Below are 70,859 nucleotides of genomic sequence, written 5' to 3'. Positions count from 1 at the left end.
ACCTGCTGTGGGAGGGGAACTTCAAGCATTTCAGTTTAAAGCCAGGGCTAGCAAGAGAGGCCCAGAATATGGGGAGGGATCAAAGATCAGCAGGAGGGTGCCTGAATGGCAGCACAAAGGAATTCCAGCCACTCCAGCCACTACTTTGCCTGCCTCTGTGCAAAGGCATGGGGAATGAATATGGGAAGCTGGAGTCACGGGCACACCTGCAGGGCTGGCAGCTCCTTGGCATCATGGCAATGTGCTGGGGTGGTTCCTGAAACTGCAGTGGTGGAATGGAAGGATACAGAATCTTTAGCAAGGGCAGGGGGGGGGAGATGAGGAGAGGTCACCCTCTATGCCAGCGACCAGCTGGAGTGAATGGAGCTCTCCCCCGGGGATGGATGAGGAGCTGTCCAACAGATGATGAATCAGGATTAAGGGAGGACAGGGTCAGGTTACTTTATTATGGGTGTTTGCTACAGGCCACTGCACTAGGACGACCGAATGGATGAGTCCCTCTATAGACAGACAGACTCTTGTGATCACAAGCCCTGGTTCTCTTGGGGCACCTCAACCCCCTGTCACACCTACCAAAATCACAGACAGCTCTCCAAAGTCATTGCCTTAAGTCTCTCTGTTTAGCAATTACCTTGCAGACCTCTTCTCAGGCTGCTCTTCACTCCCAGTTCCATCTGATCTGACTGCTGGGTAGCAGCAGAGGGAGCACTGCTTTCCCATGGGATTGCCCTGCAGGGAGGCAGCCAGGTGAAATGGGCTCTGTACATGTTTATGTGACAGAGGAAAATCAATAAACATGAGAAGCAAGACGGAAGTTGAGGAAATATCTGTAGTGAATATATATTGAGTTCACAGCCTCTTTCACTGGTGGCATAGTCTTATCCTTTTAGTTCAAACAAAATGGGCAAAGTGTCATTCACCTGCCACAGCTATGTCCCTCGTTTCTTAGTTCAGTAGCTTTCAAACTGTGCTTCATGGATCTCTAGGGATTTATGAACTGTCACCCTGCTTTTTAAAGATTTTCTAAGCCTTCTGGTGTTGACATTCTTGTAGTGAACTTTCTCACACACTTCCTGTAAATAACTCATTGTTTTGCATTGCTTTATGGAGGAGGAGAGAGTTGATGGACTGTTGGTTTTACCAGTGTCATTGGAGAGATGTCACTGTCACCCTCCAATCTGCTGTCATTTTTGAAAAACTATAAATGTTGGACTACCTTTTTTCCTTCACCTTGAGAACAGCGATGTGTGCTTGTGTTCTTTCATGTCCTATAGTGACAATGATTAACCTGTAAAAGTTAACTACAGTCTGATGAGAATAGCAAGCCAGCCTATGATGAAATTTGTATTCAAGTTTTAACTCTGCAGTTTCCTGTGTTACCTAATTGGTCACGGTTTACCCTGCATATTTGTGCATTTTTACTGTTCCAATAGTGCTTAAATTCCATCTCCTTGGACAGAAGAGGTCTGTACATTCACTGACAGGCCTTGAGGAATGGCAGATCAAAACAGACAGCAGTGCCTTCAATTTCTATCTCATGCACCACATAATTTTTGCGAAGGGCCAAGTCCTCTGCCCCTCTCTAGCCACTTCTCTTATGCTTCAAGCTGTCATTAATCTGTTAACTGTTACATCTTTAGTACACAGACCATAAGAAACAAAAGTTCTAAGGGAGCTGAGAGCTTAAGTGCAGCAGCCCTGATCTCTGCCTGGCTTATCTGATGATAAGATGATAGATGCCACTCATCATCTACGAACAAGCAAAGAACAATTGCTTTCAGCAGTGCTTGAGGAGGCGAGAGATATATTTGGTACCTGCCAGTAAAATGCAATCAAATAACAACTACTGGTCTCTTACCATTAAGGTTCTTCTGAACGTTTTTCATAGCACAGCTCTTGCTAGGATGGTTGTATTTTCTGGGGAGCCCAGCTCCCAGTTTGGCATGGAAGTGCAGCAATCAGATCTGTGGATGCTTGGCTTCTGCTGGACACTGGTGTTGTCAAGGGAGGCCTGACACATTGCAGGAATATTATCTGGCACCTGACCTACTAAAAGCTGTCAGAAAACAAGAGGAATTGCAGATGAGAAAAGCTGGCCATCTGGCCCAGTAATAGGGATCAGCTCATGGCAAGGAACTCAGGTTTGGAATTTGAGGATATCTGTACAGTCCCTGTCAGCATGCCCATATGTTACAGGAGATCTCTACGGCTCCTTGGGAAGCTTCCACTGACTTCCTCAGATTCAAGCAGGACGTTTTTCACAGCACCACAAAGGCCTTGTCTCTGCCAGAGAGGGTTCATCAGCAGGGGAGCTGGTCCTGAGCTGGCAGCTCTTCTGCATGGTGTTAGGCTGGGGTGTAGAAAAGCTTTTCACTCAAAGGTTTCAGTTTGGGTGCTGCTGTAGGATCAAAAGTGTAAAGTACCACTTGTGTGAGCACCATTACTCCCACCACTGCTATGGCTTAGTTGGGGCTGTGACAGCCCATGACACTTCCATGACATTTTCCAAAAGCCTGCCTTTGTTTCCCTCTTTCATCCTTTTGCAGAGAGATGACTCTATGGCTTTGACCAAATGACTTCATCCTGCTGTTTGTATGTTAGGAAAGAAATGGCTTTTCCCACTGACACTGAGAAGAAGTATAGATAGGCCAAAAAGAGCCATTTAATAATGTAATTGTACAGGAATAGTTGTGTCTCTGTCTCATGGTGTAGGAAGGAGAAGGCAGACGGTCTGTCTTATATTCTGGAGGAATCTAAAATTTTGCAGCTTTGAAACATATAGGGAACATTTTTTTCCAGGAACAATCCAGCAGATTAAAAGCAAGATTAGTGACATAAGGGAATTCATGTGAACAGTCTAGTTGTCCTGATTTTTGTGTAAGCTTCTGAAAGCCAGGCTGTGAGTGTTCAGGGCAGGCAGAGAAACAGAACAGAAAAGCCAAATATGGCAAACTCTAACTTGTGTGAAGGCAAATGTTTGCTTAAAGTGAGTGTGTGTGTATGTGCATACAAAAATATTACATATTTATAGAAATGTTTCAGTTTAAAATTCAAGGCATATACTTTTAAATTGCATTCTTTTAAATAAGAAGGAGGAGTCAATGGCTTAATTACATGTTCATGTTTCTGTGCCCAAGTATTTCACAGGGTCTGGTAAGGAGGAGACATCTGAGAGAAACAGGCACACACATTATCCTTAGCATACACCGGCCCACGCTTCAGACTCTGGGGAGGAGAGTGGAAAAAAACACATTTGGAAGTGTGTGAGCAGCAGCAGGGAAGCATGTATGTCTCCAAAGAAGTAAAAGTTTGTCTCTCCAGTATGAGCTAGACTAAGATACAAGACTTCTGGCTTTGCTTTGTGGCTGTGATCTAAACCTTATTATGTCACTGTCACCAGAGAGGGGTACCTAACCTTTAACAGAAAGGGATTTCCACACACCCTGCATCCACCTTGCCTGTTGTTACATGTTTGAAGCACAGTAACAAACACACCAAGTTCTTTTGAGCTTGGTTAGATCAGAGTTCCTATGTGCTAAAAAAACCTTAGGGGTCCTTTGCTGGAAATTAATTTTGGCTCATCTGTCCTCAATGTCCCAGGACTATGCTGTGATGCCTCCACCATATGGGATTCCACAGGGGCCTTGTATTTTAGCTTACTCAGAGACTAGTCCCCTGCTTTCTATTTTCTCTGTCAGTTCCTATTTCACTAACCATCCTTTTTTCTCCCTTTCTAACCTTGGACAACCTGTGCAGGTTTGGCAGCAATGGCCCCAGTGGTATCCTGCAGTCCAGGGAGAAGGATGCATTGGAGGTGAAGGATTGAGGGCATGAGCAGTGCAGGAGTGCCCTCTTTCTGCAGCAGTTATGTTCCACCGAGCCTGGCAGCTCTGTGGGAAGTGGTGCCGTTGGTCCAGCCCTTTCATCCATCTCCTCACCCTGACTGTGGTGACTTTTGGTGTGCTGGCACCTTTGATCTGCCACTGGCTCCTGCACTCTTACTTCTACCTGCGGTGCTGGCACCTGAACCCCATGAGCTGGGAGTTCCTGGAGCAGAGCCAGCAGGAGGGTCAGGATGCTCTCCATTACTTTGAGAAGATGCAGATGCCAAATGCCTCTGAGGCCTCCAGCAGTGACGCCTTCCAGCCCTTTCTGCTAATCACCATTATCACTGTGCAGAGGCAGAATGATTTCCACTACGTCTTGCAAGTGGCCTCCCACTTCCACCGCCTCCTCCAGAAATGTGGGGTGCGTTGCCAGAGCCACCACATGCTCCTCTGTAACGTGGAGTCAGACCCCAGCAGCCATCAGAATGTCAGGCTGCTGAGCAACTTCTTTCCTACAGTCAGTCGTGACAGAACAGGAGAGAATCATGACCCAGTTTGAGAAGGAGAAGCAGGACTATGTCTTCTGCCTGGAGCAGTCACTGTTGATGTACAGCCCAGAGTACATCCTCCTCATGGAAGATGATGCCATGCCAGAGGAGGAGATATTTTCTGTCTTGCCGCATCTCTTCTCAGCCCGGTTCTCCAAGCCCTACCTCAGAGATGCTCTCTACTTCAAGCTGTACCATCCCGAGAGGCTCCAGCACTACATCAACCCTGAGCCCATGAGGATCCTGGAGTGGCTGGGCCTGGGCATGTTCCTGGGGCCGGTGCTGAGGTGTGCATACTGCTGGGCCGCGGGGTGGGCGGGCCCTGGCTGGTGCCTGGTGGCGTTCTTTGCCCTGTACAGCATGGCCCTGTCGGAGCTGGTGGGGCGGCACTACAGGCTGGAGCTGCGCCGCCTGCACCCCACACTCTACAACGTGGCACCGGCCAGCGAGTGCTGCACGCCCGCCATGCTCTTCCCCGCTGCCTCTGCCCGCCGGGCCTCAGGATACCTGCGGGGGCTGCGCTGCCACCGGGGCTTCGCCAAGGACACCGCCCTCTACTCGCTGCTGCGGGGCAAGGGCGAGAACGCTTTCGTGGTGGAGCCCAACCTGGTGCGGCACGTGGGGATGTACTCCAGCCTCCGAATGAACAGCGACCTGAAACTGCTGTGAGCTGCTCCTGCCCTGCCACACAACAGCACCCACACACTCATTCACTACTCCTGGCAGAAAGCAAAATGATGGGGCAGAGGGACAGTGTGCAAACTTGGAGTCTGTGTTGCTTGTCTCCACATGGGCAAAAATAGCTCTCTCTAAAAGTACAAGTTTTCTTAAAAAATCAGCTTTTGTTCATGGAGACCATATTTAATACGAACTTGGAACTAATCACCATGCACCACCTGGGGGGGAAGTGGAGGATTCCAGCTCACTCTCCTTAGCCATTCCCAAAGAAAAGCTCTTACACCAACATGCACAGCTTTCCTGCCTACTCTTCCTGGACAGTGGTTACAAAAATCCTCCCCTTAGGGCAGCAGAAATGTTGGACAAAGTGAATGTTTCAAATTTAAGCTAATGAAGAGGGGAAGGCCTTATTTCCCCATCTCATCTCTGACCTGTCTCTGTTCCAAAGCTGTGGTTTTGAGCTGACCCTTCAAAAGCAGAAGTGGTTTGCAGGAACCTTCCTACAAATTCTGCCTAGATACTTCAAAGCTTTGAAGTCTCTTTAGTTACTGTCTCCCTATCTGCACCTCCACCATTCCCACTTCTTTTCCTTCAATCAGAGGCTCTTAAAAACAAAACCTCTGCTGCTTCATTAAAGGTCACCTCTGAGAGTAGGGATAGGAAAACAGAATCACAGCCACTGGTGTCACACAGATGGGCCACAAAGGCACATTTTCATTGATACACGACACACATTGTACACAATGTTTGCTGTGTTGGTCGGGATCATCACTCATTGTACTGGATCCATTAAAAGAGGTCTTGTCAGCCATTGAGTGAATTTAGACATTAAATGTGAATTTACCTTGACTTTCCATCAGCAGAGAGGCAAAGGAAAGATTCAATCAGATGCTGTTGTGCAGGATCCTTGTTCATTCTGGAGCTGTAATTCACAGCTCAGCTGGAGTGGTTCATTCACTACTCCTGGCAGAAAGCAAAATGATGGTGGGAAACAAAGACAGCTGTTCACAAGAGCAAGCAACAATAGCACAGCACATCAAGGGGCCACTCTGACAGTGACCATGTCTCCCGCTTGTTAGGCATCTGGGAGAGGTACTTTGCACCAGGGCTGTGGGCACAGTTAAATAGAAAACCCTGCAGATGACAAGAGACCTCATACTGAATGAAAACAGGCAAAAATTGGGTATATCTGATGAAAAGCCTACTTGGTTTTAGTTAGCTTTGAATCAAATTCATTTTGAGGTGACATCTGGTTGAACTATTTTAAAAACCATATTTCTTGCTTTGGAATGAACCAAGAAAATATTTTTTGTTGAATTTAATCAGTGGGGATTGTTTGGTTTTTTCTTTTTGGTAACAGACGGGCTCTGCTTTGAATTTTCTTGTTCCAGCTCTCTCCCAGGTGATTTATGCCTTAAGCTTTAACAAGTCTGATTGTAGGTGAGAAATACCTAAAGCTGTTGAGAGATGAAACCAAAGAAAATGGCAAGCCTCCCTCTGTCAGCACGGTGGGCATCAGTTACACAGCACAAAGGCACAGAGCAGGTTAGCTGAGAAACAGCATCACAGCAGTGCTTCGCTCTCCACTAATCAGCTGGATACCTTCAGAACATCTTTGGAAATTAGAGTGAGTAAAAACTGCTTGTGGGTTCCATGCCATTCCAAAGGCCCGGCCTTTAGGCCTCCTGGCAAAAGACACCAGGAAAATGGCATAGGCAAAACCACATTTTGTTCCCAGCCACCGGAAGCCCTGGAGATGCCAGGGTAGTCACACAGTGGCAGGTGAGCAAATCTCTCATCTGGCTTCACTGCCAGTGAAGAGATTATTGGGGTTTGGGTGTCAGGATTTGAGTGTCACTGTGTATTTATTCCACCAAGTGCCTGCAGATACAACTGGTTTCTGGATCTTCAGCTGTGAATGTTTCAGTGCTTGCTCTTCTCTCTTTTATGTCCTTAGACTGTAAAAATCCAGGACAGTGCTCTGTTCTTTCCATTCATATTCATTCTTGCAAAGAAAATCTCACAGCAAGAAATGGGACAGACAATGAAAAAAGGAAAAGGGAAAGAAAGCAAGCAAGAAAGCAAGCAAGCAAGCAAGAAAGACGCTGTATCCAGTCAATAAAAGTTTTCTTGTGAGGAAATGATTTATCCATTTGTCTCAAAGTTATTTTCCTGTTTGTCCAGTAGTACTTAATCTGATGTTTCAAAAGTCCTGGAGAGATCAATAATTTCACTGAGCCTCATAGCTGGAAATTAAGAAAATGAATTTGAGGCATCCCTTCTAAACCAGAAGACAATTTTCATGGCACAGAATTTGGCTGCGAGACCAAACAATGTGCAGAGGGCCCAGGGCTTGAACTTTCCAGTGTGAGAGTTTCAGATAAACCAGCTGAGAACAAACTCCTTTGTGCAGGTTAATTAATTCTTTATGCCCTTCTGGGACAATTTCCTAAAGTGCATAACTCACCTTCACAACAGAGGTGCTGCTTTGCTGAACCTCAGAGAGCTGTTCTGAGTTACTCAGGTACTTGCACAGTGCCCACCCTGCCAATGGGACATCCCAGGAAAGGGCTCCTGCAGCTGCCTTCCAATCTCCCAGAAGCAGATTGAGTCTTGTTTCTCTTTTCTGTGCTGCATGTTTTACTAGAAATTAGAAGTCAGAGAAGTTCATGTCACCCTCAGAACAGAGAATGGGAGGCTACTGTGATTTCTTAATTCCTGTTGGACTTTGTTCTGCAGTTCAGGCTAAAAATGCAGTATTCAAACACCCAAAAGCCTTTTCCCTCTCTTTTCCGTGAGGGGAGTGGAGCTGAGCTGCCCCATCTCAGACTACAGAAGCTCAAAGCATGGTATTAGCTCCCTGAAATGTGGCCCTAAGAGCTTGGTTTCTTTCACTTTAAAACAAGCTTAGTGACTATTTTTGAAACAAACAGTATGGATTTGCTTGGGTATTGGTTCGTTCCCAATAGTTTGGAGACTTCTTCAATGCAGCAGCTGCTGCTTGCACAAGAGGAGTCTTTCTTGATGGGCCATCAGCAGGACCCAACACTTTACTGTCCAAGACAGTTCAGGGGGAGTTATTAACTTAAACAAAAACTACATTTGTTTCCAAAGCATGTCCAACATAAGCATGACTCAGGCAGAACACAGGGCATAAACTGATAGGTCTGTACTAGATCAGAAGCCCAAGAGGATTTTCTAACTCCAGTAGGCATCAATGTCTTAGTGAGAAGGCACTGAATTTGAAGAGAGAAAAGCCTTCCTTCCTGTGGTAAGGAGCTGTGAATCACCAGATTGGGTATTTCAGCAGCAATTTGTCTGGATACAGGCTGATTTTTATTTTTTTTTAAATCAAGTTATTTACAAGAAAATTTATACAAAATAAACAACCTTTCTATAAAAACTCTATTAATAGTCTCTTCTTTCTGTGTCCCACTCTTTGTTTTCCTGATTGGCAGATCCATCTTTCCTTACCATATTTGACAAAGAAGGATACTCCCATGTTCATGCATTGGCACAGATTTTATAATTTTGATCCAACCCCACTCAAAGCAGGTCTTACTAGACCAGGTTTCTCAGGCCCTTCTCCAATGAAAATCGGGGCATTTTAACAGGGACCTGAGGTAAAATCAAGCTCTGAGTGCTGGAATTTAACCTTGGCTTACTTTTGTATAGAGAGCGTACATATTTCACAAAATAAAAAAGGTAATTTTCTGTGAGAGACAGTTGTAGTTACAAAGGCATTGGCAGTTTCTCTCCCAAAGTCAGAGTTTCATTTTGTGTATTTTCACACCACCTTTACAGACATTGTATCTGAATTCAGTAGATGGCAGGGCCTAACATGTGTCTCTGAATAATCTTCAGTAAAACACAAACCTGCCAAAAATGCATGGAGAATTAGGTACTCCATGGTCTGTGCTTCTTCACTGCATGCCTTCATTCTGGAGTAACTTCATTTCCACTGATAATCTGTCCTGACAGCTTTGGGAGAATTCACCCCATCAGCCAGTTTATCCATATACCTACAGGCTACGGGTCAACAACATCAGTGTCCCTTCCCATGACTTTGTTCTTCATGGCAAGCTAGGAATGCCATGTTGGTGGAGCCAACATGGAAGCTAGGAACAACAGTGATTTTTAAATGTTGATACAGAGTTACATTTTATTGTTCTGTTTCTAAGCCTCTGGGCAGCTGTGCCTATCTTCTCTTCGAATTTCTGCCTTGGTGTCCAGTGTTCCTGGACAGAAACCACATCTACAAATGGTCCTTTCAGCAAGCTGGTCCAGTTCAGACATCTGCTGTGGTTTGTATTTTGCAAACTTAATGCAAATATTAACATGCAGCACCTAATTGTGCTTTTTTTGGAGGGATCATGTACTGCTCAGATAAAGAGCAGTAATAATAGGTAATAAGCAATTAAATGTTTTCCTTTATAGAAGCCAAGTGTTTACCTTTTTGCTTTTTTAAAAACAAAATGTTGGGTTAGTTGTTTGGTTAAATGTAATAAGTGCACTGCATTCCCCTCATGATGCAAGTTTATTCCTTTGATTATTTAAGGACACACAAAACCACTGTGAGATATTTTTTAGAGGCACAAGTACCCCCAAAGTATGATTATGTGTGATGGAAGTATGTGCTCTTTTCCAGCATAATTTTAATATCACTGTTATTTCTGCACAGTATGGTCAGTGTGATGGGTCTGCATACTAACAGTGACATCATCTACTATGATTCTTCATTCCATTTTCTGACTTGAAAAGGCTCCCATTCCTAAATTAAGTGAAAAATATCATATCCATTCACCTTTTTACCTGTGTGTCCTCAAAATCTCTGTGAGGACCTGTAATCCTGTGCTTGGAGTGCTGGATTGAAGGGTTGGAAGGCCTGGAAAGGCACACACCAGCTATTATCCATCTGGAAATACATTTATATACTTCTGAAGAGTTAAGAATGCAAGGTGGGCTTCAGGGGATTTTTTAAAGTGTATCTAAATGTCTGACACAGTTTTTTTTTCAAGAAGACTCCTATAGATTTTCTCTAATAGCCTGTGAGACCATATTGCAGATGACATCAAAAATAAAACACTTCCAAGAACTTCCTTCCTATATCAGCTTCTAACCAAAGCAGGAACAAAAGGACTCAAACTGACTCTGACTTTGAGGAAGAAGACCACCATTACGGCACCTTCTTGGTCTCAAGAGGGTCTTAGATAAGATATTTAATTTAAAATATTTTTAATCTATATATTAGATGCTTCTGTTGTGGTGGAGAAACTTTAATACACCATGGGGTTTGTGTCTCTGTTAGGATGGGAGAAATGGAATGTAAAGCAAACACTGTAAAGCAGGGAAGGCTTTATGTCCATGTCATGTGCCACAGCTTCCTTCAGCAAAAAAACCCATGGATCAGGAGGGGCAGCATGGAGGAAAACAGAGGAGCAGAAGCACAAGGCCTTTGACTGGACTGCACTGTCAGCTCCTTCAGAGGTTTCTCTGCTGACTGGCAGCCTGGCAGGCTCCTCAGGCTTCCTACAAGCACTGGCCTTGCCATGCAGCTGCACAAGAGAGGCTCAAGAAAGAAGACAGTGTTGTGGAGAGAGAAATCAGGGTTTCGCCTGTCCTTGTCAAGGCCAAAGGGTCACTGCAGCAGCCAAACAAATGGAGAAATTATGTCATTCTGCAGGCAAACACTGGGTCTCTCTAGTAAAAACGTGCCAATGTCGAGGATTGCAGAGTCATATTCCTGAGGGTATGACGCTTGTCCAGCAGTCCTTGTGCTATACTTCCCTCCAGGAGTACTGGCCTGCAGGATGGGGAGAAAGAAATTAAAGCAAATAATCAAACCTATAGCCCTAGAGTTGGTGAATGATTGTAGTGTGGATTCATATAAACTGCAATCCTGATACACCATTTATACAGCATCAGTATTTTTCACTAAAAAATTCTGCTGAGCAACTGATGCCTATATAACTTAGATCAAAGTTACAAGATGCTTATTTAGCTTGAGTTATAAGATACCCATATAACCTGCTATCAATATAACCTAAATCATGACTTTTATATATCTATATCACCTGATACCTATATAACATGAATCACAGCTTTTTATACCTATATAACCTGAGTCATAACTTTTGTATCTATATAACCAGATATAAATAACTTTTTATACCATATAATGGCTAGTATATGGTTAACTAGTTGCTTAATGCTGAATGGACTAAAAAAAAAAAAGGAAAAAACCTCACCACATGGATAGTTTCAGAGATAGACAAGTTTAGTACTAATGAAAAATTGGAAAGTGCAAAGTCAATTAGCCACAAAACAAAGAATTTAGGCCAATTAAGACCAGACAGACCAAGGAACAGCATAACTGTGCATGCTCCAAAGACAAAGCTGAAAAGTTCAGATGGAAAGAAGACTTTGGAAGCCTTCATCAAAGACCCCCGATGACCTCTGAATTGGGGAGGTGCAAGCACAGTGCAAAACAACTATTTAGAACCCTGAGATCACACTGTGTCAATTAGTTCTGGCATGTATATGATGATGTTTTAGTGACACAGTAACACTAAGCAATAGTTACTGTATAAATATACCACAGCACTTGACACAGGTGGGTGAGTTAGGAGGAGAAATCCCCCTCACCTCCAGCACTGCAATAAACAAACACCTGCTCTATAGACACCAGTCTATGTGCTTTTATTTCCAGCCTCTCTTTCAGGCATCACAACAGAGACATTTGCATGTCATTGCAATATGGGTCAGTATGTGGAATTTTGGGGAAAAATTTGTCTTGCAGCTGTGCACCTCAATGTGGGCCTTTGGTCTGACAACCATGATTTTCACATGCACATTTTGTTACAGGACATCAGAACTTGCTCCTTCATTAAGCCTGATACTGTAGCATCACGTTTTGCTTTTCCATATACCATCTGGAAAATATGTTTCCATGCTAGATTTTCCAGTGAGGAAAAGCAGTGTAACACTTAGGAAGTCACCGAAATGGCACCCTCGGGCACATGGTGTGACTTTTGGGAATGGTGCTGGGCAGGCCAGGAGTGGGACTCAATGGTCCTGATGGCTCCCTTACAATTCAGCATATTCTGTGGTTCTGAAAATTTTCAACACCCGGGCATCTCTTACAGCTTGTTGTCTGCTTGATTGAATCTCCCTGTTTGTCGATTAGGCCTGAAAGCACACAAAGACCAAACAGCAAAGAACGCCTTTTCCTAAAGAAATTTCCACACATTGCGTTTCCCAGCGAGGGGGCTGGCTCAGGGGACGGACTACATTTCCCATGAGGCTCTGCGGGGCGCGGCAGAAATGCATCACTCGCGGTGGCTACGGAAGGCGCCCGGTGCGCCCCCAGCATGGCGGCGGTGCGGGTGCTGCGGGTGGTGGCACGACAGAGGCTGGGGCTCGGCCCCGCGGGGCTCAGGGCGCTGTGGGGCGGCCGCAGGTACCCGCAAGGCACAGGGTGGCTTCCGGGGGTGGCTTCTGGCCTTGTCCGCATGTTGGGCCTGCACCGGGCCGTTGCTCTCTGGAGGTCATTTAGCCCGGCACCGCCTGAGCAAAGCCCTCAGGGTTTGTCCATGGCTTTGGAATGTCCTTAGGGAAGGAGACTCCACAGGTTCTCTGGGCAAGCTGCGCCCACCGAGGTGCACTGCTGGTGGGGGTGCAGTGGTGCAGGGCTGGAGCCTTTAGAGCTATTACTGCTTTTGTTAAGAGTGGGAAGAGAGGGATTTCGTGGGAATGAAAAACAGTTCCTCTGTAACATTTTGCGTGAAACCGCGCATGGGTTGTTGACTGCATTGGGGCATATGAGAAAGCAAAATTTTTTACTTAAAAACTAGTAATGATTTTTTTTTTACATATGGACACTGATTTTCTTCTGTAGTAGTGGTTATTTTCTGATACGCTTTTTATTCACAGCAAATTTTAGAAAACGGAGCTGTAACAGAAAAGAAGTAACTAATCTTATTAAAATGCTGTTTTCACTCAGACCCATGATAGAAGGTGGGTGGATGATTGCTCTGCGGAGGCAGCCTGTGTGGGGAGCAGCACTTGGGGAAGGCCTGTGCACTTCTGGCCATCAGACCTGATGAGTCCATGGGATGTGTAGAATGTCTGGATTGAGTGGTTTAAAACACAACGAATACAAAAATGCTCTGACTCTGTCTTGAGTAGCCAGAGACTGAGAATGTGTTCTGGTACCAGCAGGAAGGAGGAAAGAACAGTGGAAGCAGACGGAGCAGTTCCTGAGAAGGAGGAGAGGAGCGAGCCCAGCCTGATGCACCCCATGCCCCGCTGCCAGAGCTACGTCCCGCCCGAGGACCTGCAGAGCTGCCTCGAGTCCCACGTCAGGGAGGTCTTCGGGCCCTCTGTTCCCGAGGACTGGCAGCAGGCTCCGCTGCAGGATAAGCGGCTGAAGCACCGCCTGCTGGCCCGGCTGGCGGCGGAGCTGGGACACGCCGTCCCCAACTCGCAGCTGCACTGCATGCGCCGTGCCAGGGACGTGCTGGGCTTCTACCGCACCCCCGTGAGGGACGGCAGCAAGATCGATGAACTGACGGCCGCAGAGCTGCCCCCGAACCTGAAAATCATCTGGCAGCAGTGAGTCCCCCCACGCAGCATCCCTGTGCCTGGCTGGTGCTGCAGGGCAGCAGCAGAGCCTTCTGGCTGGGGTGAGATCTGTGAATTTCAGTAATAAAGGTTCACTGAGCTGTGCTCAAGTTTGGCTGTTGCTGTTCTGCTCTTTTTTCCCTGCCGACCAGTTCTTGTGAGATGCAGTGTGGGCACTGCCGGCTGCCCCTTGCCCTTGCCCTGCTGCTGGGCACCGACAGGATCCAGTGAGGATCAACAAGGGGGCCATTTCCACAGTTTCTACTCTGCACCTCTGTACTGGTTTTGGCTGAGGTGGAGTTAATTTTGTTCCCAGGGGCTGTTATGGGGCTGTATTTTTGACCTGTGCTGAACTCAGGGCTGGTAATACAGAGATGTTTTTGCTATTGCTAAGCAGGGCTTGCACAAAGCCAAGGCCTTTTCTGTTATTCTTCCTGCCACACAGGTGAGGGGATTGGGGGTACATGGAAGGGGACACAGCCAGGACAGGTGACCCAAACTGACCCAAGGGATATTCCAGACCATATGGCATTAGGCTCAGTGTATAAAAAAATGGGGGAAGAAGGAAGCAGGGGATATGTGGAGTGATGGCATTTGTCCTTCCAAGTCACTGAGATGTGCAGTGGGACCCTGCTCTGCTGGAGGTGCTGAATACCAGCCTGGCCATGGGGAGCAGGGTATTAATTCCTTATTTTGCTTTGCTTGTGTGTGCAGCCTTTATTTCTCCTATTAAACTGTCCTTACCCCAACGCACGACTTTCACAGCTTTTACCTTTCTGATTCTCAGGACCATGGCAGTGTGCTTCCCAACTGCTCACACTGTGGCTCACAGATATCTTCTGCTTTCCTTCTGTTTCGCCGCTGTGAAAGCCAATGCCTGTGTGGCAACTCTGGGGATGTGCTTGGCAAGCACTGGAGCACAGATGCCAAGCTCTGGAATGCTTTTTCCAGGACTGATGAATGGCACTGTAGCTGTCTGCCTGCCTGGATTTCTTTGTATTGTTCCTGGCTGGCCCAGATCTGGCTGTCAAAACAAGTGAAGGTGTTGCCAGCAGGACTGGTGAGGATTAGTCTGTGCTAGCCTTCAGGATGCTGTGATCTTTCCATTTCCCTTTCTCAAACAGAAAAAACAAACAAAATATGAAAATTTGTTCAATTGACCTGTTTCATATCTTACCATATGTCAACAAGAGCTCTCATTGAATGAAACACTCAACAAAGTCAAGATTTATGATTTCTTTCCAGAATATGAAGTTTGGTGGGTTTTATAACACACAATTCAGTTGAGTTTACTTCTGCTTTTCCTTATATTTACTTTCAGTTGAAAACATCAGAACACTGCATAATTGCAGTATAGTGTTGTCTAAGTAATCCATGAATTTGTGGAACATGCCACCAGACTTTACAACTTTACATCCCTGAGTTGTGGATCAGGGATACATTCTCCTTAAGCACCCAGACAGTTTCTATTTAAAGGAAAAAGTAACCATTTAATTCTTGTCTCTGGAGATCAGCTGTCTGCTTTTAGCTGTTTGCTTTTTTGGTGTTCAGGTTTTTTTCTCACGAGTTCATACAGAAATTCTTGTAGATAAAAGAGCAGTTTATATTTTAATCTTTCTAAAAGTACAGTCACAGAAAGCAAAACAAATCTTCATGAAATTCTGAAGCAGAAAAAGGTAGGTATTTCACATAGCATTTTCTATTTCTAGAATCCTGTCAGTAAGTCTGACAGGACTAATGTTTGGATGATTGGATGATGGATTGGATCTCCTCTTCCTGGAGATTTCACACCCTTAGAAAAAGACAGATCCCTGGAGAATAATTTATATCTACACAATTGTGGATTCTTTGGGGCTCTTTTTACTTCTGTTGGCAAATGGAACAGTGAAATATGAGGAACACAGAATTTACTAACTGGTTCTAGTTAGGCAGTCAGATTATAAAAGAAAATATAGACAAAAGTCATAAATTCATAATGGAAAGCTGGACAAGGACACCAACCCCCAAGTCTTCATTTCCCTGTCTCCTGAAGCTGGAAGTTTCTCTTCTTTCTTCCCCTGCTAACCAGGTGGCAAAATCTGCTCCAGAATCAGTGACGGGATCTTTTCAGTTCATGGTCTAGAATCAGAGCAAGGCAGAAAAGCCAAGGATTCTTAAAAAACCCCCAAAAAACAGTAAAGAGTAGAAAAAAAAATGGTCTTCATTTGCTGCTAGGTGTGCCTGGAAAAGGGTAATGCTTGTTTTGTGTCAGCTGGATGAGGAATTGGGCCAAAATCAAAGTACTTTGGAGGATGCAGTTCAGCCTATTTCCTGTTGTGTGTCCATGAAATGGACTCATCTGAGAGTACTGACCATGGCATTAGCAGTAGACAAAAACAAAGACAGACAGATAAAATTAACTTTGTCTTTAATCTGTAGCAATTATAGAGTGTCTAAAATTTACAGACCACAATAAAGGATGGAAATTTAATGAGCAAACATACAGTCTACAAGGGATGTAAGAGTCAGAGATCACAGATCGTAAATATGGGTCTTTGTTCACAATATGTGCACCTGATGGGGCTGTCTTCTCCTCTTTGGAAAGTTTTTGTTTGGTTTTTTTTTTCTTTTTTGAAGGTAACAGCTGAACACAGATGGCTGGCTGAGAGAAATGAAAATGATCTTGCCTTCTTATTTTCATACCTACAACAGTGGGGGAAAAAGAAGAAAATAAAAATGAGAGAGCAAGAAATATGCCAGATGATGTTCTAGTATGTTAACGTGAAGGAAACTGCAACAAGTGTTGATATTTTGGCATTTAGAACTTGCTTTTACAGGGTTCTAGGTGATGGAACATGAACGTTCTTCACTTTCTTCTAGTGAAATATTCGATCTGAAGTGTAAATGAAGACCAAAGAGCTTTTCGCTGCATTAGCTTGCCAAAACGTCTGGATTTGTGTTTAAATAGGTTGGCAACACCGGGTTATCCCCCGGCGAAGAGAGCTCTTTCCCAGCCACACCGACCCCGCCGTTTCCGGACATTCCATACAGTCCCACAGCGTCACGTGATAAGCGGGAAGCGCTCCACGAGAACAGGTCCTGGCAGCTGCACGGGCGTCCCAAAACACTCCCCCTCGGCAGGGAGGCACGGAAGGGAGTCCCGCCGAGCTCGGAGCAGAGTTTCTCTGCGTTTCGGGTCGGGTTCCCGGCTCGGTGGCGGGCGGAGCTCGGCGGGACCCGGCGGAGCGCGGCAACGCGCGCGGCTGCCAGGACCTGACCAGGCGTTGTTGCGCATGCGCGGCCCGTGCTCCCGATCCCTTTCCGCCGCATCTTTCTCCTCATCCTTTTCCTGATCTTTTTCCTTCTTTTCCTCTTTTCTCCATCCCTGCACCTCTGCCGCTGCGGCCATGGGGAAGCTGAACGTAGTAATGCTGCGGTACCTGTCCCGGGAGCACTTCAGGGTGCTGACCGCGGTGAGCGGGCCGGGCCGGGCCGGGGCGGGCCTGTGGTGCCTCCGCTGGGGCTCCGTGCTGGCCTCTTGTGGGGAGGGCCCGCTTCGGGCCGGTGTCTCCTTCGGCCGCTCGGCTGGGGGGAATCGGGAGGCACAGGGAGTTCTTGGGGATGCTTGGGGGTTCTCTGGGGATGCCATGGAAGTCCCTGGGGATGCCCGGCTGGTCGCAGACCCATCACGGCGAGGCAGCGTCCCAGCGTCTCTGCTCTCGCTGTTCCCTGTGACTGGGACTGAGATCTAATTAGCCCCTCGTGTCGTGGCTGGCACTGAAGAACTTCCCTGGGTGGGTTGTACATAGGCTGCCAAGGAGCAGTGAAGCAAGTGGAAAGGTTTGTTAAGGCTTAAAACGTAGAAAGTTAAGTCTTAAAATTTGTAGTCTTTAAAAACTGCCTATTTGAAAAGAGATTTTACTCTTGAGCAGGATCTGTATTTCATTGTACTTTAACACAGTGCTGACAAATCTGTTTTTAATTACTCTTTTAGGTGGAAATGGGCATGAAGAACCATGAAATAGTTCCTGCTAGCTTAATTGCTTCCATTGCCAGCCTTAAACACGGTGGCTGTAATAAAATTTTGAGAGAGCTGGCGAAGCACAAACTTCTGGCTTACGAACGAACTAAAAGTAAGTTTGAATTTTTGTTGGACTCCCCTTCTTATCTTGTCCCCAGTGCCTCACAGTGGCACCTGCCCAGCAGGTTGGGATGTAGGAGTGCCCAGAGTGTTTGCTTTGCCTTCTCTTGCACTCAGCCTGGAAGTGTGGGTTTGTGCAGCACCAGATGCTGTGTCTGCTTGTATCTTTAGAAGTAAGAGACAGAAAAAAGATGAAGAGTTAACTTTCTTTTTTGCTCAGAATAAGGTAAAAAGAATCATCACTTGAAGCAGTGTTCAAGTGTGTGTAGGAGTCAATCCAAGTGAGTGATATCCTCACAGTTCTGGAACAGACTGCACAATCCTTGGACATTTCACTGCCTCAGGAATAGCTGCTAAAGCAGTATTTGTTATCTAACATCTGATAAGGTGGTGCAGGCCTTTCCCTATTCCCTTCAGCCTTTTAGTTGGATCTGGCCCTGCAAACACAGTGGGGATGTCTGTGTTCTCCCTCCCAGTTCTTCCGAGGATTGAGGGTTGCTCCAATCCAATTTAAATGTTTTCACCATTCAGTCAAATGGGGCTGGTAAGAGCCAAGGGGTGAAATATTACTTGGGTGCTGTGTACTGCAAGAAACAAGACTAAATTGAGATTTATTTTAAATAGTATGTGTGCATAACAAGGAGTGAAATGTGTTTTATTTTTACCCAGCTGTCCAGGGTTATCGGTTAACTAATGCAGGATATGATTACCTGGCTCTGAAAACTCTCTCTTCCCGACAAGTCATCAGTTCTGTGGGGAACCAGATGGGTGTTGGCAAAGAATCAGGTAAAGTCAAATAACATTTTATTTTAATTTTTTAAAGCAAACATATCTGTAATACTGCAAATATTTTGCTAGAAACTAGGGGAGTTTTCCTCTGGATAGGCAGATCAGTTAATCTGTCAAACACCGAGATGTATTTGAACAGAGCTTGTTCAAGTGCTCTGTGAGGCTTCTGGCTGCATTTGAATATTTTTTTTACAACAGTGTAATTGCATTTTGCCCAATTTGTTCATTTCTTAGTTCATTATTTAAAAAGGTACTTTGCAGGCAGGTGCTGCTTGTGTTGTGCTTTGTGAAAAGTTTCAAACCATTTAACAAAAAGATAATTTCAGCTTTTTCATCCCACTTAAAGATAAGGTAGTAAAGTAAAATAGGCTCAAAACTATTGGAACACTATCTTGGTTCCTGCATGTTCATGTAGTTTGACACAGAATGTGACTTTTGTAATTGGAGAAGAGGATTATTTGGGACAAATACTAGAAATGAAGTTTAGGGTATTTGTTAACACTAAATTAGGAGTCTGGTCCCTTGGGTTGTCTGTCCGTTGCTCAGGAGGGAAAGCTCTTCCAGGATGTAGTTAAAAGCACCAGAGCACTGAAAGATACTTCAGATCCCATCAGCATTTCTTCTACTGGAGTACCATGAACTCTTTTAACAGTAATTTTTTCGTGTTCAAACTTTTGATACACATTGTGTAATTAGCTGCCTTTGCTAAAACTTATGGGTCAGAAAGGGTGAGGAGTGAGGTAACAATCTTTCACTGCACTTTTTCATCTGGCTTGTTAGATATGAGTAATTTCTTAGATCTGTGCTGTGACATATTTTCTAGATATTTATATTGTTGCCAATGAAGAGGAGCAACAGTTTGCACTGAAATTGCACCGTCTGGGGAGAACCTCCTTTCGCAACCTGAAAAACAAACGTGACTACCACAAGCACAGGCACAAAATGTCCTGGCTGTACTTGTCCCGGATAGCAGCAATGAAGGAGTTTGCCTACATGAAGGTAAGTGGCCACTCACACAGAGCCAGCAATGGTAGGACAGGCTACAAGATGCTTCTCAGGCTGTCTTTTGATCACTTTGTGTTCACAGTACTGGCAGGATTTATGCTTCATTTTTATCTCTCCCCTAATGGACCTAAAGTATACATTTCAGAAAGTTTCAATGCAACATGCTTTGTACACTTCCCAGTGCCAAAATTAAGCTTTGCCATTGAAATCACATGGAACAGATTCAGGTATCATGAGAGAATTTCAAATTAATGATGTTATTTATGGATAGATAATCTATATATCACCAGTTCTGCAGTTTTTCCCTTCAAAATTTATTGCATAAGCTAGGAAGCAGTTGTCGTTTCTTAAAATTAACCTGTTTTTTATTTTACCAAGCTTTCACGTGTTGCTGTGCTGTTGAGGGAAATCTTTCAGATCAAAACTAGTGTTTTGATCTAAAAAGGCACACTTAGTTCTGTGCTGTGAGAAAAGATTTAATTTTACTGCTAATCCTGATTTCTGTGGTTTTTTACCTGCTTCAAAAAACCACAGGTATTGTATAGTGATGAAAGATGATAGCCGAAAACTAATTACTCATAAAAACCTAATTTTCGTTTCTCCTTTTGTGTTATTCAAGAGTAATACTTACATGAAATTATTTTCTTGTTCTTGTAAATAAAGAACCGTGATTAATTGTCTCAGTGGCCTCCACAGAGAGAGAAAGAACTAACACCATCATTTAGATGCTCTGTCCAGGTGGTCCGGCTGGTAAAACCTTATGTGGTCAGAACTTGTAGGAACGTTATTGTGGGGTCAGGTTCCCTGAGCAGAGGACTGGGGGAGGTTTAATTGAGTGCTGAAAAGAAGAAATACTTAAGTAACAAAAACTGTATTTATGTTGCTTTAACTTAGGACTCTCTAGAAAAGTTCACTGGTAACAACAGAATGAGTAAAAACAGAATGAACCTGTAAAAAAGTTGAGTGGATCCAATGAATGACTAAATTTGTGCTAGAAAATGCAAACAGGAGAGCTTGAAAATATTATGACTTATCTTTGGTTAATCTTAGTGTGGTATAAAGCCGATTATTACTGTTTAGGAATGAACTTGTGTTCACATACACAAACAAACACATGCTTGTGTTTACAGCAACTGAGTATAGATTGGCTAATCAGGCAGCAGTGTATTGGCAGCAGCTTAGTGCGGAATTCTTTTCTAATGCCAAGAACCCCATTTCCTATTTCTATTACTGATTCCACAGGCTAATGTACCAGGTGAGGTTGTGTCATTTCTCCAGTTTGTTGTGATTTTCTTCTAGATGCATGATAATTAAACTGTAGGCAGTGCACTCAGTGTCTAAACTTCTGAATTTTATTGTCTTTGCAGTGGGAAGTCCAATGGCTGTGAGGCTGTTTTCCTTCCTAGGCACGTGATTTGGGCAATATATACTGCTATCACAGTGATATGTACAGCTTACCTTAGGTGTGGGTTTGTCAATATGTGTAATGTTTCCCTAACAATTTAATTTTAATTTTTCACTGTGTTGTCTCTTTCCAGGCTTTGCACGACAGAGAATTTCCTGTTCCAAAGCCCATAGACTACAACAGGCATGCAGTTGTTATGGAACTTGTTGATGGATATCCTTTGTAAGTAGTGAAAGCTTGAATTCTCTGTGTTACAGAGACCCTGGCAACCTTAGAAAAAGTAACAGGGTTAGGGTTTTTTCTTGTTTTCTACAGAGAAATTGCACATTCTATATGTTACTTTGTATATAGAGTATTAATATCCCTCATGTTCTGAGCTCCACTTTGTGATCCTTGCTCTGTTAATACAGGCGAGTTTGTAACTCAGTTCTGCACTGTTTATAACAGACTACCATGTATAATCTGGTTTTGCATCTTTGAGAAGGATTATTTTGCTTGAGCTTTTCAACCTCTAGAAACATTAAATATTATTGAGGTTTGTAGGTTAAGGGTTGGTTTGGATTTGAATGCAAAAGCATTCAAAACCAAAACCTGTCTCTTTCATACAATAACCAGGTCTAATCCAGAGATTTAAAGTTTCTAGTTACAGAACAAACCAGTCCATTGTGTTGTATAGGATTCAAGATCTTAAGTTTAATCAAAAGGGAAATAATTCCAAAGTAAAGCAGTTGAAAAATAATGTGGAAAAGACTTCCCACCCTCATTTGTTAAATAATTCCACATCCATTGTGTAAACAGAACACTTAAAGTTCCTTGTGGCAGTCTGCAGTGGAAATTTAATTTTTCTTCTTTTCCTAACATAATCTAGAAAATCTGATTTTGTATAAGAAAATGCCCCGAGCCATCTGAATTTCAGCGTAAAAAGATTTAGCTCCTACTGACATGATAAGATTACCTAAAACAGGAAAAACATAAAAGTTTGCTGGTCCATTATTTACATAATGCATTATGACAGCAGTGCTCAGTGGGAGACAGTGAGTGAGTTCAGGTGAGGTTTAGCCTGGATATTTTGGGGTATTTTCTCCTCTTAAAGACAGAGAGGCAGTGGCACAAGTTGCTTGGGAAGGTTTCACTGTCTATCTCCATTCCCAGAAGTTTTCTATCCCAACTAGACAGAGACCTGAGCAGTCTGGTCTGGTCTCTCTCTTTCAGGAGAATGCTGGACCAGAGACTTGAGGGCCCTTTTAATTTGAATTACTCTGGCATTCTGTCAAATGTATTTCATGTACTTCATCTGTATTTTTAAATTAAGTCTTTCAAGGTTGAGATTATTTAATTTTACTTAACTTTCCAGGTGCCAGGTGCGCCAAATTGAAGATCCAGCTGCCGTCTACAGTGAATTAATGGACCTGATTGTAAAACTTGCCAATCATGGTCTGATCCATGGGGATTTCAATGAGTTTAATCTCATCTTGGATAATAACGATCATGCCACTTTGATTGATTTCCCTCAGATGATGTCAACATCACATGCAAATGCTGAATGGTAAGTTTAGATCCAAAGGTGTTTTCCAGGTGAATCTGACAAATGCTGATGAAAGCAAACAGTCAACCATGACTTGTTTCCATAAGTCTTCTCCTGAATCTTTTTCTGTGAGTGCTGTGATGCAGCACAAGTAATGTTCCAAACAAAGAATGAGTAGAAATGTCTCTGCAGAATAAATATGTGATTAATTGCTTCTCAGAGATAATAGTGTTTGGTTAAGTGACACTCTGGATACAGAAATGAACTGTATCCAGTTTCTCTTCCTAGCCTTTTGACTTGAGATTACTAATGGAAATAATTTTCAAATAAAACCATGTAGGGTAAATGCTTCTTATTGCAACAGACTTCACTGATTTTTTGTTTGTACAATTCTGTATTTTTTTACAGGTATTTTAACAGAGATGTTAACTGTATTAAGGAGTTCTTCAAGAAACGCTTCAACTATGAGAGTGAGCTCTTCCCAACCTTCAAAGACATCAGGTAGAAATGACCAGATGAATTTGAGTTCTACTTATGGCACTAGTGTTGGTATTCTGAGAAAAGTGAATTCCTGTGAGAGATGCCTGTGGGAGAAATAAAAAAAATAGGCCAGACTATATAATTTTAAGTTACATTTTTCTCATTACTATTGTGTTTTTCTCAAAGTTACTGTGAGTGGTTTCCAAGTGTGCTTTAAAATCCTGTGCTGCCTTGTCTTCCTGCAACCAAGAAAGAGAGGTCAACCTGAAAGCTTGATCCAAATGGTGAATGTCCAGGAAATTTTAACAGTGATGCAGAATCAGCCTGTTTGATTTTAATTAACAGTTAAATAATCTAATATATTGAAGATTAATCTGGGTTTCTGTTTCAAAATTATTTTAAACGCTTTTAAATAGAGTGGCTGCCTCCTTAGGGATTATTACATTTAAACTTCTAGAGTCTTTTGATCCTTCTGAAAAGTAAAATTACTTTTCACTCATTTTAAGACCAAAACTTACACTGAAACTGTGTAAAGAGACCTAAACTGTTACAATGAAAACGGGTTTATTTCATTCTGAGCACTTTACCTAAGAAGTTCCACACTTTAATCAGCCTTTGTATGTCAGACCCTTTAGTATTCTGTTTGCTTAAGCATGATTTGAACTTAAGCCAAAATGTTATTCCTGCTAAAGTAGAACAATTTCCTGAAAAAAAACCCCAAACCACTATAAATGCAGGTTATGGAGATGCTATCATCTTCTGGAGGAGTTTTCTTCTCTTGGATTACATTCTAAGTTAGTAGTTCACCTAAAGCTCAGCACCATCATGTATTTTGTGTGATTCAACAGTGTATCTTTTTTGTTAATAGTGGGTAATTTTAGTCTAGCTTGGTTAGCATTTTAAACCCAAAATGTAGTATATTGGTAACTTGGCTTATTAAATTTAGCATATTAAAAGAAAACATTTTTTTTCCACAGGAGAGAATGTTCTCTTGATAAAGAGATTGCTGCCAGTGGCTATGCAAAGGAGATGCAGGAAGATGGTGAACTGCTTTACCCTACAGGTTCTGATGAGGATGACAATACAGAGGTGTTAGAACTTCCAGAGGATGCTGAGAAAGAGCTCAACTTCTTCAGCAGAAATGAACAGAACAGTGAAGACTTCACATGTGAAGCAGGTGATTTCTCTGAAAGCAGAGCCTCTGACAGCGCTGCAAGCAGCAGTGAGGAGGAGGCTGATACAGCTAAAAGCAGGGAAAATACACAAAGACTAAATATGGCAGAGTTGAGTTCAGCCTTGGAAGAAGATGAAGGGCCAGCTGTGCCTTGGAAGTCCAGTGAAGATGCAGAGAGTTCTGCAGTTACTTCTTTTAAGGGCAAAAGACTAACTGAAAATGCTGCTGAACTGGAAGATCAGGCAGGTCAAGGAGGGTGCTGTGAGGCTAAGGAGAATGAAGAGGAGTGCCCTGAGCTGGTCAATTCAGCTTTAAATGAGGAATTCAGTCATTACAGGTAAAGATTCACATTTACTGTCTAGAAGTCTGGCCCTTTCCTTGGCCCCAAAAATGGATATGTGTCAAGTAGCTCTAGAAGGAGTGCTCTTCAGCTGCCCTTGTTTAAACTGAAGACTAAAAATTAAATTTATTTTGAAAATATACCAGTAAATACCCCTCCTGTTGGTGGTGTGGTTGTCCACCTCTGTTGTATTTATCTAATGAGAAAACAGGTTTTGAACTTCAAAGACCAACCTATTTTCTGTGGTGGATTTTTTCCCCTTTTTCTTCATTTCAGCTAATATTGACAATGAAGGAGTTCTTGATGTTAAAATCCTGCTTCTAAATAACTTCCCTGAGGAAGTTTAAAATTCAAATACTTTGTGTCAAAGGCAAATGTTCTGCTACTCACTCAGCTGAAGTTATCAAGAACAAGCCTGCTTGGAGTGTTTAATTCAAATATATTGTACTGTATGTTGTTCCAGCTTTTAATTCCTTTCCTGACATACTTAGAAATTCCTGCCTGCCTTTTCATTAACCCATTGTGTGTGAAGTTATATTTCTTGAGTTTGCCAGCCCACCATGTATGTGGATGCAGAGATCATACTCCTCCTCATTTGTTTTTGCTTTTCAGTTAAATACTGTCAAAACGTGCAGGATCTGAAGTGTTTTAGTGCCCTGAGGTTTCTCTTCTTGTGCTCGATACTTACATGGCTGTTGTGCAACAAATTCTTCTTTCACAAAATGCCTGTCTTGAACAACCAGTGTTAATGTTTAAGCTGGTTGTTTAAACATGTAGTGTTTAAAACTTGCATGTTTTGTTGCAAGTTTTCAAGTTGTAGCCCAGAAAGTGAAAACTCAAAGAGGGTGCTCATAAAAGCAAAGGTGTGTTTATCTTGCTCATGGGATAATACATTGATTTTTGTGTTTCAGTAATGAAGAGTGTATTGTTCCCATTGCTGGGCCCAGGACAAGGACTAAGAGCATCACATCAGTCAGAAGTGTTGGGAGCTGTTCAACCATTCCTCCAGTAAATATTATTTTGTTATGTTGTCATCTACTTTACCCTCAGACCATCCTAAATTGCACATAACTGTTAGCCCCTGTTTCTGAAATTCTTCTCTGGCATGAATCATCTTTAAAAACAGTTACCATCTACCTCTCCAGTGTGTATCTCCATTCCCACATTAAATTAGGACTGATACTGCTGTAACTGCTTACAGGGAGTGCTTTCCAGCACTCTCCTTCATATTTTGCTTTTTGGTCTCTCACTGAAGCTCCATATCAACACTAACAACTCTCATTTACCCAATAACTAATTCATATTAATATCTGGTAATGCACTAACAGCATCAGTTCATCCATTTCTGTTGCTAGCCACAATTAATATTTTTATTTTGAATGTGGATACTTGAGTCTAGATTTAATTTTGCCTTTCTCACCTCTCTTAGAGATTTCTCACATTCTTTTCTGAAAGATTTCTGTGAACTCACCTTCAACAGAGATCTCTTTGGCAATTTGAATTTGACCTTCTGAATTACATAAATCAGGACATTTTCAGCAGAATTTAATGTGCTTTTCTTCAACCCCAGAGCAGGCAGCAGGTGATATGTCTACTTGGTATCAGGAATTTAGGAACACATATAGGATGTGATGGTGGAAAGACTGATGGGTCTTTACACCAAGTGCTGCAGTTCAGCAATAGAATTTGGTGAACTTACATTAGATTACATGTCATAATGGTATCTGCCTTGCAGAATTTATTCTAGCAGGTGTCTAGCAAGATTCAACTCCACCATGATTAAATAGATGAAAACAATTTGATTTCTCTTTTTTGTCCAAGAAAAAATACACAAGCGTGCACTTGGCATCAGTGTGGCAACTTGAGCTGGGACCATGCCACAATCTGCAAAATCATGGCTTTGTTTTTGTTGTGGGCAGATACTGCCATCACAATGGAGAGCAGAGTTCAGAATGAGCCACAGTGCAAGTAACAGATGAGATTTCATAGAACTACTCCAGCTTGTTGGAATGGGAAAACCTGGAGGAGGAATTATAAATCACTAATTCTCCTTCTCTCTTAGCCACATTTGTGTTGCAGAGTTGTTGTTTTCTGTTAGAATCAGTCATATTTTTGTAATCTAAACTTCAGAATAACCAGGGTGCTAAAGAAACAAGCACAAGCCTAACAATTACTGCTGGGCGTGGAATATTCTGCAGTATAATCAGCTTCTACATTTTTGTGTAAGGCCTGTGTTCTGCACTGAGAGGTGTGGGTCCTTTAGCATCTCAGTGGTGAACACACTTGAAGATTAACTTCAAAATTATAAAAATATTTAAAATTCTATTTATTGTAATGAAGATTATCAGAGCACACACACAGCACTCCGTGCAGACCTTGTCCATAGCAGAAAATCTCCTTTTTCAGTCAGTTGAATTGTTTTATGATTTTCTTACAAGGATAGAACTCTGTTCATTTCTAGAGTCAAGGTGAACGTCATGAGTCATGAATGTTCATGCTGAAAAAAAAATTCTGAAAAAATTCCGACATCATGTCATGTCATGTTGTACTGCTAAATGATTTAAAGAAGTTTCGATGACAAATGCGTGTTTGTTTGTAGGAGCTGGTGAAACAGAAGATAAAGCGTCAGCTGACCAAGCAGCAGAAATCTGCTCTGAAGCAACGGCTGCAAAAAGGGGAGGCAAATATTTACACCAAGCAACGTCGAGAAAATATGCACAACATTAAGTCAAGCTTGGATGCAGCCAATTTCTGGGGATAATTCATTAAAGCTCCTGTGGAACATGAGGAATGTATACAGCTAAAAGGATCATGCTAATTTACCAATAATCCTTTTATGTAAAGGAGCAATCTCTTCTATGCAAACTAGATGTTCTACTGTGAGTTAATAAATCTTATTCTCATTCCTGTGAATTTGACTGGGAGGTTGTGTTTTGTGTTTCTAGTCAAAACTGTTGACTGTAATTTACATTCTATCAGTAGTATTGATTAAGATTATGACAGGAATTTCCTGCAGTGTTTTGTCATAACTGAGTTGTGGTGTCTTTGTTGTGCAGAGGCACAAAAAGCCTTTTTCTTCAATTGTAGATGCACAATTATTTCCATAAGTGTAAAATGGAAATAGTTTCTGCTAAGTTAGCGAGAGGTGACGTTACTTTCTTTTAACTTTTCTTCCAAAACTTGGGGACTTAGTTGGATGTAACAAAACCTGATTTCATTGGCTGAAATAATCATTTAGTGCATGATGTGCCTTGTCTGCTGGAGCTTAGAAACATAAATAGTAGAAATCATTAAAATATTTATTGGCACAAGCACATTTTGAAGTGCTGTTCTATAAAACAATACTAAAGCACAAAAAACCCTACTGCCATCCAACTACTTTATTCTGAAGATAAAAGTAGCTTACAGTAGATGCAAAAAGTTAATCTTAAAATAATAATGAAATACAACTGACAGAGATCTCTAAAAGCAGTATTCAGCAGTCATTTAGAATTTTTTCAATATTTTGCTTGGCAGAGTGTTTATCCCTCATATGTCACTGCCATTTGCACAGAGTGCTATCTCAACACGATTCCATTAATATTTCTGTTTTAATCATCAGTACTGGCAGAGCTGACCAACAGGAATTTAGTCTCATTTGTGTATCCATTCTGATTAGTTTTGGAGTTGTTTGGTTGATGGTTTGTTGGTTTGTTTTGTTTTTTTAATATTCAGTGTCTTCACATGACCTGGACAGTACTCAGTAGGCAAGAAACCCCAAAACATTAACAAACCCTAGAATACAATCCCTACAGACACAGTGCTCATTCTTAGCGCCAGGAGCCCTTCACAAACACCAGTACATTTATCTTTCTAGTCACCATAAGCAGATGACACCGGCAGTTTATATACAGACACAAATGGGACGGGGCCACTGGGATCAGCGTCCTGAGCTATTTATTTTCAGCATCAGTCTCATTACAGGGTTATGGCAATGAAGAGATGCTAACAGCTCGCTGGTCAGGCAGCAGGGCAAAGAAACTTAATGTTACAACATACCATAAATGTGTCTCAGCCAATTACATAGAGCAAAAGCATACTGACAGTAGTTCTATCCAATCACCTTAAGCACACGTAGCTTTGGTTAAAACAATAGTGGCCTATTCTCAAACGGCTCGTTTATAAGAGACAACGAATAAAGCTCTATTCATAAGCATAACCTTCTAGATATATACTAAATAAACTTGTTGCAACTTAGAAAGGCAAACTACACAGCTCTATTGTTCTATTTCTCACGTCTTCTCTACCGCTTAGATATCTTTCTTCTGCTGTTTTAGCACTTTACAATTCCTGCTGCATCTGAGGCCTATCTTTTGTACCACCTTCCCAAAACCCTCTGGTTTTTATGGATTCCCACAGCAGACACTGCTGCTGTTCTACAAGTAACAGGAAGTGATGTAACTGGCAGTTTAGGGTGTTAAATGTGAAAATTCCAAATTCTCATTTTTACTGGCACTCACTGGCACTGGATATTCTCACCTGCGGCCCCCAGCTTCCTCCACTCTACCACTCTGCCAGGATGCAGCAGCGGCTGAAGCCTTTCCCCGCCAGGAGCCGAGCGGTGCCCGGGGATGGCCGCGGGATGGGGAGGTGGCGGTGGCTCTGGGCTGCCTGGCGGGGCCGCAGCAGCCTCACCCGCTGGCAGCGGGACGTGCTCCAGGGGCAGGGACGAGCCGCGCTCGCAGCCTGAAACTCCTCCCCCGCCTCCTTTTCGGCCCACCCAGAGCCCCTTCCCCGCTGCTGCCCGCACCGGGATCTTCGTGCGTGCCGCCAGTACATCTTCCCTTCCCCTGCTCCTTTGTATGGCTAAGGAGGGATGTTTGACAAGACATAACTTTGGCAGTGAATCCTCTATTTTCTTCCTTGCTCAGAAGTTCTATCCTTAGGCTTGTTTGCTCCGTAATTCCTCTCAAAGAGGCAGAGTTCTAGCGATCTCTATTTTCTGGAGGTTCTAAATGCAAGGAAGGAAGAGTGAGAAGTTTGTAAATGATAGATAGCAATAGATGACAGATATTTGTCTTTCCATACAGTGGAAAGCGAAGTGCTAGTAGAACTCTAAAATAGGTTTATTTCTTACCATATGATTTAATTGTAATAGATATTTAGATTATTAGATCAATATTAAATACATTCCTAGTACAGTTATGACTTTTCATGTTCTATTGAAGATAAAAAGAAAACCATGCTGTTTTTAAGGAAATACCTCCTTCACAACACTGATTTCAAAAGCCAGTTGCTGTCCTTTTTTTAGATGTCTCTTCATAGGGAAGATTTTTTTTAATTTAACCACTACCTTAAATTAGCCACTATCTTATGAAGGAATCCTCCAGGTGTCTTTTTCTATGGCCATAAATCTCTGGCTTCAGAGAAGCAATTCCTTTCTAAAAACATCCATCTCTCTGCTGTCACAACATGGAGCCCTGTAGCCTGCATTTTCCTCTCTGTGCTGCACTCCCTCCCAAGTAATCCCTCACGTTGGGATGAGATACAGAGGAACCTGCTTCTGTTATCCTCACTCTACCTTCAGTGCAGGTGTGTATTTCCAGAGGGCATCATCCCCCAAGCTTTGACTCTCTGTTACTCTGAATCTGAAGTTTTCTTCATAGGACTGACAGTAAGTGACCTTTTTGAGTGAGCAAGAATTTTGCCTTTCATCTGCTTCAAGACTTTGAGTTGTGCCTCCTCTTTGCATCTGAAACATAAAACCTCATATATTTTGAGTTTGTTTCACCCTTCATGCCTTGTAACATAAATGATAGAAAGAATATAAAAGAATAATCCTGGTTATTTTTTGACCTCATTTTAATTAAACTGATGGATCATATTTTAATGTGACTTTTTAGATATCATACTACCAGAGCTATCATGTACCTAATTTAGCAATCTGAAGCCCATAAATTTTCCTGGCTTCTGAATATTTATTGGATGCAATATCCACAGTAAATTGAAAGTTTAAGGGAGGCCTCCCAGCTAGACCAAGGAGACATGAAAACAACAAAAGGAAACAATAGAAGAGACAGATACTTTCTAGTATTGAAATTGTATCATCATATCAGAAACTGTAGCATGTTTTTTCTTTCTTGAAAAACCTTTTTTTTTTTTTTTTTTTTAATCCTGGCTGATTGAAAGCTCTCAGATGGTGCAATTTAGAATTTAATCTTGGCTTCACAAAGTGGAGAATTCCTTTCATTATTTGACTGCTGTGAGCACGTATGACAGGCAAACTTAGGCATGTGTGTGAAAAGATGTTCCCTCTCCATGCTGGAGTTGAGTTTAATGCATCATAATCAGAGTAAAGCTATCTTTTTATCTCCTTTTAAAAAAAAAGTGTGAGTGTGGCACTAAGAATAAGTGGATTTCGTTGTTCTTTCTGTTGTTCTTTCTGCCCGAGAATAATTTCACTTAATCTATATTAACATATCTTAGCTAGTGAAAACTTTTGTAATGTTATTATCTTACAATATAAAGCATTACAAGTGTTTTTTAAACTACAGATTGTCCCCACTAGTTAAACAGAAATAACTTTATTCTGTTTAATTTTCTGAAATAGTAAGTTTTAAAGGAGTAGTTTTCCTCTGCTGTAATTGTCTGTAATTTTTTTTTTTTTTTTAATATTAATGGTGTTTCACCCCAAAGGTATAATGTTATTCCTCAATAGTGTTATGCTTTTGCAATACCCTTCTGGCTGCATTGCCAGTCCTTACCTGAAGTTACTTTGCTTATTGTCTAACTCAGACCTATAACTGATGCAAAGCCATAGTGACTTGTGATACAAGCCTATTTCTAAAATACAACACAATAATAACAAGCAATATTTTTTCAGTACTTTCTGTTAAGATTTTGTTGGCATTTTAAAAATGCAACTCTGTGATGTCTTTCATTCTGTCTCTTCTCACACTTTACACTTCCAGAATTTAAAAAAAGAAAAATATAGGAAGATGTATAGAATGTATTGGGAGAGAAAGGGGTGGGAGTTGCCTCTAAAAGAAGCAAAAGAAACCTAACATGGACACTTGTAACAAACCCAGTTTTATTGATATCTCATGGAACAATTTCTTTCAGCTGGATTAACTAAGGTCTCCCATGGAGGAAAGGAAAAGCTCCTGAATGTATGGGACACGCTTTTTCCTTCAATATTTTATTTTTAGCAATAAATGCAGGGTTTTGCAATAGCTTGGTAAAATCTTGGTGCAAAATTCTAGAAAAAAAGCAATACAGCACTGTCACATAGGGTCAAGAACTCTGCAATAATCAGTTAAAATAAAAAGTTGAGGAGAGAGTTATGCTTAACAGACAAATTTGGACTGAGGTACTCACTACTAATCTGCAAGGAAATATAAAATCTTATATTAATAAAAATCTAATATTTCTGTGTCAAATTCATCCTGGTTGAGAAAAGTTGGGTGGAGAGTTTAATTCCAATAGAAGGGGAAAAGGATGGTTGAGTTCTGTGAGTTGTACATGGACAGAGCTGCAACAATGCTAGAAAGCACGACTGCACAAAGGGAAACCATGCAAGACAAAATAAAGGGTTTGTGATGGATCTCAGGCAGGGGCAGGCGGGGATGCTAAAAAAACAAATTGACAAGTGAGGACTATTAGGAATTCAATAAATAGTTGTTCTTTTGTCACATTCAATGCCTAATGACAAGCTAATTCTATACCATTTCCTGCCTGCTTTTACTTCTGTTAAAACAGCCTCACAGAACTTTACCTCACCAGATCTATTTTGGAACAGCACTGAAAAGTACATGGAAAACCAGTTCTATAGTGCAATATTTGTATCTGCAGGCAATTTTTGCAGGTGGCAGCAGTCCTTGGCAATGAAAAGAGAAATGACACTGAAATGCTGGGCATGCAGGAACCATAAGCAATTCAACAGGAAGACAGGTTCTTGCAGAGAGGCATCTGCACAAAAATGACAGTAAAGCCCAGAGGGTTGTGGAGATTCCATTCTTGGAGGGTTACAAGACCAGGCAAAGACTGGAGTGACCTGGCCTGCCCTTGTCGCTCATCCTGCTCTAGGGAGAAGATTCTAATAAGTGACCTTCTGAAGTCTATCCCAACCCAATTTTTTCTAAGATTCTTCCCATTGAGTTCCAATTTCCATGTTTCCCTTCCCCTGACTTCTCTCTGAGGCAGAAATCAATGTTAGTCAAATTATACATAATCATATCCCAATTCACCACATAATTCCCTCAGGAATTAATTTCAAAATTTAGTTTAAATTATACATGTGGTGTGATACATCAAGATACATCTTGGAACTATTATTTAGAGGACATTATAACTGCTTACAACTTACAACTGCTTACTAAACTACAAATACACTGTATATTCCAGAAAAACCCAGTGATTTGTTTGTTTGGGTTTTTACCCTTTTTCCTTATCCAAACAAAAATAGAAAGTCAGTAAAATTATGACAGAGAACCAGGACATACAGAATAAGAGCATGGATATAAGGAAATGTGCTCATCAGACTAAGAACTAGCAGAGGGAGCTAAACCAGAGGAATAGATGAAAAGCAGGACACAATCTTCAAAATGTGAGAGAAAAAGGTGAATACTAACAAAGGCATTCCTAGAACACTTAAGGGAACAAATAATCTCAGGAGAAAGAATTCTAAGAGCATTGCAGAACTACACAAAATGTATTTAAAAAAACCCAATTAACTTGTAGACTTGCACTATCTTTTGAGGAATGACCAGCACTCTGCCTTCAGGAGAGATTTCATTCTCTTCTCCAGCCCCAGATTCAGCTGCTGCCTAGAAGTGCTCAAAGACAAGGGATCCACAGAAAATGAGAGCTTGCTGTTACATCCCATTTGTCTGCCTCTTTATGCCCCTTCCAATTTTAATGACAGCACAAAACAGCTTTGAAAAAATTAACACAATATCCCTTACATTAACACTGTAAATACAATTGTTTACATTTGTATAACTTAGAAATAACACTATTTTTCTTCAATGACAAAAATACTTTGATTCAGTTCTATTAGGAAAAGGTCACCTCTGAAGACTTACTGTTTGTATCAGTGAGTTTATTTCACATCTAAGACTGTAAGAAAATCCACTTTTGTATTTATTTTGCCCTGCTAATAATAAAAAGTATTTGGTATTTTAGAAAAATCAACATCCTTGTGGAAGATTTGTAAAGAGAATGACCTTGTTAAGTAACTTGTAAGTTTATTATGGAGGAAGATGGATCAGTTAAGAGATCTAACCGGGCTGACTGCTGGCTAAAGCTCCACAGCATTTTCTCAACCAACTGGACTAAGTTTGGGTGAATGGAGCAAGGAAAAAGGCACAACCAGAATATTTTATCATCAGCATCCACACACTGGTAAAATACATAAAAAATTGAAGGCAGAGTAGGTCCTGAAATTGCACTGTAATGAACAGCACATACATTTTTTTCAGTGACACATTGCTCCAGACCAATCCATGACCATGCATATTCCCATAAACACCTCTGATGATCATAACCCTCTCACATAGTAGCAACTTTTAGCAGGTTGGAGCAAGCAGCTCCCCAAGAATAAACACAAGATGTAAGGCTTTATTTTAAGAAACAGAGACAACCATAATCAACTAGAAAACTTATTTAAGCAACAAGGTAAAATGAAAACCTATTTTACCAAGCAGATTTTCTGCAGGAAGACTCAAACAGCCAGTGACACAAATAGCAGAATCAAGGAGCAAAAACTGTAGGAAGTGACAGCCTTCTCCAAACTTGCTTCTAACTTTGTGTAAGTAACTGCAAAATCAGCACCCAAAAAACCCCTCAGTAATATGCCAATGTCCATTGCAAAGCCATTTTTGTTAATAAAAGTAATTCCCCAACACTCAAAGTGCATGTTAGATATCATGCATCTCTCTCACCTACCTGGTATGCTTGCACAGAAGCACTGCTACTAGCCTACATCAAGAAGAGAACAATTTCACTACTAACACCTTGGACATGTTATTACCTTGAAGTTATTAACACCTTGGAGCCATAGTCTGTGGAACTGCCATCATGGGCTTCTGACACTGGTGAGGTGTTGTCTGAATTACTTATTTATCTTCTTTGGTTTCACGTCTCTTACCACAAGAGCTACAGCACATGCACTCAGCGGGGACTGTGATGTAAAAATGTACGAAAGGAAGACCTCCTTGCTTTCCAGGTTATCCAAAGATGTTCTGGGCCCAGAGATGTCTACATCTTCCCCTCCTTAGTCTGTCTGAGTCCCTGGGAGACCTTCACAGATAATATTTTACAGTGAACAGTGCAGCACTCTATGTCCGCCTTAGGACTCTCACGAACACAGATGCACACAGAAGGTGCACAATCAAGAGTGGGCACATTCCCAGTTTCAGAGGCATAAACAGTGTGATTTACTGATCATTGTGACAGAATAAGGGTCATAAACTATCCTTAATAAATACACTGATATGAGAAAGCACAAGCAGTAGAATCCCTTGGAATAAAAGTTACCTGACAGGCACCCTATTGTATTTGCTGAGACTCTTGTGGAAGGAAGGAATGATTAATCTGACTCCATGTTCTCAGAAGGCTAATTTATTATTTTATGATACTATACTATATTAAAGAATGCTATACTATACTAAAGAATACAGAAAGGATACTTACAAAAGGCTAAAAAGATAATAATGAAAACTTGTGAGTCTTTCCAGAGTCCTGACACAGCTTGGCACTCATTGGCCACTGAGTCAAAACACTCACAGCAGAAACCAAACAAGCAACCACCTGTGGTAAACAATCTCCAAACACATTCCACATGAGCAAAACAGAGGAGAAGCAAATGTGATAAGAATTTGTTTTCCTTTTTCTCTGAGGCTTCTCAGCTTCCCAGGAGAAAAATCCTGGGTGAAGGGATTTTTCAGAAAATGTGAATGCCACAGCACCCCTGTGGAGAAGCAGCTGGGCACAGCCCATCAGCCATTCCAGGATTTACAGGGCAAGTCTCCTCTGACCCCCTCCCCTCCTATGCTGTATTTATAGTTTTCTTTGGGGGTGGGGAAAAGAAAAAGTTCCAGCTGATGTAATTTTATGATTACGTGGAGACTGAATGATTTTAGTTCACACATGTAAAGCAAGTAGAGGTTTTACTTTATTAGCATATGCAGGTATGAAAAGTTTTTTGTATTTTCAAGCCAATAAAACAAAATTCAGCTTTTGGTGACTGGTTGGGCCCTTCCTTGGTTTAGCTCCCTTTGGCTGCATTGCTTTAAACAGAGCATGGCACAACACCTCCATGCCACTCCATCCCTTGTTTCCTGTTTCTCTCAGGCCAGCACACCAGGCTCCCTCAGTGTCCCTGCTCCTGGGGCAGCAGACTTCTTGTTTCTGTTCAACTACTGCCACCATGGACTTCTCTTTGCTCAGACTTGTCTTTTAATATTTCTCCACAAGGACTGAAATAAAATGTTGGCTTATGGCACCTGTACTCTAAAGCTACAGAAAATGTATGTGAAGACTGCACCACAACCAGATGGCATTGTTGTGTGGGCAGTGACAACAGTCAAAAAGCATCTTCTGTTTGCAGTGGTGAGAGAATACACCTCCACAAGACGTGTACATGCAAAGTACCTTACCTGGAGAGTTCTCTAAGAATGCACACTATTCAACATAAACATAATCCAAGAAAAGAAAATAACTAGTTCTCTTCTGACCAGAAAGCACAGAGCAGGCTACAAGCGTGCTAGGAGGCACCAAAATTTCACTCCACTTTATAAGAGAATAGTCTCCATCCAAAAGAATCACATTAGCAGCACACTGGAGGTCTTCAAAAGCCTCTGGACACAACCTTGAATAATGTGCTCTACAAGACTCTGCTTAAAGCAGGGAGGCTGGACTTGATGACATCCAGTGATCCCTTCCAACCTCACCCATTCTGTGATTCTGAGATAATAAACAGCAAGTCTAAATCCGTTCTCACAGTTCTTGTTACATTATTTTCCTGTTTGCTTTCAAACCATGTTGTTAACATTGCTCTCATTCTGACAACTGCATGAGAAAGAGGGGGGAAGACACAGCAAAACACAAAGAGCAGCTTTTTTAGGCATGTCCTCAGTATTTATTTGTATTACTTTGCATAATCTCAAGTGCTTTCTGGATGCTGAGGTTAGTTTATTCGCTATGCAAATGAAGAAGCTCCTTCTGCAGATATTTCCATGATAAAGCTATTCCCAACAATCCTTAGAAGTACCTACTTGGTACTCAGTAGGACTCACTAATCCTAAGGTCTTCAGCTGAGCAAGGTCAAGGATCTCACAGGGTTTTTTTTAACATCACTACACCTTCAGCTGCACTAGCAAGTCTGGGGTTTCCCAACAGCACAAGAAGTACTTGGCTTAAGCAGCAACTTACTTTACAAGGTTTCTCATAATTTTTACAGAAGACCCTCTGTACCCTGAACCAAAATGGTTCCAGTGTTCATGTAGTGGAACAGCTGATAAAGCTTCAGCTGTTTCTAAACCCTGCGGCTCTGGGGATTTTACTGTGACAATCAGAATAAAAAGAACTGCTGAAGCCACCAAACATCCCAGCTATTGCAAGATCATACTCTGAATGGCTGCAAAAAGAAGCTGGATCAAGGATAATTGGGCTGGAATCATCCTCAGCTATATTTCCTCCCCAGAGATCCCGATGCAGGAGAGAAGGAACGATTTCTACACCACAGAACAAACTGGGTATCTTCAGCTGCAGGGGGGAAAAGCAAGACATGTAAATTACTACCATCATTCACCTTAAAATGTAGAGGTTTATCTGCATATGTTGACCTTTTAAAAAGTCAGTTAAATAAACCTGTAACTTAAAACAGCACAGGATCAAGTTAACAGAGATGCTGAGCAAATCCAGAGGATTCCAGTTTTTCATAAAAGCTAGCAGCAGAACAGCCAATCAAATCTCTTTTAGGAAGACAATAAAGAATTTAAACTGCATTTGGTGCTGTAATATTGACCAGATTCAATAACAACAACTACCACCACTTTGGCATTAGAAGGCTCAGGCATCTCTCAGCAACCTTGAGGAAGTACCCAAAGAGCCAAAACTGCAGTCACTTAAGCAGATGGAATCAGAAAATCAACAGCGTGCAAAACAGCCCTGCTTATGTACATTTCTCATCGTGAAAGTGTTCCAGGGAGTGAGAAATATGATTTCCATCTGTAAGATTTCCCAAATAATTAGGCAAAGTGCTGGCACTTTGGAATTCACTCTGGAATGTTAGCACAGGGTGATGTGGCAAAAGCCATTACACCTTAGAATAAAGGGCATTTGATCCCTTAAAAACTGGAGTCTCCTACCAACAGAACCTGGTGCACATCAACTAACAGGAACTTTGTTGCAAGAAAATAAAATCTAGATAACTGATACCCAGCTGTCACTGTAATGAGAACTGAGAGAATTGCTTGTACCTGAAGCTGTGCCCAAAGTTCCCTTGCTTCCCTGTCTCCTGAGCTCCTTTCAGTCAGGTCCATCTGGGGCTGGATCCTTTGTCTGGCAAAGAAACTCACCCAGTCACTGTGCCAGTTGTTCATCTGAAGGACCACGACTGCAGATGTCAGTTCTATACCACACAAAAGGCAGATTTGCTTCTTTTTCAAATAAACCTTTTGAGGATCACACAGCCTTTGTGCTGGTACCATCCACGACAATAAGTGCTACCATTTAATTTAATCTTATCTTAAAATGTTAAAATGGAGGAATAATTAATTTTCTCTCAGTGATTAAAACTCAAAAAATTGAGGAGCCGTTTGTGTCCAATGCAGCTATAAGTGCTGTCCAAAGCACTACTTAGCAGGATAAACCATGCTTTTTCTTATTCATGGCTCCACAAAAATTCATTTATTTACATTATGATAATTTTGACCCTTTTTTTGTCAACAAAGGAGAAATGAGACAAACTTAAAATTCTATCAGTCTGATGAAATACAACCTATCTGTAGAAGATAACCACAGCAGGTAACTGTATAAAAGCCAAACTAATCCACAGACTGGACTTCCATTTGCTCTTGTCCTTTACCTTTCAAACCAAAGACAAAAATTCAACACCAATGACAAAATACTGAGCATCCAAAATGCAAATGAACCTTAAAAACTATGCAAGGGTACAACGCTGCTTCCATTGAGAATAAAAAAAGTTTAATATTCTTTTTGTCACAATGGTTAATGTTCTTTTGTTACAATAGTTGCTGCTGCTGGTAGCCATGTTATACTCCTTATTTTTGTATTTTGAGGTACTGTATCTCTTCTGATACCATGTTCTTGTAGAGATTGTGGTTCAGGCTCCCAAATTGAATTGATCACAGAGATCCAAAACAGGGCAAACAAAAGCAAAAAGAACACCCCCACCTGTGTGTTTCATCCCAACCTATTCTCATACTATCTTTAGTGGAAGAAGATGAACCTGTCCTGAAGTGGCAAAAGCTATTTTAATTATTTTGTAAATGATTATTCATTAGATTAAATTTGCAAACAGCTGTGTACTGTACCAACTGCGCTCCTTTTCTTCATCGTCTCTCTAAGTTGTCTCTCTAAGAAGTCACCTTCTTCTAGGTTATGAAGGTGAAGATCAGCCAGCCAAGCAGTGCTGAATATCTAAGAAACAAAAATAATGTTAGCAGCTCTGACACATGAATGAATCCAGGTCTTGATATTCCAGGAGTTACTTGAAAATGTCTATAAAGCAAGCAGTAGTTCTTCAGCTCTAAAATAGCTTCCCAAAATTTCCCAGTATTATAAAGACCTTGTCTTCCTATCACGATTGCATATTAATACAGACAAAATGTACTTTCCTTGCTGTTTGTGACACCACTATTGAAAGTGAAATCATAAATTTACTAACAATGATAAACTATCAATTCTAATTCCTGTGTGGTATCGCTTCCCTAAGCATTTTCAGCAAGGTATATATAAGAAAGCATGCACATGATGTGGAATATGTTATGCCTTTTTTTTAAAATTTCCTCTGGCAAACTCTCTGTCAGACCAAACAAGGCTGATCCTCTTCCTTCTATCACTGTCTCTGGCTGCTCTTCTCTAAAAGGCCTCAAAGAGGGGTGTCAGGTAGGCCTGGTTTATCTATTTTTAATAAAAGCTGATCCTCTACAAAGTTCGGGAAAATCTTGTAGTAATTGCAAACAACCCTTACAGATAGTTGCTCCCCAAATTATGTTCCTTTTCCTTTTCTTGACCTTTCTGAACTTTCTCTATTCTAAAGGCAATGTCATTTAAAGCAAGTGTAGTTCTTCATTTTGTTCCTGTTAACACAGAGAGTAGCTATCCCCCAGAATTTGCACCCCAAAGGTACCATTTGAAATCCAAACCAGAAAGTTCTCTGTCCTTTCTCTGGGGACTCACTGAGAGCTCTTCATGAATCAAACCCTGGCAATGAGCAGGATCAGGGACAAGACTTAAAACTGGCTACAGAAGTTCTGAAAATGAGAAAAGAAAAATTGGTCATGATCACCTCCCCAGTGGAATCAGATGGGATTCATCATATTAAGTGCTAGTCACAGAGAAGGGTCAAAAGTTTGAAACTATCAAAATGAAGGTTAAGAGTTGCAAAAATATTGAAATTCAAAATTAATTCATTTGGGAAAGTGCCTCTGCAAACTCATGGCAAACATTACAGCACTGGTTCTTATATCAAAGGCAAGTACACAAAACAAGTGATCATGTTGGTAATTTTCCCTACTGTAAAAAGGAACCTTATTGTAAAAACCACTAATTACCTAAACAAACAAGCCAAAAGTAACCAAAACCCAGAGTCATTTCTTGATGTATTATCAGTTTGGTAGGTGAGGCATTATAAAGTATTTTATACAATTCTCTGCGGTATAATTTCTCACATCCCTTGACATGCTTTATAAAAGCTTTCCTTTTATGAAAGCAAGTGATTTAATTGTCATAATAGCCAAAATTTCTGGTCAAAGGAGGCAAAAATAACTGTTTTACCTGTGTAAGCTCTTCATATCCAAATGTTCCATCACCTGCACAGTATCATCCCCAGGCAGTTCTACAACCTTGATGGGTTTAGGCACTCTTACTGTCTGTGTTTTCAGGATGGCTTCCAAACTTGCCATTTCTCCCAGAAACATTTGTCTGGCCTGCCAGATATTAAAGAAAAGCATTGGTCTCTATAAGCATCAGTCACAGTTAAAATAAAATAAAATATAAAATAAATAAAAAATTTGGAACAAATATTTATTGATGCACAAGATACAGACAGAATTGTACCATCAGGCTTGATGATAATTTTACAGTTGCAGAAATTTTAGTTTGTAAAACAAAGTGAAAATCAAGTTAGGTTCTAGCATTCTCTATAACTTAGAAACTCTGTTTACAGTTGAAGGAGTGCAAACTGCGTACACACAAAATGTGTGCAATATTCTATTAATACAGCAAATGTCTAGGAAGTCATGGACAATATACACCATCAGTTGGCAAGCTAAAAGAATGGCGCTGACATTCACAGACACCATGACTGTCCAGACCGAGAAATAGAGTCAAGCTTCAAAAACAGCTCTATTTGCAGCCACAGAATCCCAGAACCATGCAATCCTTAAGGCTGAAAAAGCCCTCTAAGATCCCTCAGTCTAACCACTAACCCAGCACTGCCCTGGGCACTCCATCAGTGCCTGACAACCCTGCAGGTGAAGAAATTTCCTCCAACATCCAATCTAAACCTCCCCTGACACAACTTGAGGTTGCTTCTTCTCACTTGTTCCCTGGGAGCAGAGCCTGACCCTGCACCCTCCTATCAGGGGTTGTGCAGAGCCACAATTCCCTCCTGAGCCTCCTTCTCTCCAGGCTGAGCTGAGCCCCTTTCCCAGCTCCCTCAGCCGTTCCTGGTGCTCCAGCCCCTTCCCCACTCCACTCCCTTCTCTTGTCATCCTCCAGCCCCTCAATGTCTTTCTCGTCATGAGACGCCCAAAACTGCCCGCAGGGTTCGAGGTGTGGCCGCATCAGTGCCCAGCACAGGGGACAGTCCCCGCCCTGGTCTCGCTGCCACACCCGGACTGGCACAACCCAGGGATGCCGCTCCCCACGGCGGCGCCCGCCCAGCCCAGGCAGCCCCGATCCCCACCCTGCCGCGGCTCCCCCTCGCAGCTGCTCCTCACGACCCCCGGCCGCGGCCCGTGTCGCAGCTCCGGCCCGGGCTGATGCAAACGCCGCCCGAGGGCCCGGTCGGCCGCAGCACCGCGGTGCTCCCAGCTCGCTTCAGCGCGTCCCCCATGGCGGCCGCTGTGAGGGGAGCCACGGGCGGGAAAGGAATTAAAGGCACGGGAAAAGGCAGGGAGAGAAGGAGCGGGCAAGGGGCAGCTGGGGCCGAGAAAGGGCATTTGAGGGGGGAAAGGGAGTCGGAAGGGAGTCAAAGGGCGGCTTAAGTCAGCAAAAAGGGCGGCAGAAGCGGCTGGGGCAGGTAAAGGAGCCGGGCTGATGAACCCGGCCGCTGCTGTCAAAGGGCTCTCTTGCTCCTCATATGTCAGTTTCAGTTCGCATGTTCAGTTTTGTTCTTGTGCTCATGACAGAATCAATTACAGAATCGCAGAACATTCTGCGTTGGAAGGGACCCACAGGGTTCATTGAGTCCGACTCCTGCCCCTACACAGGACACTCCAACAATCACATCGTGTGCCTGAGAGTATTGTCCAAGTGTGCACCTTGAGCTCTGTCAGGTTGGTGCTGTGACCACGTCCCTCTTCCAGTGCACAAACACCTTCTGGGGGAAGAAGCTTTTCCAAATATCCAGCCTAAACCTCCCCGATACAATTTCAGGTCCCCTTGGGTCCTGTCACTGGGCACCACCTGTGGGAATCCATAAAATCAGAGGGTTTTAGGAAAACTGCAGAAGGCAGGCCTCAGATGCAGCAAAATTTTCAGTAGAGCTAAAAGCAACAGTCATGAGATAAGTCAGCAGAAAAATTATTTAAGCTGTAGAAAAGACATGGGCAAATAGAACAATAAAGCTGTGTATTAGTGCTTGTCTAGCTTTCTAAGTTGCAGAAAGTTTATCTAGCAAGATATTAGGAAAATTAAGCTTATGAATGGAGCTCTGTGCGTTGTCTCTTATAAACGGGTATTGTATTTGAAATAAGCAAGCATTGTTTTAACCAAAGCTACGTGTGCTTATGGTGATTGGATAGAACTACTGTCAATATGCTTTTGCTTCATGTGATTGGTCTAGAAGGTTATAAAGTATGCTGTAACATTAAGTTTTCTGGCCTGCTGCCTGGATTGTGAGCTGTTAGCATCTTTCCATTATCATAATCATGTAATGAGACTGGTGCTGAAAAAATAAATAGCTCGAGACATTTTCCATAGCAGCTCCATCCTGTTCGCGTCTGTAAATAAATTGCTGGCGTCACCACCAAGCAGAGATCAATGTCTGTCCCTTCGCTTCCTGCACAAAGTTGAATACAGCAATGAGGTCTCTCCTCTGACTAGTTGGGAAAGAGCTCTGAGATCATCAAGTGCAGCCTGTGACCAACACCACTTTGTCAGCCAGATCATGGCATTGGTGTGCCCCGTTCCTTACACACTTCCAGGGACACCGACTCTGGCACCTCCCTGGGCAGCCCCTTCCAGTGTTTAATCACTCCTTCTGGAAAGAAATACCTCCTAATGTCTAACCTAAACCTCTGCTGATGCAGCTTAAGACTATATCCTCTCATCTTGTCCCTTGTTCCGTGGGAGCAGAGCCTGACCCCCACCTGGCTGCATCCTCCTGTCAGGAGTTGTGCAGAGCCAGAAAGTCCCCCTGAGCCTCCTTTTCTCCAGGCTAAGCCCCCCAGCTCCCTCAGCTCCTCCTCATCAAACTTGTGCTCCAGCCCTTCACCCATCTGTTGAGTTAGTGGGTTTCTTGGGTTGGTAGCCATTGAATTGGTGATCACAATTTCCCCTGCCACAATTACACTTTACCCAGTTTGATGAGTTGCCCTTATTTTGTTCCTCATAATCTGGTCTTGTCTTGGCTGTTTGGCCATGTGTCCTTGATTTGAAGATGTCAGCATTGTGTTATGTTTGGTTTTAGTTTACCTCAATTTACTTGCTTTTATTATTTTTCTGTATCTTCTGCCACTGCTGAGACATGTTAAGCATAATTTATCTATCTGGAATCCTGATGGTTCATCACAATCAAGTATTTGATTTCTGCCGTAAGATTTAATTTAGTTGGTCTGATCCCAAGGATGGAGCTCCTCTGCTATGGAGATAGGTGGTGAGAGCTGGGGGACTCAAACTGGAGAAGGCTTCAGGGAGACCTTTGAGCCCCTTTCAGAGCCTACAGGGACTCCAAGAGAGCTGGAGAGAGACTTCAGACAAAGTCTGGAGTGACTGGACAAGGGGCAATGTCTTCAGGCTGGAAGAGGGCAGGGTTAAATTGGATATTGGGAAGAAATTCTTCCCTGTCAGGGTGGTGAGGCCCTGAAATAGGTTGCCCAGAGAAGCTGTGGCTGCTTCGTCCCTGGAATCGTCCAAGGCCAAACTGGACAGGGCTTGAAGCAATTTGGGGTAGTGGAAGCTGTCCCTGCCATGGCAAGGGGATGGAATGACGTGATATTTAATCCCCTTTCAACCCAAACTATTAATGGATTCAATGAAAGCAAAGATCCACAGAGAGCTCTGCCTGGCACTGCCATTCCTTGTGTCCCCCCTTTGAAAGCTTTCAGGTATTGCAAGTCTTTTCATTTTTTGTTTTGAGGACATTTCCCACTCTATCCTTCCGTGGTGTTAGTGAGGATGGAGGAGCAAGAGTGGGAAGAAGTGAGGGGAGCAGAAATTGGCAATAATGGTATGTACTTGATAAAAGAAACTGTCAATAAAAGTTTTTTAAAAGATTCATGCTTTATGCAGATGAGATATATACCTTCTGTAAATGAGGTATAACCTTCTGTTTATACTCATTTACCTCCCATTATATTTTCCACAGTATTGCTGAAACTGGCAGAAGTTTTAGATTCTCAAAGTTTATGCTTTCAAAACACAAGATGTTCAAAGCCTATTTTGATTTTTCAGACAAGTGATGCAGTTAAGATGTATCCCCTCATTGAAAAGAACTGCATGCCAGAAAGACCAAAGCCAGGTTTCCTGTTGATCATGTGGAATGTCTTGAGCTGGAGTCAGTTCTGTGCACTGGCTTGATGGTGGAGAAAAAAGAGCAGAGAGATGCTGTTTGATCACTGCTAGATACTAGCATGAGGATTTACAGCAGCCAGGATCAAGGATTAGTGAGATCCCGTGTGGAGCTCACCTGTCTACAGCACCTGCAGCATTGGAGTGGTGATGGAGTGGAATCCTGAAGGAATAGCACTGGATTTCCAGCACCTTCTGAAGCAGCACACTTACCCAAATGGGCCAGAACAAATCCCCTCTTCTTCACCAGCACATCTTTCCCGTTTCTCTGCATGCACATGATAGCAGCACTCTTGCACACTTTATCAGCCACCCCAGCCAGCATGTCACCACAGGCAGTGTTTGTGTGTCTGTGTGAGCAGGTCAGGTCTACAGGGCAGGCACTAACACCATCACGAGCCCTGCTCCAGTGGGCTCCCAGCATTTGCTGAACAGCAGTATCCATGCCAGGTACACAAGAGAGATGCAGATTCACTGTTTTGCAGCACACAGGCTGTTGTGGACACTCACAAGGCTTCAGAAATGCTCAGTGCAGGTGGAGCAAAACCTCCCATTAAAGCCCTGTCAGGTCAAACGATGAACTGCAGTGCTGGACCTCTGCAGCAGCACTGACTTCCAGCTGCAGTGTAGGCACAGCCTGTAACCCAGAGGTGCAGGCAAGTACAGGTCAGTGCTGTTATGAGTAGAAAAGTTGCCCATTTTTTTAAAAGGTTGCAGAGTTCACAGGTTGGGCCAGTTGCTGCCAGGGTGGAGTTCTAACTGTTTGTTGTTATAATCACCTGTTGTGAATAGTTTTTTGTTAACTACCTGTTGTTGATGGTTGGGAATTGCCCTTTTTTGTCGAGTAACACCCTGCTTCTTCCTGGAAGATGATACCCCAACGGTGAAGAGGAGGGGACATCGGGGTTGGCATGCAAATGAAGAAGCCCCTCACCGAACCTAACAAAAACCCCTAAAAACAACGAGCCAACATGGAATTGAGAGATTGAAGTGATGTCTAGACGTGAGGAACAGAATCCAATGTCCACTAAGACCCTTTTTACCCCTCACCCTAACCTAAATATGTCGGCTAGAAAGAAGATCTCGAATGTCAAACTGAATATCTGGGAATCTCTTGGTGCTTTCATGAGGACGGAAGCTCCAGCTCTGCGTGCATACCAGCAGACAGAGCTGACTTCTTCTCCTCCTCTGTGACGCTCCTGGAAGCAGTGGTGGCGAGAGCGCAACCTGCCAGTTCTTCCCACCCAAGCTGATTTTTAATAAAGGCTTTAAAAAAGGTGAAAGATCTCCAGCCCTATTTATTTCAAGTGCTATGAAAGAGCGGTGAAGAAAATAATCCAACAGCTGTGCTGGGTCTCAGTGACACAGGGACAGGGCTATGAATGGGCACATGCACAGAAGCGCTGTGTCCCACGTGGCCGCTCATGTCAGACCCAGGGCGTGTGGCTTAGATACAGGACACAGAACTGCCAGAATGGATCCCAGTGTGGAGAACTGCCTGTTTTCTGGAAGAGAAACATTTTCTGGCTCACAATGACACACAACAGGGTAATTTGGTGCTGGGGATGAAGTCAGCTAGTCATACCACCAAAATCTGTGTCAAAAGCACCAAAAAAAAGATTTGAAAACATAATGCTTCCCTTTTCACTTGGCAGCATTTTGAAATGACAAATGCAGTGAAACATTCAAAGATTTGGCTCAGTTTTGACCAAAAAATCTGTGCTTTCACAGGATAAAGCAAGCAGCAATTTACATTAAAGTAAACCAAAAACCTGCATGAAATAAAAGTTTCTGCTATTTGGTAATCATGGTAGTTTATCATTATAGACGTGTCATCTTTGTTATATTTATGGCACCCAGGACAAAAATCTTTCAATAAATATTTCATGTAAACAATACCTTATTTTCCTCTCTCTTTTCAAAAAATACTTGATAATAGCATATAAATAGATACTAACATGTTTCAATTATAATCTTGCCCAAAACCTAGATATGTTTCATTTTTGTAAAACATTCATTTTCCCAATATTATTAAAGCTGAGGAACTACTAGATTGTTGAATGCTCTTATCTTCCACAATGGAAGTAGCAATTTTATAGGAAAAACCTACAGCTACAAGCAAGTACATTTAGCCATCACTACAATGAGGGCTGAAGTTGCAGGGGTGAGTTTCTGCCTCTTTAACCCTCCAAAACAAGGTAATTTCTTGTTCTTTTCTCCAAATTTCTAGTCCCTCTATCACTCCAGGCAAATAGTTATAACAAGAGAGATGAGAAAACAGACTTAGACTTATCCTAAAGTATTTCAATTTCCTACAATATTTTTCTTAAAATGTGCACAACTTCACAGGAGAATTACTGTGCCTCCAGTGTCTACTGGTAAATTAATTTCAATGCACAAAAACTAAGCCTTGAAAAAGACAAGAAAAAAGCAGCTTGAAATATGGTATAAGCAATAACAACAAAAGTAGTTACTGAAACGTCTTTAATACCAAATTTGGACACTAATTAGCATAATCTTAAATAATTAAGTTACAATTCAATAATGGCATACATAATCTTACAGGTATTAATCCTGAATTTTAAGTAAATAAGCTACCCTTGATAGACTGGCTGGCTGAAGCAGACAACTGGCACCAGGACTCCACTTCCTGATTGTCCAGTTCCTGTAATAATCTCTTCATGTTAACAGCTTGTTGTGGAGATACTGGCATCTGTTCTTCACCTCAGAGTATCTGTGGCCAAACTATAAAGGAGAGATAAAATTAGGGCATGCAAACTTTTCTGCAGAGTTTAGAATTTCATGTTCTTTGGTTTAAATTAGCCTTGAGTGAGACTCAGAGTTTACTGCCTCCCAGAGACTGTTTTGTCTTCTGATACTCTAAGACTTTTCTAAGAAGCATCTTCAGGACAAAAACCCCCTATGAAGTCAATACAGAGAACATTTCCACACTACCAGAAAATGTAAACTTATGTAAAACACTAAAAATACACTAAATTTGACACAAGGTATTTTCTTCTCTGTGAGCCACCATTCTCCTGCTTTGCAAAAACAAATCTCAACCCCCTGTGTCACCCAAGATCTGCAATGAAACCTGTCAATAGGCATTAAAAACAGCTCATGCTTGAAGACTCTCTTTGGGATGTATCTCATGCTGCTGCACATCCACAGACAGCTCAATCAGGTGGAATCTGAGGGCTGAACAACTTTTTTGGCTGGGTTTTGCAAAAACCTGAGACAGCCCATGCAGCGTCTGCATGCCAATTCCACAAGGTTTCCCTTTGTCTGCTGGAGCCAAGCCAGGGACTCTGCCTTGCACAGCTGCAGACCTAAGAGTGTAGCTGTGGCACAGGGCTGGCAATGCAAATAAGGCAAAAAAAGAGTATTGTATGGAGATCCAGTTCTAAACTTGGGAAGAATGGTGTGATGGCATATTCCAGGTGGAACTGGTACTCAGGAACACCCACCACTTCAGAGTGCTCAGAGACTGTAAGAGCAGCAGAGTTCTTTGCAGAATTTTCTCTCTTCTGCTTTGAAGTTACTGGTCTTAAAACTAATGGTTATGTTAAAAATAGAGCCCCCAGAATCCTGTGGATCTTCAGGTGATCAAAGGCTCCAGACCTCTGTATCTCTTCTTTTGTCTGCTGCTGGTGTTACATGTGTGGCACATTTACCTACAGGGTGCTCCCTAAGGAGCTGACATTGCTATGTGCCAATTGTTAGTTATGTCCTTGCTGTGAACCAAAAGGTATGGCTAATTATATTACTGGGGTTTTTACAGACTAGTCTAAAAGAAGGAAAAAGTGTTCTATTTAAACTTTTTAGAAATTCTCTTTTGGATGATTAAGGATTATTAATATCCAGAAACATTTTTTTTTCATTTTTTTACAGTCTGCACTGTGTTTCAAACTTGTGTTTAGGACACCAATAATCACATTTCAATATTTGTTCATCATCTTTTATGAGGTGACCAAATTCCATCCGTGCATTTTGGCATGAAGAGGAGTCACATCACCAGAGACAGGCAAGAAGTAACTTTTACTTCTAGTTCTGCTGAAGAAAGACCAGACCATGACTGAGCATTTTGAGAGAGGATAATAAAGAAGGTTCTGATGGCTAAACCTGCAAGTGCTCAGCTAGCCTTGGTGCCACTGGAGTCCCTGGACAATGCAGTTCTATAACCACAAAAATTAAGGACAAGCCCAGCTTGTTGAGGTTGCTCTCTGTCCCAGCTTCCAGGTCATTCACCAGGATATTAAATGATGTTTTGGCCCCAGTATTGATCAACTGGATGCTCTATAAGTATTGGTGAATAGAAAAACTTTGTGCATATTTTATTTTATTTTATTTTATTTTTAGAATTAGTAGATGGTTTCATTTTTTCCCCCTGGAGGAACAGTGGAAATTATTTTTAAGTAAATCATGCTAAAAAGCACAAGGAAAACCACTGCAAAATAGTGAAGAACAGAAGCAAGAGTTTCTGAGATGGAACCACTGGCAATACTTACAAAACTTGTCATGAGAATTTTCTTTATTATATTTCAGAACAGATTGTGATATTTTATATTGGACACCTCTGAATTGCCTCAAGTCAATAAGGAATCTTCAAACTTGTCTAATGAAATGGATTGATTCTCATTACCTTTTTAAAAAGCCTGAGCTAATTGTAGCTTTTAGGTGTCTGGGAAAAAACTGGGAAGGAGTTTACAATTCCTTAAAGAGAAAAGAGAGAACATCTATGTTTGAGCATCTGGGGATTTTCCCAAACTCAACTCCCAAAGCTTTTTAATGGTTAAGCAAAGCAGAACAGTCACACAGTCCCAGAAAGCAGCAAAAAGTGTCCTTGTGCCATCACCATTGATCCAGCAGTGTTCTAGAGATGACAGACTCCGACTTCAAAAAATCCCAGGAAAATCTGGTGTGGGCCTGAAAAACCTGGATTTGATGGCCTGTCCTGGGGGGCAGAGGAGAAGCCCCGTGAACAGAGACAAAGGGCTGTCACTCGAGCAGGTGTTACTTGAGGCTGTCACTTGAGCAGAGCCAGTGCCTGTGCTGCCCCCCCAGCAGTCCCAACTTGCACCACCCAGCCCTCAGGCTCAGGAAGTGTGCTCTTCTAAATGTGAAAAGGAGTGGTGGAGTGCTAATGACTCAAATGTGCTGACAATAGCTCGAGGTAAGAAGGGATGATGGGACAGTGAGACCAACAATGGTGATGGTTCCTGGGCACTCTGGAGTCATGGGCAAAGGGCCCTTCTACCCTATTCAGGAAGGCAGCAACTCCAGCTCCTTCCTGCGGCTGTGAGACCAGGTTCCACTGCTGGTGAGTTTGAGGAGGACCAACACACTGGCTTCCAGAAACACGGAGACTTGGGAAATGGAGAGGGACCTGGCACTGTGGGCAAGTGCCAGTGGGAGTGGATAGGGCTGGAATAAAACATTCCTTTCTGCTTCTCCCCGAAGCAGGAAATCAACCCACAGGGGTGGAAGACTCTCACCCAGGGCTAGCCACAGACCACCCAAATCCTCCTAATCCCATCATTGAACACAGAAAGGCAGTTAGGGCCAGCTGCAGACACTCTATGCATCAGAAACAGGGTCAAGACACACAGCCATGGATGTGTGACACAGGTGATCAAGGGAGAGCAACATGGAAATATGAAAGTTCAAAACAAGAAACTCCTACTTCCTTTTTCCTCCTGGCACTGTGCACCTGCAGGGGAGAGCATCTTGTCTCACATCCTGATGACATCACAAGTGACAGATTGTAACCTCACCAGAGGATGGATTCTGACATCATGTATCTCACTGCTGATATTTGGGCACCAGCAGAGCCTGGGCCAGTCTGGTTCAAACCTTGACTCCTGCCAAGCATTTCTACAAGTGGGAGCAACTCATGGTCCTCACCTCTCCCCAGCCCTCTGCAGAGCACAGAAATGGCCACAGGGACAGAGTGGAGCTGCCCCATCTGCCAGGACACTCAAAATGATGTGGCTTCTGCTTTGCCCTGTGACCACCAATTCTGTTTGGAGTGCATCCTGCAGTGGACAAGGAGAAGTCCAGTGTGCCCACTCTGCAGCAGGCCAGTAGAGACTGTCAGGTTTCCTGGCCATGAAGAAGATGACTATATAGACATGGTCATCAGAGCCTCTGAAGGGTCACCACAGACCAACAGCCAGGCAGAGGCAGCTCCCTTCCTCCTGGATGAAAACAGCCCCAGTCATGCAGCCGTGCCACCTCTGTCTTCTCCACAGGAAACACTGTCCCCAGCTGAGCAGGGGGCTGCAGGGCCAGAGCCTGTGGGTGGCCTCTTGCCCGAGGTGTGGGCAGGACTGTTCCGACAACAGCAGCATCTCCTGGACCCCGTGCAGCCGTGCCTGCGTCAGAGGCTGGAGGGAATATACTGGGACCAGTGGTGGCTGGTTGAGGACATAGAGAGCTGCATCCTGTACAGCCTTTGCATCTACGGTCCAGATGTGGAGATGCTGGTCCAGGTGCTGCAGCCTCTCCTCAGCGAGCACACAATGCCACTGATCCACAACATCAGCAGTGTCATCGTGGGCCAGTGCAGCCAGGAGGCCCAGAGGCTGCTGTGCTCTGGTCCTGTCAGGGATGAGAACATCAGCCCCATGGCCAGCTCCAGGTCCAGCTCCAGATCCAGGTCCAACTCCAGCTCCAGCTCCAGCTCCAGCTCCAGGAGCTCCAGCTCCAGCTCCAGGAGCTCCAGCAATTGTAGAAGATCCAGATCCAGATCCAGCAACTCTTGGCCCAGTAGCTCCTGGGAGGGGACCCCTACCAGCAGCCCTGCAGCCTCCAAGGTGGAGAAAAAGCCTGGTATATCAGCATCCACCTCCACTGGGAGCCCCAGCTGCTCCTCATCTGCACCCAACCCCTCAGAGTGGGACCAGAGCCAGGAGAGACGGCAGCAGCCGGTGGTGGCAGGTCCCTCTGCCCAGGGCTGCAGCCACAGCCCCTCAGCTCTCAGCCAGGGCAGGAAGCTCTTGCGCAAGGGGTCCCAGGGCCCCCCAAAGAAGAGGGTCCCTAGCTCCCAGGATTCTCCTCCTCCCAGCAGGAGCCCACCCTGACAGCAATGCTAGCAGGACTCCTGCAACCCTTTAGTCAGGAAATATTAAAAGCAAATAAATAGTTGTTTCACTCACACAGTCTCTGTGATTCTCTTCCTACTAATGCCCTTACCCTTCTCCCTGTGCCCCACTATTGGTGGCACCTGCATGCCGACAGGTACAGCCATGAGCCCTGGAGCCTCAGGGCCATATCAGTGGTGCCTCCTCCCACAGAAAACCCTGCTGCAGCCACGCACCCACGGTGCAGCAGATGACAAAGGTGGAGTGCGCAGGAAGGGCAAATTATCTTGCCACAAGTACATTGAGGATCCAACTGGGCATCACTCCTGGCTTCTGCTGGCAGCTCCCTGATGCCCCACTTGGTCCCAGTGCCTGGAGGTCATCCTGAGCTCTTCCCACCCAAAAGGAGTATCCCTGGAAACCTGGGCACCACCCTAGGGTGTCAGCATGGGGAATCACAAGGAGATATTCCCCCACACCAGATGTGCCTGAGGGGCCTGGCAGGGGCTTCTTCTCGCAGCTGGGCACAGTGGCCTACATGCCTACAGCTGGAGGGGATCCTTCCTCTCACCCAGGGCTGGCCACCCCCACCCAAATACTCCAAATTCTGGCATTGCACAGGGAAAGGCAGTGAGGGAAGGAGGCATCATCCAGCCACAGGCAGTCCATGCTGATTGCTCCCGCTGCATTCTTGTTCATTGGGACACCTTGGCAATGTGTCAGGAGCAGGGACAAGACACACAGCCATGGATGCATGACACAGGTGACCAAGGGAGAGCAACATGAAAATGTAGAAGTTCAAAACAAGAAACTATTTTTTTTTCTTTCCTGTCACTGTGCACCTGTAGTGGGGAACGTCCCATTGTGACATCACCAGGCTCTGGAAGGTGACATCCCAAGTAGCAGATTGTGACAACATACCTACTGCTAATTTTATTTGGGTACCAGCAGTAACTGGGCCAATCTGGCCCAGGCCTTGACTTGTGCTGAGGAAGACTCTGGGGTCTGCAGAGTCAAACCAGGCTTTTCCTAGCACTGGGGGTGTGTTGGGGGCTGCCATCAACATCTCTCCTAGAGTGCCCATCCTAGAGCCATCACTCCTATTTCCCTGCCCTGCCTGGTTGGGGCAGCTGGGCACTGCAGGTGCAGCACTGAGGGTGAGCCGTGCACAAAAATGTGCCACTGGGGTGGCCATGGGGTGAGTGATGGGACTAAAGGAGGCGGGAGAGTGCTCTTCTTCAGGGGCCTGGCCATTCCTTCTTCCCCTCCCTGGGACAGTCAGTGACTACAGCTTCTCCTGCAGTGCGTGACGCCAATGAAGGGGAGCAGCTCCTGATCCTCAGCTCTCCCCAAAATGCTGCCAAGCACAAAAATGGCCAGAGAAAATTACAGTAACTGCCTCATCTGCCAGGACACTCCAAAGGATGTGGCTTCTGCTCTGCCCTGTCACCACCAGTTCTGCCTGGGCTGCATCATACGGTGGACACAAGCAAATCCGTCATGCCCACTCTGCAGGACACTGGTAGAGACTGTCAGGTTTTCTGAGCGGGGTGAACAGGACTATTTGCTGTTTGCTGTCATCTCCCCTGAAGGAGAGACACCAGAGTCACCAGAAACCAGCAGCCACATGGGGGCAGCTCCCATCCTCCTGGATGAAAACAGCCCCCATGGGCCTCTGGTGTCTCCTGCACCTTCTCCACAGGGAACGCTGTCCCCAGCTGAGCAGGGGGCTGCTGGACCAGAGCCTGTGGGTGGCCTCCTGCCTGAGGTGTGGGCAAGACTGTTCCAACAACGACAGGACCTCCTGGATCCTGTGCGGCCCTGGCTGTGTGAGAGGCTGGAGGGAATATTCCAGGACCAGTGGTGGCTGGTACAAGTTGCACAGAGCAACATCCTGCATGGTCTCTGCCTCCATGGTCTGAATGTGGAGAACTTGGTCCGGACACTGCAGAACTGCCTTGGGGAACACACAGCACTGCTGGTCCATGACCTCATCACTGTCATTGTGGCCAAGTGCAATGATGAAGCCCAGAGGGTGCTGCTTTTCAGCATTGGCAGGGAGGAGACTGACAGCCCTGTGGCCAGGGCCAGCTCCAGCTCCATGTCCAGCAGCTCCAGTTCCAGCAGCTCCTGGGAGAGGATTTCTGCCAGTGTCCCAGCAGGATCAAACGTGGAGGAGGAAGCAGGAGGAGCAGAGGCCGCCCTCCAAGGGGGTCCCAGGCACTGCCCACCTGCGCCCATTCCCACAGAGAGGGACAAGTCCCAGGAGGAACCAGAGCAGGCAGTGGTGGCAGGTCCATCTGCCCAGGGCAGCATCTGCAGCCAGGGGCAGGGCTGGGACCAGTCTCACAGGGAGCCTCGGTGTGCCCGAAAGAGGAGAGCTCCCAGCCCCCAGGATTCTCCCCCACCCAGAAAGAGGCCAAGGCAGGCACCTGTGCAACCCTGCAGTCCTGAGGGGCTCTCATCAGAGGAAGAGATGAAACCTGGACCAAGCAAGCCTACAGCAACTTTGGGAAACAACTGTATCTTCCCAGGTCTTGCTTCCATGCAGTGCTTGGTGAAGTCCCTGCTGGGGCAGTTCTCTGGTGCTGGGGGGTCCAAGATCCCTCAGTAAGTGACAGAACATGACACACTGAAATGTGAGCACATTTGAAAATGTAGTCCCAGATACAGCAGTGGTGCTGGAATGAAGAAGTTAACTTGAATAAATGAACCTTTTATACTCTTATACGGTAGCTGATAATTTTGTTATATTACACTGTAATTATTGAACTGCAAGGAGTTCGTTCAGGGGGAATAATGCACAAGGAGTATGTGGAAAACTTGCTTTCCTAAATGGATGCTTTCTTCGTCTAGCTTGCTGAAAAGCAATTGCTGTAATTGAACTGCTTGGTAAAATTTATTACAAAGCATAGATTTAATAATGGCATATACAAAGCAAAATACAAATGTTGACAAAGAGTCTAATACTGTTCTATATACATTCTATGGTTGGGAAAAATTCTTCTGGTCATTTTTTCAGTCCCACAATTACAAAGCATGCTACAAAGCAAATTACAACTGAATATTTCAGATAATGAAAAAAAAAAGCAAAATAGCAGAAACAGTTACATTTGAGCTGCATTTTAGAAGCAGTGGTTTGCTTTATTGCTTAAGTTAGAGAAGAGAAATGAGAGGATCTGCATGTTAAAAAAAACCGTACGAGAACTGTGTAAATACATTCTGTTCCTCTCCCAAATGAATATTCTCATATTCAAAATATCATTGAAGACTGAAGCAAAAATTTCAAGCAACTTTATTTCTATCAACTGTATTAAAACATTAATAAGAGCATTATTGGTCTGGATTAACAAGGGTCTCAATGAATTGTAAATTTTGCACATTCTGATACAACAGGTGTCACAAAATGTTACTTCCTTCAATAAGTCAGATTTTTTTAAAGAGTTCAACACAGGCTGAATTAAGTTTGAGTCTGGGGTTTTTTTTCCTCTCTAAAAAAAGAGGCTGAAAAAGCTCACATCTTTGTGTACTCAGTTCAAGGCAAACAGGCTCTGAGGGATCACTCAGCTACTACCAAAGCAAAGTCAGAGACTTTGGATTCTGAGCACTTCCAAAAAGATGTCCTTGATTTTCAGATTTTTAGGACAGAAAAAAATGTAATCAAAACAAAAATGAAATCAGTTGAATTTGGACACTGCTTTGCTCTCCATTAAACCACAAACCTAAATGCTATCCTTCTCATTAATACAAACACAGAAACACTGAAAGCCTTGGTTTGCAGAAAAAAGGAAAGGAAAACTGTCAGTACCAGTCACCTCATCATGATGAGAGCAGTCAGTGCTGGCAGTGCTGTGCTGCATTTAAATCTCCACCATTGCCTTGACTGGCTGCACTCAGATTCTACATCTCTGCCACCCAGGCAAGGCACTCCTCTCCCTCTCTCTGAGCTGCGAGAGTTATTTTAACACATGGGCCTGAGCTTCACAACTTCCTTGGAGCTGAGGATGTAACAGTTATGGGCAAAATGCAACTCTGTTAATGTTCTTTCTGACTCCTTGCATTGCCCTCATCTTCCCCATTCTCAGTGAACAAAGCTCAGACCTCTCTAAGGCTGAATGTGGGGAAGCAGAGTAATTTCTGCCAAGTCTGATCCCAACAAGAAAATTATCTACTGGGGTATATGAGGAAATTTCTTCTGCTGTTGTTCTTCAGGTAGTGAGAAACAGCTACTGCTTTCAACAAGAGGTTTATCACGAACAAATGCTTCTTATAAAATGTCTTAAAGGCTGTTGTGAGTTATGTATGTGTGTGTGTGCACATGTGTGTGCTGTGGAGGGACTGAGAACTGTACAAGGAAAACTTCTGTACATTTTCCATACAAATAAACTTTTATAAAGGCACAAGCTTACACAAATACAGTACTGACAAAATTGCCACAAGATGATTAGGTGGTTTAGTTCATCTGCTCGGAGTCAAGTTATTGCCACAAATCGGTTATATAAAAGTCCTTAACACCAATTAATCAATAAGAAGCAGGCAGCCTTTATTTAGCCAGGTGCACAAGGGGATATCTCCTCTGAAATACCACGCATGCTAATATAGAAAAACTTCTGTTAATGTATTATATTTTATGTACGTAATCATTGATTTTCCTGGAATAAACATACATCTCATAATCATTTTCTCCAAATTATTAAAGTGATTGTTCCACTCTGTCCACGTGATCTTCTGTCTCAAGGGTCTCTTTGTTGGTCCCTGGTGGTCAGTGACCCCCAAGTCATAACTGACCACCCAAAAATTGGGTACTTCTTTCCAAATTAGCAGAAAAGTTGGCATAACTGGGATGTTTACTCTCCTATTCTTCTTGGTTAATGTTCAACATGGTCCTAGAATAAGTATTGTGCAGTTCCACAGGCCGGTCATTTTTGAAGAATAAACATTGTATCAGCCCACCAGCTGCGCAAACAGCTCTTCATCTGGTAGAAAGGTTGATCATGTTGTGATAACTCTTGATTGAAAATACTAGTCTAATTTTTTTGTAATGCCACAATTCAATCAGAGCATTGGTTTTGTTTGGAGGTTGGCTGGGGTTCTGTTGGTTTTGGTTTGTTTTTTTATTTTAAGATGGGAGACTAGTGTTCTGCAGGCCAGACATTTTCAGCAACTAACCAGATTCTGGGAGTTCCTGTGTAGACCTAGAGAGGCTGTGCACTCTCCTTGCTTTGAGTTTTCAAGAGAAACTGGACAAAGCCCTGCGCAATCTGCCGTGGCTTATGCAGTGTTGAGGAGGAGGCTGGGATAAAGGCTTCCTGAGGTCCTTTCCCACCTCATTATGTGATTCCAGTGCACGACTTCAGTTTGAGTGTTCCTACCACAGTGGCAGACTCTGTTAAGTCTGGTCTAGCAGCAGCGAGTTCCATTCTCCTAGACTGCCCTTCGGAGTCTTTCACTACCCACGAGAGTAAAGGAGCTCGATGTAGGGAGTCAGGCTTGCAGGAGGATGCTCCTTGGCAATCAGGGACCCACTGCATGACTCAGAGTGATATCAGCCCATTGTGAGATGCTCTGCCCAGGGGAGAGGAGCTAAGCATCCTCACCTGGCTATAATCTGGGGTTTGGGACACAACAAGCTGCCCTTACCCACTGGTTTCCAGAACCACAAGAGCTACCAGATATTTTCTACGGGATCTCCACTTCCACAAGACCATTTCATTGGGACTGCTACCACCACCATAACTAGCAGGGTGTCAGGTTGTATTTTGACTCTGTCAGTAGTTTTTCTTTTGTATTATTGAATGTATTTTTCCCCTTTTCCTAATAAATTGTATTTTTGAGGTGGAATCTTTCACTGGTTTTGCTTTCAAACCAGAATTAAATGACATGAGGTTTTAGCATTTTACAGTAACAGAGTTATCTTCTGGTCCATCAACATGTAGCTCACATTTATTTACTTAACTGAATCTTGGGGGTTAGAGTTAGCAGTTGGTCACAAGTACTGCACTGAGAACTAGAGTTTTTCCTTTCAGTGTCTGAATACCTGTAGTAATGATAACAATGTTCTGCAGGTACCTAGAGTTTTGCTTGCTTAACAAATAAACTATTAAAAAGAAAGCAGGAAGAATGGTGGACCTTCAGTGTAGTGAATGTGAACACAGGTTTCAAATATGTGATCGTTTTACAAAGTGAATTTGATGTTAATTGATTTGGGTTAGGGGAGTAGAATAATACAACAGGAAAAACAGTCTTTATGAACCAAAATAAAAATGTGTGAGAAGTAATGAGAGTGGTCACTATTAATCAAGTTCAAAGTATGACATAGTGCTGCTGAAATGGTGAGTGTAGAGCTGTAATGAGATTCCAATGGAAAAGCAGTGTGGAGTCTCATTTGGAAAGTCCTTCAAGCAAAGACAAAGAAAACCACAGAGAAAGAAAAAAACTTTAAAAGAGAAAGGTTGCTAATCTTACAGTGACAGGACAGAGGGCAAAAATTACTCTCCAATCACATTCACTTGCCAATTTAAAATATACTGGAATTAAACCCTTAGGATTTAAAAATGGTAAAATCAGAGATGTTAGAACTGGTTGCAATATAATAATAGATTTCTTTGTTATGAGTATATGTAACATTTGGAAACTATTCACCAGGGACTGTGTCACCAACTGTTTTCCAATTAAAAAAAACAATCTGCTCTCTTCAGCAGTAGTTGAGAGATTATATCTTTTTAAATGAACATTTAGACATTTAATTAGAAGATAAAAATGGCTGTTTTGAAGAAAATACTCATGAAAATTTTACACATCCAAAGCAGAATGTCAGTAATTAACAAATCCTAATGAAAACAAAAATCATCTGGAATAAGCCAGTCCAGACATAACTAAATGACCAAATAACCAGCTAACCAATCAAAGAACCCATAGACAGACAAACTGAAGACACTGAGCTATCTGAAGCTGTTTTCAGGGCATTGCCAGCTGTTCCTGCCTAGTTGGTGACTTCTGGTGACCTTTCCAGACCTGTCTCCATGGCTACGGCTGCTCCTTGGGCTGGTCCTGCTTTTCAGAATGAATTTTGATTCCTTATTTTAAGCAGGATTTCTGCTTATAGATCTATTTACTCAGTTTGATTTCTGCTTTGTCCTAATCCATTTCTCTCTCATTGAGGGGAGGCATCTTGGGGGGGAATTGTGTCAAAAGCCTTACAGAAGTCCAGGTAAGTCAGCAGACAGCTCTGACACATCTTCCAAGATAAGCAAGTGGTGCACAGCACCCACTTTCTCAGAAGCTCTTCCACCATCACAGCAAGATTTCCTGTGTGAGGAGGTGTTGCCAAAATGGTCCTGGGGCTCCAGAGGCTCTCAGCTGATGGTGGGGTGTGGGGGTCAGGCAAGGACATTAGAAGGAGGAGGAAGTAGGAACTTTGTCAGAGAAATAGAATTTATTTACTTTTTCTTGGTTAAAGGGTTCCTGGGATCTCTCTAGCGCCACCATCAGAGCGGCCTCTTGCTGGGCTAAAGAGAATCCTGGGATCTGGGGGCTCTCCTGTTTCGGACACGCTGGGGATCCCTGAGAGAGTGGTTCCTGCCCTGGCCAGGAGCAGAGGGGCTGCAGATGCTGCCCTGGGCAGATGGACCTGCCACTGCTGGTTGCTCTGGGTCCTCCTGGGGCTGGTCCACCTCTGCAGGGTCAGGCATGGGTTGGGGACAGCTGTGACTCCCTTGGAGGCTGGCCTGTAACATTCCAGGTTCCTCCTCCATGTTGAAGCTTGCAGAGCCAGTGGCAGGAGTCCTCTCCTGCAAGCTAGTGCAGTTGGAGCTGCTGGAGCTGGTGCTGGCCACAGGCCTGTTGTCCTCTCTGGTGTGATGGAAGCGCAGCAGCCTCTGGGCCTCCTCGCTGCACTGGCCCACAAGGGTGCTGATGATGCCATGGACCAGTGGTGCTGTGTGCCCGCTGAGGAGAGGCTGCAGCACCTCCACCAAGGCCTCTGCATTTGGACCATGGGCACAAAGGCTGTGCAGGATGGAGGCCTCTGCAGCCTCTGCCCTCCACCACTGGTCCCCATAGATTTCTGCCAGCCTCTCACACAGCCAGGGCTGCACAGGATCCAGGAGGTGCTGCTGTTGTTGGAACAGTCCTGCCCACACCCGGGGCAGAAGGCTACCTACAGGCTCTGGCTCTGCAGCTCCCTGCTCAGCTTGGGACAGTGTTCCCTGTGGGGAAGACGGAGGAGACATGAAAGGGCCATGAGGGCTATGGAGGAGACATGAAAAGGCCATGGAGGCTATTTTCAGCAAGGTGGAGGAGAGCTCTCCCTGCCTGTCTGTTGGTCTCTGGTGACTCTTCAGGACAGCTGATAGCAAATTGTATGTAGTCCTGTCCACCCCGCTCAGAAAACCTGACAGTCTCTAGTGGACTGCTGCAGAGAGGGCACGCTGGATTTCTTTTCGCCCACCGCAGGATACAGCCCAGGCAGAACTGGTGGTGACAGGGCAGAGCAGAAGCCACATCATTCTGAGTGTCCTGGCAGATGGGGCAACTCCACTCTGTCTCCGTGGCCATGTCTGCCTGTGGCAGCAGGAGGGGAGAGATGATGACCAGGCATGCTTGGCAGGAGCCAAGGATCAAGCCAGTCTGAACCCAAGCTCGGCTGGCACCAAAATTCAAGTAGTGAAGGATGAGACCTCATATCCATCCCCCAGTGATGTCACAATCCACCACTCAATGGTGGATGCCACAGAGGGACATCTAGCCCCTGAATATAAACAGAAAGGAGTGCAAGGTCACAAACCACTCCCACATGACATCATGATCCACCACCCAGCAATGTTATCCTCTATGATAACAGAGGATAATCCAGTGACATCACAATGGGACGTCATGGCACACCTTCATTCCCTCACACCTCGGCACACAGGTCTGGGACTACTGGCAGACATTGCCATGGAGAGAGACATGGGAGGCCAGCAGCCAGGCTGGGTAAGTGCCCTGAAAATAGCCCCCCTTGCCCAGTGCTCCTGGGTGGCCTCATGCCCAGGGGCTGGGCAGGACCAATCAATTGAAAACAGCATCTTCCAGACTCTGTGTGGCCCTGGCTGAGACAAAGGCAGGATGGAATACACTGGGGCAGCTAGTGGCTGGCAGGGGATGTGGAGAATAGCAACCTCACAGTACAGTGGCAGAGACGCAGGAAGAAGCCGGCACACTGGAAGCCACCCCCACCAAGGCTCCTAGCAAACCCCCTTCTGTGCCTGTTGCTGCAGAGCAGGACCAGCCCCAGGGGGAGAGGATTTTCTCCAGTTTCAAGATAATCTAGATTCTCTTGCCTGTTGACCACAGGGAAACTGATATAAAAACAAATAAAAGGAAAGCAAGGTATAAAACAAGTTGGCTTGTCACAGACATCTTTTATGAAAAATCCTTTCCTTAGGTCCCCACAGCCCCTCCCATGGTCGCCCCTCCAGAAGAGCCCATGAGGGCTCCAGTGGCAGTGGCCCTGCCTTCACCTGCTGGACAGGTGGAGGAGATTGAAGCTGAGAACCATGATCAGCAAGCGGCACTGCCCCCACCAGCCCCCCTGGCTGTTCTGCCACCTTCCGCCGGCCCGGTCCCAGTTCAAGAGGATGCTGTAAATGGCGCTGAGACCGCAGGACCATCTTCGGAGCTGCCCGCGGTCCCGCTACCCCCAGCGGCGGCTGCCACGGCGCCTGCGATCAGCCCGGCTTCCCCCCCAAGTTTTTCGGGCTGTCCCGAGGCTGCCCCTGCGGGGGGAGCAGCGACAGGGGAAGGGGATGCCAGCCTGCCCTCTGGGGGAGGCATGGCTTGACAGCTGATTGCAGGCGCAGCCCGGCTGCTGCTTTCAAACTCAGCGTTTTTTGCGGGCCGGTTTGCGTTTGGTCGGGGTTCCCCGTTGGGGGTTGGAATGCCTGACTCCCCCTGTGCCCTCCAGCGGCAAGCGGGGGTGGCTCCCGGGACTTCTGCCTCTGGTCTCCAGCCCAGAGGGGGTCGGGGTGGTGCCAAGGGGCAGGAAGTGGGAACACTGGCATTTGCATTGCAGAGGTGAGAGAAACAGTGGACGGCAACCATCGCTCGCTTGCTGTGGGGACGAAACACCCCCTGAACGGGGGTGGTAGTCCCTGGGAAAGCTTCTCTTTCCCAAGTGCCAGTCTGTACCGGTAGTCCAGGGAGGAGGAAGCGTTCGGTCACTCATGCTGCCCAGGCATTGGCAGCAGGGTGCCGGGTTGTGAGACCACAGAGCCCACCTCATGGGCTGGGTCTGGGCCGTTTGGCTCAGCTCCCTGGGCCAGGGCCACCACCCAGTCGGCCCCCACTGGGTTTGGGGGCTTTGCTTCCCCTGGCAGGACCTGGGCCACCATTCTGTGGGCTGGGTCTGGGATTCCTGATCCTTCCATGAGGGCCTGGCCTCCTGCAAGGCCTCAGAGCCTCCTCTCTGCTGCTGCTCTTTCGGGGAAAAAAAAAAAAAAATTAAATAAAAAGAGTTGAAAAAGCTAGTAGAGCTAGTAGCAGCTCAAAAGCATTGAAGAGCCAAAAATTAGCCTCAGCTCAAGTGGTTCAATAAAGGGCTGTGGCCGAGACATTCTAGAAATTTTCTCAAAATTGTTTGATAACTGTCAGTGGATTTTTGATAATCATTGATGATTTTCTTTAGCAGTTTTTTGTTTCAGGATACTGCAAGCCTGTTTCAGGACCAAAAGGGAATTTCAGAGATGTCAAAGAGGAGCATCTTCAGTCCATGGACTTTTCCCTGAAACTCAGCTGTTTGGACTTGAAGCAATGAACTTTCTTTGCATTGTTTTTTGCATTTTCCTCTATTGCAAGATTGTTTTAGTGATATGATGGAATTGGATGTTCTACAAGTGAATTATTTCCCTGTTCATTCCACATCAGCACTTGATTGGGGTTTTGATTGGCAACAGATAACCTGTCAAGTGTTTGTTCTTTCCTCTGCATGGGCACAGCAGACAAAATTACAAACACTTTTCTTTTTAATTTAATTAAAATAAAAAGGGTGATATGTCACAGACATCTTTTATGAAGAATCATTTCCTTAGGATTTTTCCTCCTGAGAAGCTGAGAGGCCTCAGGGACAAAATGTAAACAATGATTATCTGCTGCTGTGGAATGCAACAGGTGGATCTGTGATTGGTCTCATGTGGTTGTTTCTAATTAATGACCAATCACAGTCAGCTGGCTCAGACAGAGAGTCCGAGCCACAAGCCTTTGTTACCATTCTTTCTTTTTCTATTCTTAGCTAGCCTGTCACTAAAGGACATGAAAGAACACAAGTTCACACCGCTGTTCTCAAGGTGAAGAAAAAAGGGAAATTTATTTTCTGACTCCAACATTTATAGTTTTCCAAAAGTGCAGCGGATTGGAGGGTGACAGTGACACCTCTCCAATGACACTGGTCAACCCAACAGTTCATCAACTTTCTCCTCCTCCATAAAGGAATGCAAAACAATGAGTTATTTACAGAAAGTGTGTGAGAAAGTTCACTACAAGAATGTCAACATCAGAAGGCTTAGAAAATCTTAAAAAACCAGGGTGACATCAGCCTTCTGATGAAATCCTTTCTTCTATTCTTTTAGTATAGTTTTAATAAAATATATATCATAAAATAATAAATCAAGCCTTCTGAAACATGGAGTCAGATCCTTGTCTCTTCCCTCATCCTCAGAGCCCTGTGAACACGGTCACATTGGTTTCTACTAATGAGGCTTTGATTACACTCATCCAGTCTCCGACTTCCAGTGTCTTTAAAAAAATACTCCTTTAATGCTGTCAAATCAATTATTTCCATATCTAACTAGCTCAATAACCAGCTAACCACTTACCTACTTAACAGCTCTCAGAAAAAATCACAATCAATTAAGTTATGATATAAAAGTTAATCATAGTCAAAGGCTTCAGCTACTTTTCACATTACACAGGAAACCATGTGTCTTAGTCCTGTTAAAATCTGCTCGAAGCTGCAACTTTGGATTTAGCATCTGCCCAATTTATCTGATGCATACTGGATAAATTCAATAGCCAATAAAAAGAAAAGATATGTATGAAATAAACCTGGCTAAAAGATGCATTGCATCAGATATATATCACTAATACTTTCTGAAAGACTAAATTTGGTGTGCAATAATTCTGAAGTTCATCAGCTGCCTACATTTTGCTGTTCTTAAAATGTAAGATTGTACTGCTCTCAAAAGTAAGAACCTTCCTCAGGCTTTTAAGTAAAAAGTTGTTTGCAACATATTACTTCAAACAAGAAGTGTTTCTCAAATATTTTACAAAACTTAGGGAAAATGTTCTCTTCTTGCAAAATTCACATTCCTATACAGAGCCAAGCCAATTTTGCCTAAGCAATCATAATCATTCAAACTATTACTGTAACTTTCTACACTACAAAGTACTCCCAGTCAGCTGAATGTCAGCACAAGGGTACCAGCCCTGGGCAGGAGCCAGTGCAGGGCCCCTCCTGCAGGAGGAGGGATCAGGCCCTGCTTGGTAACTTTCATTTTGGCGACTTCTGTTGAACAGGTAAGAAGGTCAAAATGAAACATTTTCCAGCTGTTTTCCTCTGCTTTATCTTTTTAGGCACCAAAGCTCTGTGCTGCAGGTGTCCTGGGTGTGTGCAGAGCAGTGCAGCCCCAGAAACGCCTTGGTTTGCCCACAAGTTGTCATGCCTTGTTCCCAGGTGTGCCCAGCTGTGGCAGGAGAAGGAGCCCGCAGCGCAGTGGGCACCGTGCCCTGCCCAGCCGGGGCTCTCTGGCACAGAGCAGCAGCAGCGCCAGCACCGTTCAACTGCTCCTGCCTTGGCTTCCCCTGGGACACAGGAGCCTCTGGAAATCAGCACCGCCAGTCGCGTTCCCAGCTTGGAGCAGCTGCTGCTGCTGGGCAGATGCTGCCAGTTCGACTGCTTCCAAAGCAGTAGAGGTGCAGACTAACATGAACAGGTGTGGAGAGCTCTGTGGACAGTTGGCTAGCTGAGAAAGGTCACGTCGACATAATACCACTGGTTAAGCAAGAAGGAGACAAGTCTAGGAGTCAGCAGTCAGTGTCCAATAATGGACAAGGACATTGTGCCCTTGGTGCAACAACAGGGTAGGGAAGAGGATCTTTGATCTTTTGCCAAAAATATGAAGAATAGTTTCAGCAGAATAACCACAAGAATGCAGAAGTAGTAACAGAATAACCACATGAATGCAGAAGTAAGTGTAGTTAGCTGATAAGTAACTAACCAATAATGAGCTCTTCTTTGCAATATGTATGAGCTTCATTAACACCAATATAAATATGTGTGACTATCAATAAAGTTCGAGACTTGCTGATCACTCATATTGTGTGCCGCATTTCTCCTGCCGATCCAACAAACAGGAGTCCTGGGAACGCCACCTGGGAACGCCCAATAAATATGCAAAAATGTGGGAGGATCTTTTAGGAATTATTTCAGCTGTTATGCCAACAGTGGTTTCTCTCCTAGTTCTGTGCAACACCTTGGGTCCTTTTCTGAAACCAGCAGTCACCGCTGGCTGCATTCCCTGGTTGCTGTCAGTTGCACCTCAAAGCAGGGTTTTGTGGGCTCCAAGTTCCAACTTTCAGGATGGAGCACCAAGCTGTGTTGTTCCTCTTGACTGACTGTTCTCTCTCCTTGTCACTGTGCTTGGAGCATCCACTTTTGCTATGAAGTAGGACATAGAAAACAGAGAATAAAAATGGCTCGGAAACTCTTTGCCGGGAACTGGATGCTAGAGCTTTCAGTTCTGTTCTTTAGAAGAAATAGCATCATTTTCTGAATGGAGGATGAAGTGTGTTTAGCAGGGCTTGGGGAGTGGTTTTTATGTTTGAAACTGATTCCTGATCCATGATCTAGAAGGAAACATGGTCACCGTCTGAAAAGTTAAATTTTGGAGATGATAATATTAATAAGCAGGAAAAATAAAGCCTGTATTTTCAAAGAAATTGATCGTTCCAGGCATCTAGTCAAGCATTTCTTGTGAACTGTCCTACCTTTCAGTCTGACGACCACAGAGGATTTGCATTAGGACAATGTGCAGTCTCCCAGATTCCACAGCCTGAGTTTGGCCAGCTGCTCCCTCCACTGCAGTTTGTGGGCTCATGCACTGGCACTGGGGGTCAATGCTGGCCAAACATCAGTGCACCCACAACACAAATCATTCACTCCTGGCTTTGGCCGCAGCTGCTCGCGGCGCTGGGATGACCCCCGGCAGCAGGGCCATGTGGTGCAGAGCTGTGAGCGCCTGTGAGGTGAGAGCGGGCCCGGCCTTGCCCGGGCTGGAGCCCCAGCAGAGCCCCGGCAGAGGCCGGAGCAGGCTGAGCCCCGGCAGAGGCAGGCTGGAAGGAGGCCCTTGGAGCTGCAAGAGGCAGCAGCCGGGCCCTGGGTGCCTGTTCCTGGGAGCGGGCAAATCCTGCGCTCTCAGAGCCCAGGTGGCAGCTGGCTGCTGCCGAGGGGAAGCGCAGCCGTGCTGGGCACAGCCCGGCCTGGAGGCATTGGCCGTCTGGAGTGTGCCCAGGAGCAGAGAAAGGCCAAGGGCAGCCGAGGGCCGCTGGGCTGGCTGAGGATTCCTCCTCTTCTGCCGGCTGCCCTGCAACTCCTGGCCAAGGTCAGCAGTGTGTGCAGCACCCTGGGCACCGGGGCAGGGAGCCGGGCTGCTCGGCAGGCTGGAGCACAGGGCAGCCTCCTTCAGGCCCGGCACTTCTGCCAGGGGAAGCGAGGCCAGCGTGAGGCAGGGACAGCTTGGCAGGGCACCTCTGCAGGAGCCAGCGCCTCACGCAGCTCTGGCAGGAAGCGCCTGCAATCCTGCAGTTCTGCACTCAGCCAGAGCAAAGGTGTGAGATGCAGAGTGTTTGACAGAAATATTCAGGCCCACCAGGCCAGCCTGCTTTGTGTTCTCTGGCGCACAGCGAGCGCTGTGCAATGCAGCTCTGAGCTGCTGGGAGAGAGGTGTTAGAAATAAACAAACTCCTAGATACAATTAAATGGAGACAAAGTCATTAAAGCAAAAGAGAACCTTCTTCTTAGTAAGGATTCAACTGAGCCAGCTGAGTTTCTCCCTCTCCTGAGAGCTGAACATACACACACGCCAAGATAATGCTGCTTTTTATTGCTTTTCCCAGCCGTGGGCCATCCCTGTCCCCTTTCCCTTTGGCTGAGTACTAGGGATCTTCTGTTCTCTCCTGACAGCCTACTTTTCTGTCTCCTCTCCTCTTCTCCTACTTCCCTTTTGGTCTGGTGTTCAACACCTCTCCTTCTCCAGCTCACAGTAACACCCACCAAATTAACTGGAACAAATGCAAACCATAACTAACACCACCTAGCACCAACAACTTCCATTCTTTTTTCTAATAAGTTTTTGGCTGCAGCAAAATATTACCTCCTATCTCCCAGAGGGAATCAGGGATGAGCCTGAGGCTTGTGCTTGGGTAGTGAACTGATTTGGAAGGGAGCAGAAGGGTTTCAGAAGGCAGTTTGTGTTTTCTTCATTAATTTCTGACGGAAAGAGGCAATGCAGCTTCAGTCAGCAACAGCATTTGTGAGGTGCATTGACGAAATGCTTGTGAGCAATTCCCAGAGAAGGAAGGTGTTGAGAAAAAGTTGAATTGTAACAAATGCTGAATTCCTTTAGCTGTAGCAGACAATGTTGAGCCCTCTATTCCCCCAGGGCAGTGATTATTGCCTGCAAATGGCTGTGTTAGCCTTGAGAACAAAGAGAGTGGTCCTCCTAAGAAGGTTTCTGTCCTTTGGTTTGCGCTGCGGCAGGCTCTTGGTGGCCTGGCAGGCAAAGTGTGTCGCGGGCCGTGCCCAGGTGGCGGTGGCTGCGTGGGCTCCTGTGGCCCTGGCCGCTCTCAGTTTCGGCCGTGGTGGCCTCCCCTGGCACCGGTCACGGGGCTGCTCCCGGCACAGGCAGCGGGACCGTTCCTGCTCCTGCCCCCAGCGCCGCTCCTGGCTTTGGCCGCAGCTGCTCGCGGCGCTGGGATGAGCCCCGGCAGCAGAGCCCGGCGGCCCTGATGGGAAAGAGCCCCCGACTGCACCGGGAAGGGGCTCAGCTGTCCCCGCGGCCCCCCTCGGAAGGCAGAAAGAAAGAAAGAGCTTCCTGCACCTTTTTTCCTCTCCTAAATACGTTGTCCCAGAGGCATCACCAGCTTTTCTTATTGGCTCAGTGTGAAAAATGCATGTATTTTGTGATTGTCTTTTCGCAAATATTAAAATGAATATTATATGTGTTGCGTTAGAAAGTAATGCTGTATTAATTCTCTTAAGTACTGTGTTAAATATAGTTTTAGGTTATAAAAATTGTTAAAATAGAAACGATGCTATGTAGCATACATTTTTTTAAAACAAAACGACTCGCAGCGAGATAGCAGCCACAGGACACCTACATCTTTCAGAGAAGAATTTATGGTCCTCTTATCAGAAGCAACGAACTTCTTCCCGCCTCGAAGGCGCTGTTAGGATTCGGAGGAAGAAGTTAACGATGACCAGACAGAATCCTGTATTTGAATGGAATTTATGCATCATGTATGAAGTGTATGAATATGCAACAGGCTATTGTTTTTAAGGGTTAATCCTTTGTTAATGGGTGTCCTTTTTCGGGCTCCTGCTGCCCAGAAAAAGGTACTTGGACGTCCGTAACTCTTTGTATTTATTGTCTCATATTGTCCTGATTCAATTTGTCCAAATTATTATTACTCTGATTGTATTACTATTTTTATAACCATTTTATTACTATTAAACTTTTAAAAATTTTAAAAACTAGTGATTGGTGTTTTTAACACTCAGCAATGGGCCTATTTATAGAGGCAGTCAGTAATTGGTTTTGCCTGCACAGAGAAAGCTTATAGCAGCTCCTCATAAAATGCCACTTTGGTGGCTGCCTTCTTTCCTCCTCTCCAAAAATTAAGCCATGCAAAACCAACAAAACTGGCCAGTGGTGGTCCTAGGGCTGGGGAGCCCAGAGGCTTAGAGAAAACTTGAAAAACTTGTGTGGAGCCATTAAAAAATCTCACATGGCTTCATATCCAGACACAGAGCTAAAGCCCAGCTATTCCTCTATTCTTTTTCTTTTTAACTGAGAAAGGAAGTCACAGAGGATGGGGTCTCTATTCCACATCTCTTGGAATAGATAGCTATCTCTTTAAAATGCTGCAGTACTTAAGATTTTCAAATCAGCACTTCTGTGAGCATTCATTTGGCAAAACTCCATTCTGAGTAACAGTTGTAGACTAAAACAATAACATATCTCTGTATAAATTAAAATATATTTTAAGGAAATGAGTAGCCTAGGAGTTATGTACAAAAGAAACCAACAAACATTGTTGAAATGAAAGATGTTACTTCTACTCCTGCTGCCTGAAATACCTTTGAAATAAATTTAACAAGACACTTTGAATGTATTTGCAGGTGTACAAGTCAAGTTTCAGAAAAATCAAATTGTGTCCAAGAAAATTTGATAAGGCAGTGAAAAGCATATGTGCATTTTCCTTATAACTTTGGAATTTTACTCCTTAAAATGGCAAAGTTTCTAGATCAGTCTATTTGCAAAGGAACTGTTTATCCTAATAAATTTGGATACATTTCCCCTTTGAATACAGATAAAGCATTGGACCTTCAAGGCATATACTCTTAAACCATGGTGTCGGGTATGCACAGGTGACATTGAGCTCATTGCCTCAAACAAGGGGAGCGCAAACATATAAATCCCCCCAGACACTTCAACATGCAAGCTGTTATCCAACTGCACAAACACCTTCTCTCCTAAACCAATTTAGTGCCTCTGTGTTTGCTATCAGGAACTCAGAATGCTCTTTTTAGGACTTTTAAAACAAGCAGTGTCTTTGGATTTTTAAAATGTCACCAATATGAAGAAAGTCTATGTTGCAGCCAGCGAAGTTGCCCTGTGTCTGATGTAGGAAGCTAGCAGGAGGCTGTCGCGCAGGGATTGGCAATACCATGTATAGAAGCCTATGCCTTGGGATTTCCTCGGCATGGTATATTTTTTCTTGAAAGATTTATGATTTTTTAAATTGAATCAGAGTTAGTCAGCAAAAAGAAAAAGGAAGGTGCTAATTGACATGGGCTAATCAACAGTTCCAATTAATTTAAACATGTTTTTGGGATGATGATGCAAGTTCAATGAATAGGTTTTCTTTTGAGAAGGGTATAAGGACATGACCTCAAGGCTGCAGGACAAACCATTTTTTGTTAGTTAGAAATTCCTGTTATTACCTTCCCATGTGTAGTTTGTAACCTTTCTGTAATCTCAAATGACCTCAGTTCTGTAATTATTGCATCTGCATACCAGCTGCAAAAACCCAACATTAAAATCATGATTGTATTTCGGTTCAAAAATAAGAAAACACGCAAATTAGTATTTCACTGATAGCACTGGCAGACCTTTGAGGTTTAATCCTATTCCTGCTATACTCAGAAACCTGCTCTTGACTTCAGCAGGAGTTGGCATGAGTGCCTAACCATAAATAAATATGGAAAGTACTTGTTAGTGATTTTCAGCATGAAAATTATTTTATAGACACTGTAAACAGAGGTGACAGGTGGCAAATACTCAGAAAACTCTGCAACTGAAGCCTTCTAACGAAACACCTCTCTTTCTTCAGACCTAGCCTTCAAACACCTCTCTGAGATCTGTGGAGTTGATGGGAACCTCCAGTACCTTTATTGATAGTACCTTTAGTACCTTGATTTGTAAAGGTAAATTATAATTTAAAGCTATGAACACAAAGAGGATATTTAACCACATGCAGCGTCTTTAGACACTGCAATCAATGTTTTCTTTTGCTCTATCATACTCCAGTGTATTTGAGAAAATAATAGTTATGCAAACCTGTGTGTCAGTGTAGTTAATCACAGTGGTATCGTATGGATGGATGTACATACAAAGCTTTGAGATAGAAAATATCAGTTCAGACTTTTTGTTAATTCTTACTAATAGATTGGGAGTGCATTGATCTGATTTCATGGGATTGCAGTATCTCTTCTTTTAAGGCAGCCTGTAAGATATAACTCTCTACCCCACACACAAGGTATTTTGTCAG

At 43.8% G+C, this 70,859-nt stretch overlaps 3 protein-coding genes, 1 long non-coding RNA gene and 1 pseudogene across 5 annotated transcripts; 3 read left to right on the top strand and 2 right to left on the bottom strand.

Annotated features, from left to right (window-relative positions):
- The first annotated feature begins 3,563 nt into the window (after nt 1-3,563).
- LOC139605095 (post-GPI attachment to proteins factor 4-like) lies at nt 3,564-8,788 on the top strand. Its single transcript, XM_071456481.1, is given in 2 exon segments — nt 3,564-4,379; nt 4,381-8,788. Coding segments are annotated over 2 exon segments (1,176 nt in total). The 5' UTR covers nt 3,564-3,867; the 3' UTR covers nt 5,045-8,788.
- A 3,573-nt stretch (nt 8,789-12,361) lies between these two features.
- LOC139605093 (large ribosomal subunit protein mL50-like) lies at nt 12,362-13,785 on the top strand. 2 transcript variants are annotated; one of them, XM_071456478.1, is made up of 2 exons: nt 12,362-12,512; nt 13,271-13,785. In XM_071456478.1, exons 1-2 carry the CDS (start codon nt 12,424-12,426, stop codon nt 13,668-13,670), a joined length of 489 nt encoding a protein of 162 aa, XP_071312579.1. In that variant the 5' UTR covers nt 12,362-12,423; the 3' UTR covers nt 13,671-13,785. The 2 variants fall into 2 exon arrangements, with proteins under 2 accessions (XP_071312579.1, XP_071312580.1); XM_071456479.1 differs by having other exon boundaries at nt 12,364-12,512; nt 13,274-13,785.
- Nucleotides 13,786-16,065: 2,280 nt separating this feature from the next.
- LOC139605082 (uncharacterized) lies at nt 16,066-16,881 on the bottom strand. The gene is made up of 2 exons (XR_011684220.1): nt 16,490-16,881; nt 16,066-16,357 (listed from the first exon to the last, which is right to left on the bottom strand). It is a non-coding gene; the product is annotated as an uncharacterized lncRNA (long non-coding RNA).
- Nucleotides 16,882-16,928: 47 nt separating this feature from the next.
- RIOK2 (RIO kinase 2) lies at nt 16,929-27,426 on the top strand. Its single transcript, XM_071456464.1, has 10 exons — nt 16,929-17,127; nt 17,649-17,787; nt 18,465-18,581; nt 19,408-19,583; nt 21,128-21,216; nt 22,349-22,540; nt 22,928-23,020; nt 23,977-24,510; nt 25,425-25,521; nt 27,113-27,426. The coding sequence occupies exons 1-10, from the start codon at nt 17,062-17,064 to the stop codon at nt 27,272-27,274; spliced, it is 1,665 nt and encodes a 554-aa protein (XP_071312565.1). The 5' UTR covers nt 16,929-17,061; the 3' UTR covers nt 27,275-27,426.
- Nucleotides 27,427-36,920: 9,494 nt separating this feature from the next.
- On the bottom strand, nt 36,921-41,797 carry LOC139605080 (ketosamine-3-kinase-like; annotated as a pseudogene).
- Nucleotides 41,798-70,859: the final 29,062 nt, after the last annotated feature.

The sequence above is a fragment of the Agelaius tricolor genome, unplaced genomic scaffold, assembly GCF_023055355.1.
Source record: "Agelaius tricolor isolate 1412-34295 unplaced genomic scaffold, bAgeTri1.0.p SCAF_59, whole genome shotgun sequence".
NCBI lineage: Eukaryota > Metazoa > Chordata > Aves > Passeriformes > Icteridae > Agelaius > Agelaius tricolor.
This window is presented reverse-complemented; position numbering and strand designations above follow the sequence as displayed.

What these genes read in the sequence shown, in the direction of transcription:
- LOC139605093 (XM_071456478.1), top strand. Translation starts at nt 12,424, where the DNA reads ATGGCGGCGGTGCGGGTGCTGCGGGTGGTGGCACGACAGAGGCTGGGG. An exon ending in GCGCTGTGGGGCGGCCGCAG is followed by an intron (nt 12,513 to 13,270) that starts GTACCCGCAAGG and finishes TTCTGGTACCAG; the next exon opens with CAGGAAGGAGGAAAGAACAG.
- RIOK2 (XM_071456464.1), top strand. Translation starts at nt 17,062, where the DNA reads ATGGGGAAGCTGAACGTAGTAATGCTGCGGTACCTGTCCCGGGAGCAC. An exon ending in AGGAGTTTGCCTACATGAAG is followed by an intron (nt 19,584 to 21,127) that starts GTAAGTGGCCAC and finishes GTCTCTTTCCAG; the next exon opens with GCTTTGCACGACAGAGAATT. An exon ending in CTTGTTGATGGATATCCTTT is followed by an intron (nt 21,217 to 22,348) that starts GTAAGTAGTGAA and finishes TTAACTTTCCAG; the next exon opens with GTGCCAGGTGCGCCAAATTG.